Source organism: Gallinula chloropus (assembly GCF_964237585.1).
Source record: "Gallinula chloropus genome assembly, chromosome: 18".
In the NCBI taxonomy this organism is placed as follows: domain Eukaryota; kingdom Metazoa; phylum Chordata; class Aves; order Gruiformes; family Rallidae; genus Gallinula; species Gallinula chloropus.
The window spans coordinates 2,750,000-2,821,320 of NC_140103.1; the positions used below are offsets into that span (position 1 = coordinate 2,750,000).

The 71,321-nt window shown below is 51.3% G+C and overlaps 2 protein-coding genes across 3 annotated transcripts in view; both read right to left on the reverse strand.

Annotated features, from left to right (window-relative positions):
- Positions 1–8,843, reverse strand: part of UBAC1 (UBA domain containing 1) — an 18,337-nt gene extending 9,494 nt beyond the window's left edge. For both annotated transcript variants that reach the window (XM_084272696.1, XM_084272695.1), the window contains exons 1-3: positions 8,505–8,843; positions 2,947–3,067; positions 836–909 (exon numbers count right to left, since the gene is read on the reverse strand). In XM_084272696.1, the coding sequence (XP_084128822.1) occupies positions 836–909; positions 2,947–3,067; positions 8,505–8,642 (333 nt within the window). In that variant the 5' untranslated portion in view covers positions 8,643–8,843. The remainder of the gene's footprint in view (positions 1–835; positions 910–2,946; positions 3,068–8,504) is intronic.
- A 21,901-nt stretch (positions 8,844–30,744) lies between these two features.
- NACC2 (NACC family member 2) lies at positions 30,745–47,145 on the reverse strand (the record flags this gene model as incomplete). The annotated part of the gene is made up of 5 exons (XM_084272633.1): positions 30,745–31,424; positions 33,759–33,856; positions 34,137–34,242; positions 37,024–37,191; positions 46,284–47,145. The coding sequence occupies 5 exons, from the start codon at positions 47,143–47,145 to the stop codon at positions 30,925–30,927; spliced, it is 1,734 nt and encodes a 577-aa protein (XP_084128759.1). The 3' UTR covers positions 30,745–30,924.
- Between the last annotated feature and the right edge of the window lie 24,176 nt (positions 47,146–71,321).

Sequence of the window (71,321 nt, forward strand, 5' to 3'; positions counted from 1 at the left end):
TACACAGTGCCTTGGATTTTCAGTACACACTTATAGTCCAGGACAAAACGTAGCAGGGTACAAACTATAAATACTTCCCAGTCTTATAACTTCAGCTCTTGCAGTGCCATTCTGAACAGCAAAACCATACTGAAGAGACACACACACCCCAACACCTACAGGAAGGGTTACAGAGACATACACCAATACCTACAGGAAGGGATAGAGAGAAATACACCAACACCTACAGGAAGAAACAAAGCTGTGCAAGGACAAAGAGGAGACCTAGAAATTCACAATGTCAAGCACAAGCATCGCTGGAAGTGCTCATGTGATAGCACCAACTGCAGTGCTACTCGTGCATAAGCATCATCCTGGGCATCACTGACCCTCAGTAATGATTACATTCCAATAAAATTAATTAAAAAGAATAATAGAGGACCAACACTTCAGCTCTACAAACCTGGTTAGAGGGTGAGACACGGCACACAGATAGAGAGAAGACAGCCTGACAGTGAGTCAAAACATTCCTACTGTGTTTTCAAAGAGACAAAGGAAGGCACTTTGCTGAACTGTATTTACACAGTTATCAGACATTTGTTCAAAGACCAAATCCATACCCCTTCCAGAGTGTACCCACATGTCTTATTCCAAGGAAAATGTTCTCACAAGCAAAGCTGAAAATGGCCAACTGGCTTCCTCAAAGTTTGGAAGAAATGTTAAAGAATTTCCCTAGAATTTAACCAGCAGCATTTTCCTCTCCAGACAAAAAAAAGAGTACACACCACAGTAATCCTTCCCCAGCTTGTTAATAAAGCAGTTAAAACAGCCAAGTCAAGAAGCCTTTCAAACTCACCTTCTCCTCTGCTGACACATCTGCCATTTTGGGGAGCGGAGGTGGCGCCCGCTTCTTTATTAAAAGCAAGACATCTAGAAAGAGAGAGATACTGAAACACATCAGAAAGCAACATGCAAGCATTTCTTGGAAGATACATCACAAATTCATGTTTTCCTGGAGGTGAATTTTGTATTAATCCCACTAGCATCAGACCTTTTTCACCCTTTAAAACCTGTATGGCTTCACACCCTTCCCTTCAGTATCTGCCACTCCTTGGTGCACAGTGAATTTAGAACATGGCCCATTTCTAGCCACACTCTGACTGTTACTGGTTTCTTCTCCTCACACAACACCATTAAAGAAAAAGTATTGCAAGCTCCAGTTGATATTAATAGTACATCAACTGATTCATCATAATAAGAAAGTGTCAGCACTTTCTGTGCTTCCACTGAGAAGGAAGCAGTGGAGACAGGCCATGGATGGTTCTTGGTCTAAGCTGGGGTCATCCATCAACTCAGCATGGCAAGGGCAGCTTCAACAGGAACTTCCAGCATCAGGCTGAAGCTCACATTTGTGTGGGAACAGCGATCCACCATCTGCAGCAGGGATGTGCCACTGGTCACACACCAGGGCACAGCTCCAGGGCACACACCAGTCTTCAGTCTCAGGCACAAGCTTGGTTTGGGCTTTGTCTGCTAGTCTGGCACCAGACTAACGCTTTCCACCCTTTTTCTAGAGATCACATCAAGCTTTACAAGTTTCTAGCACCTCAGTTACTACCACGTGTGCTCTCGGGGTGGAAAGATGCAGAAACATGAGTTACAGCCCAAAATGGGCTGGAGCAGCATCTGCAGCTGGATATGGCCTGACACAAGGTTTCAGTCCGTTGCATTAAGCAGGGAAAAAGCAAACGAAGCATGCTTTGCACAACATGCCTCCTTGGTCCAACTCAGCATGGAACAGCCAGGAGCAACAGCTGGTGAAGGCTGTTAACCCTCATTTGCCCAGCTGATCAGAAGGAGGATCCACATGCTGGCTCCTGGCTGGCCTGTGCGGTCAGCCGGCAGCGATCAGCTGTTGGCTGCGATCTCATGTCCGTGACAAACCCGGCACATGAAAGGTAGAGCACACATTGCAGAGGGAAGAGGAGAGAAGAGGCATTCACAGGACAGCTTACTATGAGTACACAGTTAATGCTGCTTAGCTGCCACAAACTGCAATTCAAAACTCAGCAGGAGCCGGCACCTCGCCTAGAAATCATACACCAGCAATCAGCAACGCCGGCTCCTGCCCTTGGCCAAGGCAGCACTTCTCGGCTCTAAAGGTGATAGGTGACACTGCCTCAGAAGAGACACCAAGCTGGTCACATTCACAGGGGCCTCCAGCCTGCAAGAACTCAGGCAGAAACCCAGGACCTCTGCGCCTGCTGACTTTCTGGTTCAGAAACGTCTCAGGCTGCAGCAGTGCCGCTTCTCTCCCTCCCTGCGCCACTGCCCTCCACTCCAGAAGCTGAAGCTGTCTACTCAAAACTGACTCCAGCTCTCATCTTTAGATCCTCTTTTGTTCACATTGCTCCTATTCACCTCTAAAGTTCACAGGCAAATGGATACCTCACGTTTTACTGTAGTCAGTGATACTGCAGGGTGATGGAGTCTGACCTATGTTTGCGGAGGACAGAGTGAGATCTGAACTGCTGCTGCTCAGACAACCTTCAGCAACCATCCTTCTGCTTGGCCTGGAGACCTCAAGCAACCCCCAAAAGCACTGGGTTGTCTGTCTTGGAATACTATATCTGAATTATTATTTTGAAGGATAAATGCTGCCCTGAAAGCTTTAAAAAAAATCCTTTAAAAGGAGATAAAAATAATCTGTTTAACTTATTGACCTAACGAAGACTCCCAATTCCTCTTCAACTCTTAAAAGGAAGAGTGAAGAAAAACTACCTCCTCCAAAGGTGCCTGCTCTGGGGGGAGGGGGAAAGAATTTTCTCCTCTTCCTTTTCTGCCACCTTATCACCTCTGCTTTGAGATAAGAAGCTAATATTAAAAAGGCTACTGTTTGGAACTCACCAAATAGTTTTACAATCTCACATTTACAGGCTGATGGGTATAAAAACCAGGGAATCTTACCTCTGTCCTGAATGTTTTCCTCCAACACTGTTTTTGTGTCTGTCAGCACCTTCTCAGAAGTAGCATGTATCAACTTATGATGTGTCACAGTTTTTGGATCTTCCAAGCTCCCAGGTACACACTGCAGAAGATAATCAATATAGAGAAGAGCAGAAGACAGAAATAAGCCTACTGCATGAATCATTTTGTGCATAAGGTTCTCCACATACAAACTGTGCCATCACTTACTGGCTTCTAATAGCTTCAGCTGGAGGCCAGCACACAAAACCTATTTTATTAGGGAAACTAAAGGTGGATTTGCACTGTGGGTGGATTTCTACCTGCATATCCAAGCTCCTGGCTGGGAAGAATAATAAATAAAAGGAATCTAGCCTTCCTTCCCTGGTGCTGTTAAATTAATAGCTATGTCAGGGGTTTGGATTTGGCCCCTCCAGGGCCCTTCCAACTTGAGATATTCTATGATTTAAGTTCCTACTGATTATGACGCTCTGAAGAACTTCTAACATTACAGCCCGATCACCCCAAATGAGCCCTGCAAGCACACCAGCCTGTGTGAGAGGATTTATACTCCCACAGTACAGCACATCACACTTCATCCCATACTCAGGCCTATGGAGAGCTGGAGCAAAGCGAGGATGCTCTAGGGCTCACAGCTACATTAACTCTGCAACACATCGCTCAGGTCACTCACTCTTTGCACGAGGTCTGGGAGCAGCAATTAGTATCATGAGCTAAGAATGCCACTCTGCAAAGAGCACCCAGTGTTTTACAGGGGGAAGGCTATAACAACACAGAATGTTTCTCATTTGTACCCAGCATCAAAACAGAGGAGAGGCTCTCTGCTTCATCTCATAATTAGTACTTACACACACTGTCAGGCTAGACAAGCAACCACCAGCAGTGATTTTGGTATGCTTGATCTTAAGCTGGGGAGGAAACAGCAGGTTTTGCACCTCATTTCAAGCCAAAAATCAAGAGATTTGGCTCCTGCAGCCCTAACCTGGGTTCCTCCTGGAAGCGCCAAACAAAAGTTACATTCACAACTTTTCTCACCAACAGAAGTAATCACAGCAGATTTTTTCATATATGAACATTGTGCTGAATTCCTTACCACAGTTCTGAACTGTAAATCAATTAATTTGCTAGGAAATGAAGTTCAAATCCTGGAAAAAGAGTGTGTGCACACAGGCCTTGAACTGACTCATCTTCACACCAGAGCGGCTCCCAGGTCCACAGCAATAGGCTTCAAGCATCCTTGAAGTGCTTCTAGACACTTCTAATTTGTTTGAGTAGGAAAAGAAAGCACAGCAGTCCCAATTCCAGAGAGGCAAAATTAAAAATAACCTCCTGAAACCATGAAATTGATGCTGCTGTTCTTGCCACAGAATAGGACGCTTGATACTGACCTCACCTGCCCTGCTCACAGAAAACAGCCTTTAATGACACTTCTTTCAATATAAGTTTCTACCAAGCCACTTTTACCATGCTTGTGCATGATGCATCAATAAGATTGAGGTGAGAACATTTGAGCCCTGCTTCAGAGAACAGGAGCTTCTTACTAATCCTTCAGCATATTAACTGCTGAACAAAAGCCAACGAGCACATTAAAGCCCAGAAGCAGCTGGGAGTACCTCCTGTAATTGATCTGATAAAGTTACCTAAAACACCTAAGAGTACATCCATGGAACATCTTCTCTCTGGACAAGCTCAAAATATTACTGTTAAAATCCTTAAGAGTCAGTTCCCAAAAGGCAGAACTGCAAAACAGGAGCTGGGAGGTGTATGCTTGGGGCAGGAAGGGACATGCATGGACCTACTATCCATTTTTCCCAGCACATATGAATGGGCAGGGGCTATGTGCTTGCATGCAGTCATCACACTTTCACTTTATTAGTAAGTGTAAGTGAAAAAGTGAAAGCTGCTGGTTTAAAAGAAAAGCCCTGTGGACACCTCCTCTTACTTCCTATTCCTCTCACCACTTTATTAACAACCACATAGAATAGTAAGTCACATGAATGGACACACAGTCCATGAACCAAAGAGACTGCTAAGTGAAATCACTTAGATTATCTTAACATTTTAACATCCCCTGGAGACATGGGCCAGCCATCCAATCTGGCAATGCCTCTGCTGGCCCTCAACAGCCCACCAGGAACGACCACCAGTAATCATCAGAGCTTGTGGTGGACTCTTCCTTCCCAACAGCCACAACCTGCTGAAACACGGTGTCTGTGTATTAAATACAGTGCTTTGAAGTGTCACAGGGCATTCCTGCCCAGACAGAACAGAACTGGTTATCCAAAGGAAGAGGAATTCCCTGTGTCACACAAGGGAAAGGAAGCCCAGAAATCGGGGTGTACCTTGAAGCCCAGAATTCAGGGTGCACCTCAAAGTCCCAAGACACAGCTGGGATTAGAGAGCACTGCTCCCCCAGTGATCAGAGGGGCAGCAGGCCAGGGAAGATGATAAACTCGCTCATCTTTTTGTACCAAAGGACCATGAGGAAGGGATCTGTTTCATCCTTCTGCCTCCAGCATAAATATTTGCATTTCTGTGATGCTGGAGCTCAGAGCAGGCTGCTCTGCCAGGCAGGTGAGAGCCCTTTGTTCTTGAGCAACTGCTGATGCTCAATGCTGTTTGCAGAGCCTGGAATCCTGATAAACCAACCACAAGGCTTTCTGTTTGTTTTTAAAACAACAAAAAGCAACTTTTGTTTGCTTTTATTAACAGAAACGTTTGAAAACAGTACTGACACTCCCTGGTACTACTTAAACCATCTGCATCCCCCTCAAAGTATCCACAACACACCTAGGGGCATGAACCTACCTTATATTTGTACTGGGATAGCTAGCACAGACACCCCTCCTCATACCTTAGAACCCAGGTGAGTATCACTCAGGCAGCTTAAGGGGAACAGAGGCATTAAAAACTTGCCCCACACCACCAGTAAAGTTACAGGTAGAGCTTAAACACACATACAGCCCACACTGGTGCACCCTGAGCATACAGGCACCATCTGCATTCAGAAATGCTGCTGAGCCTCAGCAAGAAGCAGCCATCTCTTGCAGTGGGATTCTCAGAACCAGGACTGCCTACAGCACCTCCAGCCAGCACAGAGCTGTCCTTGGATCATCAACGCTGGGCACAAGAATTATGGGTGGTAAAAACAGCTGAGTCAAGCTTGAGTTTCTGTGGTTAAGCTGACCCTTCTCATTTCTGGTTCTGCTTTAAGGAAAGCACAGGAGAGCTTGGGATCTGCTCATGCTGAGGTGGTGGGGTGTCATGTGGGGAGGAGCAAAGACTTTGATGGTGACACTTGAGTGAAAAAAGAACTATTGAGGAAAACAACTTTTTATCAGGTATTCATTCACAGACAGCATTACTAAAGGCAACAGTTTAACAACATGTAATCACCACTACACTGTCAGGGAGTAAAACCAAAAACACCAATATAAAATTCAGAAAAAAAAAAAAGGACATTAAGAGTGACACTTCAGATCAGCAAGCACTTGGGTGTTACAGAGGGAAAAGCAGCCACCTTCCTAGTTCACACCTCTTCCAAATATTATCTTCCCCTGCTTCCTGCAAGAACAGTTTCAAAGACTTTAGGGAACATAATAATCAGCATCTCACCAGAGATGGCTGCATAAATTATCTCAAGGTACCACCAAGATTCACTGCAACAGACCCATGATCAGGAGTCGTGATTTTTCCATTTCTATTTTTCCCCTTCCATAAAACTATATATTATCCATAATGGGTATGCAAATCCCCCTCCATTAGCACAAAGCTGCAGAGAAGGAAATCAAACACCATGCCAAGTTATCAATTGTCTTCTGCCCTGACTCGCACTACAATGTGAGCATCTATTCAATTAAGCTTCCTGATAATTAAAGGCCTTTCAGCTCTGCACACATGCATGTAATCATTACCCCACCCTGTTCTGGCAGTCTTTGCTCCACTCTTGTGCTTCATCACTCAGCTGCGCTGAAGGGGGGGACAAGGGGAGAGCTTGAGACTTCTTCCAAGCATGTGGGGAGCCCTGCAAGGCAGGGCACCCCCCTTTCCCCTCCAGAAGGATCACACCTACCTCAGATGAAGCAAACCCAAACGCAGCCCTTCTGATCCCTTTAAGTGAGAAAGGGCTTACAAAGACTGTGTGTGCTGCAACCTGTGGTTTCCAGGGGTTCTAGCTGAAAGCAAACAACCAGCAGGCTCGAGGCAGAGGGCACCTGGCCACCTGCACCTCACAGCGTGCTCAGTCAGAATATAAAACCTCTTGCTCTTCAAATCAGGGTTAAATAATTACACATGGCAGGTACGTTCTATTGATGCAACTGGGTTTTATGGGAAGACAATAAAAAGGCTTTGCAAGGCTTTGAAGACAAAAAAAAATACTGGTAAATGCTGTTTATTAAGTTGTGTGGCCAGAGGTGGGAGTAGAGGCTCTCACTACTCCAAAGTTACATGTCTCTGGACAAGCTGTTGAGCAGGTTACAACTCAAGCTGCCAGGCCACGTTGTGCTGGTTCCAGAACGCCAGACTTTAGGCCAGTCCCAGCCGTGGGTCACCACCTCACACGCTGTTCTTGTCAATCATGTTTTTGCCTTAAAGTGAAGCCCTGTCATGGCAGACCTTCAAAATTCAGCCCCCCAGTCTCCAAACCACCGGCTTTGCTTAACACTCAGCACCCACAGATGAGCACACAAGTACCAAGAGCCAGGGGTTTTCCCACTCAGCCTCAACAGACTGTGCCTGTACACTTTTAGGCATCTTTCTCTTCCAGACAGTGACTGTTAGTTCACCCTTTGGCCACATCCACTAAGACCTTTCTGCTCAGAGCACAGGGAGAGCATCAGAAGAGCCTTTTCTCTCCCCACCGAACACCCCACCAGCTACTGTGCCAACAGCAAGGCTGCACTAAGGCTTTGTCAAAAAAAAAGAGAAGCTCTCCCCCACAGTCACTGCTTCCCTTGTTTGTTCTTAAATAGAAAGAAGAAACAACCCAGCTGAGCACTTCTGAGGGGAAACCATCAGAGCCCAGCTCGCCGGTCTCCTGCAAAGCACGGCCACCCAGTTCACAAGGCGCAGGCTGGTGACCTCCAACGCCACCGCTAAACACACGCCAAAAGGTAAAGGCGGCACTGGAATTCCTCCCAGCCCGAAGCCTCCGAGACACTGAGCTCCTGGGACATTTCTTCCTCCATGGCACGGTTCCACCAGACACAGCAAACCACAACACCGGAACGCCTGTTTACTTGAGGTTCTGCTGAGGGGTGGTGGTTTGGGTGGGTATTTTTAAGGTTTGGGTGGGTTTTGCGGGGGGTTTTAAAGGCGTTTACAGGGTGCTGGGTGAATCTGTTTCCCTCCCGGGGGCCTGCCCGCCCTGCCTCCCGGCTGCGGTGCCCCCCCCCGGGACACAGCGCTGGGATTTGGGTGCTATCTATGGCTCGCACCCCCGCCCCAGGCCCGCCGCACTCCCCACCACCACAGACCCCCGAGGGCTTCCCGGGGGTCGCACGGCAGCCCCGGCGCACCGGCCCCTCGCCCGTCCTTACGTGCTTCAGGCAGCGCTCCTTCAGCTTCTCCACCGTGGTGTCCTCCGGGACCTCCTCCAGCCACTCGGCGCCCTCCATGGTGCACACATGGAGCCTCAGCACCTTCCCCGCGAAGATCTTCTCCTCCTGCACGAACATCTCCCCGGGTCCCGCCGCCGTCCCCGGTCCCAGCTCCGCCCCGGCGACGCCTCACCAGGCCCCGGGCACCGCCGTGCGCCGGGCCCCGCGCTACCGCCCGCCCATGAAGGTGACCCCGCCAGGCCCGAAAGGGAGCGGGGAGCCCGGCCGGGCCGCCCTGGGAGAGGAGAGGGAGGGAGCTCGGGAGTCCCCGGCGGCGCTGCCGCCCCGCCCGCCGCTCTGCCCCGGCCCCACAGCCGCCGCTGTCAGCGCCTCGGCCCGGCGGTCCCTCCGAGGGGACGGGGGCGCTCCCGCGGCGGCCGGAACCGGAATGGCAGCGCGGTGCATGTTGGGGGATGTAGTTTTCTGCCGCGGCCACACCGGAAGCGAAGGGGCGGGGGGGGGTTGTCCGCGGGGACGGGGCTGCTGCGCCGGCTCGATGTTTATTAATTAAAGAATAAACATGTAATAATTAAATACACCGAGAGTGTCTCCGCCGCGCCGTGGGACGCGCGGTGCCCTCCCCTCGCCCCGCGGCGCTGTGGGAAGTGTAGTTCCCCCCGCCCGGTGCGCACGGGGAGCTGCAGCCCGGGGGCACCGAGGTATCGGTGTCGGTCAGGCCGCCGCCAGCCGGACAGCGGGCTGCCCCGCGGCCACACACCCCCCCAGGGCCGGAGAGGCTCGGTGGCAGCCTGCCCGCCGCGCCCGAGCGGGGCCGGGGCGGGCCCGTGGAGTTCTGCCTTCCGCCGTTAGAGGGGGGCCGCGCTCTGCCGGCGCCGCCGCATCCCGGCTGCAGCGCTGAGGCCGCTTGAGCCCCGCGGGGACTCGGGTCCAGCCCCGGCGGGCGGATGGGAAGAGGCTAAAGGCGCCCTTAGAGTCGTGCCGGGCGGGACGGTCCTCTGTCAGTCCGTCCGGGGCTGTCTGTCTGTCCGGGCCTGACCGTCTTGTCTGGGGCTGCCTACCCATCCAAACCTGTCTGTCCATCCAGACCTGTCTGTCCATCCGGACCTGGCCACTCCATCTGGGCCTGTCAGTCTGTCCAGATCTGGCCATCTGAGGCTGTCTGTCTGTCTCTCCAAATCTGTCCATCCAGGCCTCTCTATCTGTCTGGACCTGTTCAGTCCATCTGTCTGTCCATCCAGGTCCCTCTGTCCACCCAGACCTGTCTGTACATCCTGACCTGCCCGCCTGGGCCTGGCCCGGCCTGCCCCAGCCTGGAATTAGCTTCACCTGCCCCTGGTTGCTGCAGCCTGTGGCAACTCATTTCCCTGTGCGCTGTTTAGAGACCAAGCCCCAGTAAAACGCTGTGCACGCTCCGTACACCTTGCCTTGTTTTCCCTGCCAGGCTATGGGAGGTGGTTTTGTGTTAAAGACGCTGTTAAAGCGAGCTTGAAATGAAAGAAGGGAAACTGCAGCTCTAGCTGCTGGATTTTTATGTGTGTATTAAATGGAGCTGTACTTGTCTAGAAAATATGAGGCGCGTGTCATTGTTTCGAGCGCGCGCTGTAATAGCCGTGTTACACACTCAGGCTGGAGGTGGTGGAATGGCAGCTAAAGCTCTCTGGAAGAAATAAATCCAGACAGCATTAGCAGACCCAGAGACAATAAAGGCAATAAAGTGTTACTTGAGAAGGAGCTGGGAGCCCTGGGGAGCCAAAATTCGATCCCATCACAAAGCAGCCTTAGTCTCGGGTTGTCAGAAGCAGTTGGTACTGCAGAGGCCCAGGAACGCGTCTCAGGGGGTCTGGATGCGGAGACAGGAGCGTGTCTCAGGGCACCCGGACGCGGATACCGCCCTGTGTTGGCAGTTCCAGGGGTCAGGCCGGAGATTTTCTTTCCTCTTCTCCACGATGTGAAGGAATCCCATCCCTCTCTGCAGTCATTGCCGGCCTGTTGGGCTCAGACACCGCCTCCCAGAGCCCACGAGAGGGAGCAAATTCCCCCTTTGCAAATTCCCTGCCAGCAGCTGCTCTTTTTGGGGGCAGCCTGGGCCGCTTTCCCCCCTCAGGGATCATGACCATGAAGCCATGGGAAGCCTGAGGGGAAGGTGCGGGACCCTGAGTCCTGCCCTCACGAAGGGCCCAGCGAGAAGGCCTGACTCCAGCCTGTCCCTGCTCAAGGCCAAGCACCAGCTCCCCTATGTGTCCAGACCAGTGAAACCACCCTCCATGGGCACGATGCTGGGCACCCAGCTCTTTTCCTCTTATTACCATCAAAATTGGCTCACTGCAGCTTTCATGGGGAGAGCTGGAAGTCTGGACGTGGACTCGAGGAGGCAATTCTCGGTGACCCCAGCAGCCACACTGTGGGGAAGAGCAATGATAACATTTTGCCAGGAGATATTTTAAACCATCGGGTGATTTCACAGCAGGCTAAATTCAGTGGAGAGCTCTTAGGGTGGGGAGGATGCATGGATGTTACGCAGCCATAAAGGGGGCTCTTAGCAGTTGCCGCTGTAAGAAGCAGCAATATTTGGAGATGAATCTGGAACTGAAAGAGAAATAAAAGGAGATCTCTGCTTTCTGGCCATATCTTGCATCAAAACAGTGCTTGCCTAACACAAGTGGAATACTTTATTTTCATGCTTTGAATGCAGCTCCTGTGTGCTTGATAAAATGTACCCATAAAATTGCAAATACAAGGCAATTTGACTACTGATGGCTAATGCATCATAACGGCCAAGGAAATGGGAGCATTTAAAAATACCCCATTTAACCGTCAGGCATTACCTCCCTTACTCGCACTATGGGGGAATAAATAAACAATATGTGTGTATTATGTTAATATTGTCCAAAGCCAAAAGAATGAGTGCTCAATGTGTTACTTGTTTTTTGTAACTGATCCATTGTGGCCAGAGACGCGCGTGTGAATCAACAGCTTTGAGAAATGGCCCCTTTTGTGTTATCTCTCCAGGTGAATTACTTTCCGCAGTTGCATTGAGCAGCAGGAACCTCCTGCGATGCTGAGAACCCAGATGGGTCCTAAGGAAGATGCTTGCAACTGCATTGATTTGATGATTGCAGGCGTTGGGCTGGAGGGTACTCACCGTTATGGCGGGGAGCAGATCAGGAGGGGGGGACAGAGCCCACCCACAGTCAAGCACCCTGTGTAGAGCCACGGGCTGTCCTTGGGGAGCAGAGTACCAGTAGCATTGACTCCCATAGGAACCAAAAAGGAGGGGTGTGGGAGCAGGCATTGCTGCCTGTGTCTCCTTTGGTATAAATTAGAGTAGTTTTGGGACTGCTCTAATGCCAGCGAGTTGTCTGTGGCCCTTGAGGGTGGACACAGGGCAGAGGACAACTGGACGTAGCACACTGGCTGTGTCTCTCCTGAGGCGATCGCTTCTCTGGCAGGGACTCCAGAGAGCTCATTCCAGACCAACCAGGCTGGAGCGGGGACATCCAGCTCAGGGAAATCCACACCAGCAAACCGATTATCTCTTTTAAATTGTCTGAGGGTGGGAGGAATAAAAGAGAGGGAAAATGTTGATGCCCCCCCACACACCTCCCCAGCTTTTCCTGGGCAGTCTCAGAATTTATTGAGACAAGTCCTGTGGGATGCTCCATCATGTCACCCAAGGCTTGTGTATCGACTCTCCTTTCCTGGTGCCACGGAGTGAAGAAATATGATAGCAGGAGGGATAATGAAGCAGACATGTTTTCTTCAAATCAGCCCGATTCTCTCCTAAGATGGGATAAAAGGGTAAAGAACTTTCCCTTTGCGATATTTTTCTCAGTAATGTGTTTTGACAATTTAATTTAGAAGTCATAGAGTAGCGAAGACAAAGTCACCCGGTGGGTGGACATCGGAGAGTTCAGTTGCCTTTGTGATGAATTGGTGATAGTACAGAGATGACAAAACAACACAGGGGGACAAGGAGGAGGCTGGCAGCACTGTCGGCAACATGCACAGGATAAATTGAACACTACACTTCATCCAGGATCTTCAATAGTCCCAGGCATCCCGATATAATTTATGAATTGCAATTAGCATTTTATTATGGCTCGTGCTGCGTACCTACCGCTTGGGTTCAGGTTTTGCTAGAGCCGCAGAGAAAAGTTGTTTTAAAGTTTGGAGTGCCTATTTATTTAAACGGAACCAATAAATATGCTTTCCTGGTTTTAAGCTGCAGAGTTTGGGAGTGTGGATTCATTGCAGAGCCTTCTTGGGGTGCCGGCTCAAGTCCTGATGCTTTGAGGCCGATGGATCCCGGATTCATTTCACTTTTTCTGAGACATGGAAACTTCTCTCTCTGGCCCCTGAGCAACTTCCCCAGCTGGGGAGGCAGAAGGGTGCTGCTCCCTCTTCCCCACAAACAGAGAAGCATCTTAAAAACAAAAGTGGTTTGAAAAGAATGTCTTCAGTTGGAAACTGGAAGAACTTGTGGGTGATACGGACCTAGCTGTCACTGCCAGCATGGGCTCAGGGCCTGCAGCACCCCAGAGCCGTGGTCAGGCAGGAGGCTGCCCGCCCAGGGGCTGCCCATCACCTTCCCAGCAGCACCCCCAAAACATCTCTTCCCCATCCAGCTTTGCCTGCAGCAGCTGCAGGCACGGAGACACACAGATCTCTTGTACAATTTACCTCCGGAATGACTCTGCGAGGCCCCTGACTGTGCTCCAAACGACTCTGTAGGTTGTTATAAATATACAAAGCTTTTTGTGGGGATATTCATGAAATTCTATCACCGCTTACCCTGGCTGGTAATGGCCTTGTTTATGTATGGGCTCTATACCTGGCTTTGCAGCCTCTCCAAACACAATTCTATTACCGTGTTTAACTGCTCTATCAGTGTAGCACTTAGTGCACTCAGCTTTCCAGCACAGCTCTGGAATGGCTGGGAAGGTATTAGGGCTGCAGTTTGTGAGTGTTCAAAAGAAAGTTCAAATCTCACAATGTCTTTATTTTAAAATTCATGGAATTTCTAAGTACCAACTTCTAAGCCATGACCAAATAGTCATTTCTTTCTCAAAGAGCCTTTTATTTCCCCTCCTCCTTCCCCCCCCCTACCTCCACCAGTTAACTTGCTCTCATCAGCTTTGTTGGACCTGCAGCTCTCCGGCTGCTGGCCCCTGGGTGTCCCACTGGATGGTCCCCCGCCACCCTCCTGGTCCCCACCAGCTCTCCTCTCCCCAGGAGTGGCCGCAGTGTGGCTCTGCCCACAGAGCATCACTGTGAGAAGGTTGGTGTGTGTCATTTAGGGGCTTTACAGACAGCACAGGACCCCCTGTGCCCTCCCTGGGGAGCGCTGGGTTGGGCAGTGGCCGGGGGAGCAGACATGAGGGGGAGAAGAGAATTAGAAATTTGGGGAGGCGTTTAAAAGGATGTTTAAAAGTACCTGCGTAGGAAGGGCAGCAGAATCAGGCTGCTGGTGGTGCTGGGGTCGCCGTGGTGGAAATCATCCTTCCAGCCCTCCCCATAACCAGCTTTTTGGGTCCACCTGGATCCACTTGACAGGTTTCTTTCCTAAAAGGAAAAGAAAAACCTTTCAACTTCCCATTTCAAGTCCTGCTTCCCACGCACGCCAGCAGGGAACGATGAATACCCCACGTCCACCCACCGCTACCTCTACCCCATCCATCAGGTGCCATTTTACCCGCGACCGTCACCGCTGCGTCTGGGTGGCAGGAGGCAGCTGAGAGGATTTGCTGCCTCTTCCCAGCTGATCCGAGAGCATTTCCTCGTTCCCTCGTGCGTTTTGGCAGAATGTCACAATTTAATTGTTGGAAACAAGAGCAGGAAATATTAGCAGCACTGGCACAATAGGATTTTAATTTAGCTTCAGGACAGAAATGGGTCTCTAGCAGAGTGCCAGGCTCCAGGATTGCCTGTGCGTACGAGGAGCCTGGAGTTTGCCTAATAGTTTGCGCAACTGGGGTAATTCTGTAGGTATGTGAGGGACTTAATTGGGCTCATGCTTAAACATCCTCGTAATGCGAGGCACACTGCGTGCTCCGAGCGTTATTATTAAACAGCCCATTTCACTTTTTAATGATCATCTTGGATCACCGTAACAGTGATCAGCAAATAAGCCTGGACAAATAAACATCTGTCTTCAGTGTTTCCACAGCCGGAGATGCCGCTGGGCTCCAAGCCTGGCTGCGGAAGGGGTTCAGTGTGCCCCACCCCAGCCCCGTGGGAGCCTCACGTGCCCCCCACCTCTGCTCAGCGCCCTTCATTGGGTCGGGGTGGGAAGGGCTCAGGGGTCGAGGTCAGTCCTCAGCAGCCCTTGGGACACCAGTGTCTGCCCCAAACGCCACCGGGCTGCAGTGCAGGAGGCACGTTGCCGCCCGCCTTGACATTGAGGTAAAATATGGGGCATCGCTAAATTATTCAGTTGGTGAGAGGGGCTCTCAGGATGGTGTGTTGCTCTTCTGCAGTGTAATTAATAGTCTTTAGATTAAATATGAAATCATTCCTAGTCATTAATAATTTAGCCGCAGCGTGGCGATCTTTAGAGAGCAGCGGCATTTCATATTCTTCTCAAGTATGTTGCCTGAAATGCTTTGGGGGAAGCCGGCCGCCCTTTCATCCATCTCAATTACAACTGCTGGCTGCTCATTTCCTTCTTAAACATTGTTTTGCGAAGGTGTAAAACTCTTCTGCTCCTGCTTTTCTTGGGTCGGTGCTTAGAAGCATCAGCTCTGGAGACGAGGGGCCGGTGCTCTCCATCCACAGCCATCAGCCGTAGAGTGGAGGTGCAGACCTACAGCACTTCCCGAGGTGTCCGTGCTCGTGCCCTGGCTGGTGCTGGTGCTGTAAGAGTTTCTGGGTTGAATTTAGCTCAAACACATCTTCCATCATCCTCACTGTGGGAGGGACAGCCAGCTGCGGGTCCCAAGAGAGGTCTGACATTGCAGAGGGATGCAGAGGGATGAGCAGAGCATCCCGTGCCCGAGGTGCCTGTGCTGCTGCCCTGACATGGTGCCGCTGACCTCGGCCACAGCTGACCTGCCAGCACCAGTCCCAGCTCTGCAGTACAAGAATCTGGTCCATGTAGTTTCCACAAAACAGGAGCTGTCCCACCTCTCCTCCATCTCTTCCAGCCCCCAAGCCCCGCGGCCATGCTCTTTACAGGCAGGACAGCGATGACAGTTTTTGCTAATGCTGACAAGTACCATAATTTAGCTTTATGCTTGCACTAAAACTGGAGAAAAAATTCATGTCCTGGGACATCTGTGACACAGCTGAGGCTGAGCAGTGGATTTACTTGCAGCCCCAGCAGCTCCCAGCAAGGAAAGCACCCGGCACACACAGAGAGGTGTAACAGCCCCACTCCTCTGCCCCCAAACCAGCTCTGACCTTGTTGGTGACACACTTCGAATCATCCATCTCACCGCAGGTCCCCGTGCAGACCCTTCTCTGCGGGGCTGAACCTCTGTTTCGCCTTAGTCCAGCGCAATCAATGGGACAGGCAGGGGAAGAGCTCCATCTGCATCCTTCTGTGACGCTGGTGGGCTCCAAGGGGTGTGCTGGGCCTGGTGATGGGTGTGCTGGGCCCAGCGAATGGGTGCCCTGGAGAGAGCAGAGATGCTCAGAAGCAGGAAGGAGCAGTCTGGGCACAAGCACAGCTCCTTTCCCCCAAGAGCCAGGCTCCTGCTCCCTGGCACACCATCACAGCCCAGCTGCGAAAGGCCACCCATAGCACGCGGAATATTTCAGGGTCCCGTGGTGGGTCTGTGCCAGCTGCCAGCGGCAGCCCTGGGAGGACCCCACCTCTCGCCGAGTGCTGTAATTCCTGTTTCCAAACACCAAACAAATGTTAGACAGATGCTGTGGTAAAATTTGAAATCAAAGCCAAGTCCCCCAGGGGGGGTGACGGCAGCGGCTGGGGCGAGCAGGGGCGAGGGGGCTGGATGAGGCCTACCCTGGTGTGGGGCAGAGACGTGCAGCACTGGGCTCTGAGGGGTGATGGCAGCAGCTCGGGGGGTCCCACTGAGTCCCACGACCCTGGCAAACCTGGGAGCTTAATGTCACGTCTCCCAGGGAGCCCTAAATAACCGTGTGGCTGCTGTAACCTTTGTGGGGCCCTCCCAGTTCTCCGTTAGCTGTTACAATAGGATAAACTTGTTTGCACACCTGGCTGGGTTTTAAATAGGTTTAATTCCTTTGTGCCTCTCCGCAGCTTTCTCTGATGACTAAATGACTTGTCAGCTCTCCAAGGATGAGCGCTGCCGGCTTCAGCTTGCCCCCGCACTGGTGTGTGCTGCCCGCCCCCACCGCCAGCAGCACCCCTGGGATGCCTGGGAGCTTGGCCTAAAGCGTGGGGCGTGAGGATGTAGGGTGATGGAGGGGTGAAGGAGCTGGAGATACCTTCAGGGCTCCAACAGCCCCTGGCAGAGCCCCGTGGTATCCAGCACCTCCCAGGAGGGGTGGCCCCCAAATTCCCATCAGTCCCCTCCCGAATAGCATCCTGTAGGGAGAGCAGCTGGGGTGATGGGTGCCTGCTGCTGGCAAGGAGGGGATGGTGCTGGGGCTGGATCCATCCCCAAAAGATGCTGGTGTCCCCCCACTGCTGACCAGCTCATTGGGGTGTGGGGCCCAGGGATATCAGGATGTGCCTGAGCGGCGATTCCTAATGAAACAGGACACAAAACCAGGCAGGGATTCCCGAGCAGGTCACCAAGACCTGCTGCCTTTTGGGGACCGAGGCAGTGCCAGCCCTCTGGCATGGTACAGTGGGGTACGAAACCGGGAGCATAAGGAGCATATTAATGAATATGGAAACCTTCTCTTCTGGTACTGCGCACTCATAAATGAATCCACTTTATAGAGCCATAGCAGAGAGGAAATGACTATTCGGAGCCTGATTTATCTGCTCAAATGCTTTGTAGTACTTCAGATTAATAAAAATATTTAATAAAGAATCAAGATGGTTTATCTGTAATGCAAAGAGAATCACATCCCCTGTATTTTTATTACTGAAAAATTGGAAGCGGGGAGAAATAATGATATAAGCTACTGTATAAATGACAAAAATACCCATTCTAGTTATATGCATTGCTGTACAATCTTTTTCTATCCTATAAACATAATATATTCTTGCGCCTATTTCAACTGATTCAGTAGTCATATGCTGCATTGTGCAGTTTAATACCATCCCGTCCTCAACAGCTCTGGCAAGTGATTAAATAAGAAATAAATTCTGCTGTCATTGCATTTAAAATCAAATCAAGGATCATTTGTTACCCCAAACGAACCAGTTATCCTTCTCTGCTCGTAAGTAGGCTGCTGTTTGCTGAAGCATTTAGAAATGTATATATAGTAAACTCTTTGCATAATGGCTTGTACTGTAATATGATCTTTATGAGCCTGCCGCTCCGGAGACACTCGGAAGAACCAATAAACAGCACATTGCTTTTTTAATTTAAAGTTATAGGTATGAGGCACTTCATATTCTCCTTATATTCATCTCAGCCTCGCTGGCCGTGCCGTGGGGCCCAAACTTCTCAGCCCATCCCTGACTCCCTTCTCCTGGAGCATCGGGGGGGGGGGGTCCCACTGTCACCCCCCCTTCCTGGGAGAGACACGGCAGCGCCAAAGCCCAGCCACCCTCCCAGGAAGGAGACACAAGCTGTCCCGTTCTCCAAGTGCATTAATGTTAATGTCACCGCCTCGTTAATGGCCCCTCGTCTCGTAACGTGTAATATAAACTCACCAATTAATTGCCATACCTTCTGAAGCTTCTTTAACTGCAGCTGAAATGGGACCTGGCTAATAACCATAATTCTGAAGTCCGTTCTCGTTAGGAGATTGTGTCTGACCAAATGTCTTTTGTGGGATCATTATCTTAATTTCTTTCCCCCCCGCCTCTCACCTCCCCACCCCTGGGAGTTGCCACCTTTTCACCCACCTCCACACTGCTGGGATTTACTGGCTGCTATTCCTGACGGATCTCCTCATGGATGGGTGGCCCTGCAAAACTCCAATGAAGAAGTTGCCTCATGCTCGTGCCCACGATGGGAACCTCTTTTCCTAGAAAGAATAAGGAAAAAAAAAAAATCCTTAAAAACCCAACTGTTGGGAGAAGGAGGAGGCTGCCCAGGGTGCCCTGCACAGCAGCGGGTATCCCTGCTGGCTCCCAGCCCCTCACCATCAGCCCTGTGCCCACCACGGCCCCGCCAAATCCAGTGGGTAAATTATTTGTTGCAAATTATTTGCTCAGCTTTAATTATCAAGTTTTGGCACCCATTAGTTAAACCGGTTAATTTTATTACAGAGAAAACAACAAATCACAAGGCTGACAATAATGAGGATGAACAGGCATTTAATTATCCTTGTTCCAGACAGAACAATTATTAATTTTAAATTGCAAAAACTCATTTGAAAAGTTTGGAGTCTGGAGAATTATTGCGGGGAGCGGAATATTGCTGCAGGAGATCTACGGTCAGCTGTTTCATTAGTGCCACTAAATCAAGCAAATCAATCCCTTCACCAGCCTCTTCCTCCTCCCTGTTGTAAGATGCAGGGATAGAGCTGGTGTGTTTCGGTGCTGGGGTCCTTTGTTAAAGGGCTCTGGTGGCCCCCCCAGCGAAGCTGCTCTGCAGTCCCGCTCCTGACTGTTGTGCTTGTGCCGGACCCAGAAGTGTTTGCAGCCGCTCTTGGCAACTGCATCTTACCCTAAATGAGGGAAAAGGACCCCCCTGGCAGGGCAATCCAGCCTCAACAAGCACCTATGGGTGCCCTTCTGTGTGAGCATCAGTGCCCACTGCAGAAATCACTGCTTGCCCTGGGCACAGTGTCCCCAGGTGAGGATGAGGGAGGTGGGAAGTCCCTAGGTGTGACTTTCCCAGGTGAGGATAAGGGAGGTGGAATGTTCATGTCCCTAGGTGAGGATGAGGGCAGTGGGATGTCCCTAGGTGTGACATCTGCAGGTGAGGATGAGGAAGGTGGGATGTCCTTAGGCAGGTTCCCCCCAGGTGAGGATGAGGCAGGTGAGCTGTACCCAGACAGGACAGGAGCAGAGGGATGGTACTTGCATTCACCAGGGCCCAGCATGGAGCATCCCCACAGCTTCAGGACACTGCAGATTCCTTCCCATCCCTGAGCAGCTCAGTCCTGAGGCGACCTGGAAACAAAAGGAGATAAAAACAAAAGCCAACAGAAAAAAAGTTGGGGAAAAGAGTCTGCACCTTGAAGAAACAAATGAAGTCTCATCATTTATCCCCAGTGGTCAGTGGCACAGATAACATTTTTCAAAGTGTAATTGCAGTCAATTGTACTTTCCCCCCAGTGCCCGTCAGCTCATCTTAGCTGGCGTGATAAATGTTAGCTTTTAAGCAAGAATGGATTGATTATTAATAGCTTAGATACCAGTTACAGGAACTGCAATAAAACTAGATTTTAATTTCCCTCTCTATTAAGGAATCTCATGTTTCATTCAACGCAGAGAGAAAATAGGGGGGTTTTGCAAAGATATTAGATTTACTGCCACTATAAAAGATCATTGATGCACCCAACTCTGGGTTGGGTTTGACTGGTTGTCCAACAAAAGGCAGCTCGGTGGGTTGCTGTGTGTCCTTCCCACCCCGTGCCCAGGCAAGGGGCTGGCAGGGGATGCTCTGCCTGCTGTCAAGGTGTTACCTTCAAACCCTCGGTGCTTCGGGTGAGCGGTGCGCTGGGGAGCTCGCTGTTGGGGCAAGGGGGACACAGCACCCCGGGTTGCCCTGTGCCCATCACTTCTCCCAGCCCTGGGCAGCTCTCATGGCCCCAAAACTCCCTGGCAGCAGCGAGCAGAGGGTTCCACAGCTCCAGGGACTTTGATGGCAGCAGAGCCCGGCGCCGGCTCCTGATCTGCTGTCACCTCCTTTCCTGCACGCTCCTGCTTGCTGTTCAAACAAACATCCCTGCAGAAGATCACTTAATCAGGGTAGGGATGTTTGGGCTGTGATTTGTGTCTAAATCAGGAGGAAAAAGCATAAAAGCTGCCTTGACTGAGGAAGAGAGTTGTGCATTTTAATCTCTTATAACTTACTTTTATGATGTAATTCTGAATTATGTTATTGCATTTGTATTTAGAGAGCACACCAGATGGTGCATGCAGTAACACTTTAAATTAGGGTTTCCCAAATACACATTAAATTTAGATTTAATAAGACAGTTATCACATGGGAATTAAATACCAATTGATTATTTATAAAACACCACGGCTCAGCAAAGTGTGGGCTCTGCCATCTCCTTGCACGGCAGCTGGTGCAGGGGTAACGCACCTTTAGTGAGCGGCTGGGCGTCCTGTCCCAGCTCTTGCTGGGTGCTGCTGCCCCACCTGGCTGCTGGACACCTTGTTCACCTCCTCTGCACCTTTTTTGGCAGCGGAGGATGGATGTGAAGGGGCATTGGCATCCTCCCCGCCCCCAGCGTGCTGTCTGTACCCAATGACACCCAGATCGGAGCAGTGGCTCCCAATCCAGTGGCTGGAGGGGGGGTCATGATGGCTGAGGGCTGCTTCCAACCAACATCACCCCTGGGAACATAAAGCCATAGCCCTGAGGGCACCTCCAGCCACATCAACCCATACATGTCCCTTTCAGCTACACAGAACTGTGGCCATCACCTGTGGCACTGCACCCACACTGTGCTGCTCACCTACACCACGTACCTACACCACGCCGTGCACATCCCTGCGGGCGGACATCACCCATCTCATCCCCTGCAGAGGGTCCCGGTGGCACCAGGGTCCCCAGGGACACAGGGCAGCGCTCCCTGGGGTTCCCAGCACAGGGACCCATCCTGGCTCCCTGTGTGGCTGCGATCAGAGCTCGGCTGCTGCCCCGCAGCTTCATTCCGTGGAACCATTTACGAGCCGGCGCTGCCACCCATTTATTTTCTTTTATTATTATTATTATTCAGAGCTGCGATATGCTGCTCATATACTCGGGGTAATTTACTTTTCTAATCAAATTGATTTCCATTCAAATGAATTCTCTTGTCCATCTCTATTCCAGTAATGTTATTTTAAGCATAAGCTGTGCCTTGGTACAAATGTCTAATCAAACGGGTGGATGCAGAGGGCATCGCGGTGCTTTACGGGGAATCAAATAGAAGTGAAATTATAGAAGCTTTTAGGGACAATAATTTATGTGTTGTAAGTTCTGGTTGGGCCTGGTGAGTGAGGCTACATCCCCCTCCTGGATTTATCTGCTGCCTGGGGTTGTGGCTCGGCATTTCTTCCCCTTCTTTTTGCCTTGTTGTCCTTGCCTGGAATTACTGATGCAATTCCTGGCCTAGCAAAGCCCTTGGGGGGGTGAGGGCTGGATGAAGGGTAGGGACCCTGTGGGACCCTGCCCAGCCCTGGAAGCACTGGACCCCACCACTGAAGATTTGGGGTGCTGCACTGCTGTCATCATCCCCATCCCAGCGCAGGCAGCATCACCCAGGGCCAAAAATCAAGTGCCCATCCCTCAATGCACCCCTGGTAAGTGTGGGGGGAGCAGCTGCACAGCGATCACCTGCGTGGCCACAGCTTTCTTGACGAACTTGGCAATCGCCACCACGATGCTGCCACTGCCACTGGCCATCACCGTCCCAGCACGACCCCGAGGACACAGCCAACCGCCACGCTCACACTCCACCTCACCCCTGCGCCCCCCTCCCCACTCCTCCCCCAAACCCGGAGCATCACCACGACTATTTCCATTACAACCCTTAAGCTACGGTACAATCGCGCTCCGGAGCCCGTGCCCGCAGCGCTGCTCGAGGGCCTGATTTATGTGCCAGTGGCAATCTTAATTCAGCCCGCTGCACCCCAGCCAGCACCGCAGAGCAAGGCGGGCAGAGCGGCGTGCGGCGGGAGTGATGCAGTTCCTACCCTTCACCCTTTATTTGTATTTTCTGTCCTGCACGATATATATCAGCCATCAGCAGTGCCGGAGTGCCGCTCCACAGTCTATTATAAAATGGCTGGGTGCAAAAGATGCATATAAATAAGAGGAGCTGTGAAGTGTTCCTCAGCCGCTGGTGCAGGGAGCGCTCGCAGCTGTGATTTATGGCATCTGCTCGATGGGCCTCTCCGGCATAAATCTCACACTTCATTCACGTGTAGGGAGTGAGGGAGAGAGGGAGCGGCAGCCCCAGCACCCATGGGTGCTTGCCACCCTCACCGTCTCTCCCTGGGCTACCCTTTCTGGTCTCGGGGTCTCTGGTGGTCTTGGGGAAAGGGAGGTGAGCTGGGATGGATCCAGACATACCTGGTGTCGTGGTCTCAGCCAGCCTGGCTCTTGCTCTCTCCTTCATGTGGGGCTGAGAATATCGATGGTGTGGGCCTCATGCAGGACCTCAGTGCTGGTGGAGCAGTGTGGTACCCACCAGCATCCCCTGGCTGCAAAGGCAAGGACAAGCACCTTATGCAATGGTCAACAGCATCTGCAATGGCCCCCAGCATCTGGACAGCCCCCAGTGTCTGTGAGGGCCAACGTCATCTGCACCGGCCACCCTGGGTACACCTGCCCCGGGCTGTGCCACTCCCTATCCCTCCCAGACATGGTCCCAGCCAGCTGCTTTCCAGACCCTCATGCCTTCCCCACCCACACTCACATTTCAGGACCCCTCCAGGCACCCAGGAGCAAGTTCCTGGTCCTCTCGGCTGGGCTGTGTTTGGTCGCGGCCGGGCGGCCTCATCTGCCATGGCGGGTGCTGAGCTCCCCTTTGCCCTCCCGGGGTGCCCCATCATTGGAGTCGGGGCAGCGCTGGAAAAGACAGACTGGAAGGAATGCATCAAACCTCAGCCCGGGGGCGCTGCCACAAACGAACAGCTTCTGCTCCATTGGCCTTTTCTTCCCTGGGGAGCAGCCAGGCGCTGGGGGGGTGGGGCTGGATGTACAGTCCCTGGCCAAACAGGGTACTGTGTCCCTGCTGGTGGTCCCTGTCCCCTGTGTCGCTGAGCCCTTAGCAGGGATCACACACACCCAGGGCAGCCCTGAGACACCCCCAGGTCTAAAAAACATCTGGGGGGGGGGGGGATGAAGAGCCAAACTCAGAGCCTGGGTGGGTGAAGAGCGCTGGTGTCTCCCCCTAAGGAGCAGACCCTGAGAAAACAAAGACAGGGTGAGTCCGTCCCGCTCACGAGCTGCCTCCCAGGAATGGGCTCGGGTCCCACCCAATGCCCCACAGCAGAGCACACCTGTGGGTGCATCCACGGCCCGGGGCCCAGCCTCCTCACCCCCAGGGACACTGCCAAAATCACAGGCAGAGGGAAAACATCCATTTTATAACAGCAGCAATCAGATTAACAACATTAACACCCAGAGGTTAACCTTTCCCCACCCACCCCACCTTCCCCACACCGCAGCATCTCAGCTGCCGCGATGCGGCGCGTTACAGCGCGGTCCTGCACGTCACCCCCCCCCCCTCCTTCCCCACACTCATTCCCTCCGCACATTTCTCCAGCTAACGTCGTTTACTTGGTTAAATAACTCATTTATCTTTTTATACTCTTCTGCAGATCATAATACACCCACTCTGACAATGCTGCACACCAAAGACCTAATTTTAGAAGTGGTGTTTATAAGTAATCAGTTTGAAATATCGGAGCGGCCGCGCGATGCTGGCGGGTGGGGGTGAGGGGGGGGGTGGGGGGATTGTGGGGTTTTTTTTTTTCCCTTCCCTGAAATACTGACGTTTGCAAGAAAGCTGCTCATAAGGAAAATTCTGATTATAACAACTCATTTAGAATAAATCAGTTTGAAATGGTTTATATAACACGGCGGTACGCGCCGTACACGAGCATCCAAGTTTTTCTGTGGGGTTTTTTTTTTTTCCTCTCTGCCTTTCAGGAAGATGAGATTAAATGAAACCCCAAATGCAAGTGGGTTTTTTGGGCAGTTTTTTTTTTTTTCCTTGCTGAGCAGGGGAAATGCGGCTTCTCAGCAATTTTATGGCCAATTGGGTTGAGGAGAAAAAAAACTAGATGGAAATTAAGGAGAGGAGAATTACTGCCCCGACAGCCAGCCCTGCTCCCCATCGCCCCGGCACCCCCAGCCTTCCCTTCCAGCTCAGGGGTTCCCAGCACCCTGCTCCTTCCCTTCCAGCTCAGGGGTCCTCAGCACCCTGCTCCTTCCCTTCCAGCTCAGGGGTCCCCAGCACCCTGCTCCTTCCCTTCCAGCTCAGGGGTCTCCAGCACCCTGCTCCTTCCCTTCCAGCTCAGGGGTCCCCAGCACCCTGCTCCTTCCCTTCCAGCTCAGGGGTCCCCAGCACCCTGCTCTGCTCGCCCTGCAAGGGCTTCTCAGGCTCTTTGGGTTTGCTGGTGGCTTTGCAACCCTTTTCCCTGCTCCTCATCCCAAAGACAACATCAAACCCCCAACAGCGCCCCCCTGTCTCCGGACAGGGCTCGTACCTCCTGGCTCTCTCCTCCAGATCCACGCTGGCACCTCATCCCCCAGCAGCGGGGACGGCGTTCACAGCCGTGTCTTACGGAGCATCCTCATCCTGCGCCGAGGCCTGGCCAGCTCATCACAGGTGTCTGCAGGCTGGGTGCTGGCTCCCACCTTGGAAGTGGGGCTGCCCAGCCACAGTGGGTGGGGAGGGGGGGTCCAGACAGCGGAGCTGCCCCTGAAATCATCATTTACCTGCCTGGATTTTTGGAGCCCAGGTAAGGTTTCCCTGTGCCGAGCTCAGCAGAGTGGGGAAGCGGTGGGTTGGGCTGATGTTGCATCTTCCCACCCCAGCCCCCAGGTTGGGGGGCTGTGAGGTTAATTTAAAAACTATTAATAATTAAAGCAAGTGCAGGAAGGAGGAAATGCCAAAAAAACACCCCAAAAGCTGCCCCAGCTCAGGTGAAAGAACCTCCAAAACCCCTGAGATTTGGGCAAAACCCTTCAGAACCCACAACCAGAGAGAGAAAGAAGACAGAGCAAAGGAAGAGCTTTTCATTGTAATTGACTTTATTATTTTGTAAATGTGAATTTTACAAAGCGTTTTACAATTAATGATCACATTGAGGTTTGCTTTTTGGATTTCTTTTTTTTTTTGTGGGTTTGTATTTTTTTTTTTGTCCTTTAAATGGATTTTTTCACTATATGAAACCAGCCTTGAGCACAGTTCCCACTCAGGGGGGGTATCTGGATTTTTTTTTTTTCTCTTTTCTCTTTTTTTTTTTGTTTGTTTTATGTTTTAGTTACTGATATATCATGTCAGCCATGGCTACAAAATAACAGTCTTAACTATACAGAGTAAGAGCACATAAATACTAGTGAATAATGCACGATAAAAAAAAAAAAACAAAACACAACAAAAAAAGGAGAAAATAAAATAAAATTTAAAAAAAAAATAAGAAAAAAATAGAAGCTAGCATCGTTCGTGGCTGAGACAGTCAAGGAACATAATTCAGTGGTACTGTGAGATTTCCTTACAGCACAGAAAGTATTTTTAACAGTCATGAATTACAGTACTACTTAATACCCTATGAAGACGCTTTAAAAACAGCCTTGTACTTTTAAAGTCCTTTTTTTGTTGTTGTTGTTTTTTGTTGGGGTTTTTTTTTGTTATGTATTCCCCAAACATTCTGTCCAAAGGATTAATGTTCTATTTGAATCAAGTGCCATCCAAATGTTCAAGTCAAAAATATTTATACATTTATACTCAGTCGGTTTTATTTATTTACTATTTTATTTTATTTATTATTATTATTATTTTGTCTGCTAAAAATAGTATTGCAAGTTTTGGCTTTTACCTTGACATAAAAATCACATCTTTTGTGTGCAAAACGCTTAACAGTGGAAGAAACTCAGGGGGGGGGGGTTTCCAATGTGAGTGCGTTAGATGGCAGCCCCCCCTCCTCTCCTGTTCCCCATCCCGGGGTGAGCAGGGCTGGGGGGGCTCCCTGCTCCCTTCCCACCGGCTCCCCCCTGAGCTGGGTGGGTGCTGGGGGCTCGCTGGGTGCCAGCGTGCCCGATTCAGACAGCAGGAACACTTTGAACAGCAGTTGGAGCCCGGCACGGCTGCGGGGCTGGGCATGGGGTGGGTGTGGGGGGTCTCTGGGTCTCCCCGCTAACGGGCTGGGCACCCTTCTCCTTGCACCCCTTGCAGGAGAGCAAGTGATGGGAGCAAAACCCGAGGGGGAAGGGGGGGAAAAAGGGTTTGGGGGGAGGTGGCAGCCCCCTCACGACACCACGGCTGGGATGCTCCGCTCCCTCAAACGCCGGTTAAGCCATGGGTAATTCCAGTTTTGGGGGGAGGGGGGCTTGAAGCCCCTCTCTCAGCTGGAGGAAGGGGAGCCCCCGGCGCCTGCCACCCACGCCCGGGGTTCCCCGCCACCCAACAGGGGGGAATTTTGGGGGTGACACCACAGTTAGAAGAGTTACACCATCAAGGTGGCAAAAAGGACCCCAACTCCCCATCTTCTGCCGACACCATCCCTCCTCCCCAGCCCCCTCCGCCTGCCTCACCGCCACCAAACCCCCGCGGACAGGCGGGGGGGCCCATGGGATGCCACGCCAGGGGAGGAGAAGGGGGGGTTCCCCATGAAACCCCCTGCCCCCATCCAAAGCTGGACCCTCAGGACGCCGAGGAGGCGTGGGACAAGGTGCAGCAGAAGGTCATGCAGCCCTTCTGCAAAGCAGCAGCTCTGGGGATGGCGTTAATTGGCGCTAACGAGGAGGAGAGGGGCTGGCTTCTACACTATATGGCAGCTGCAGGTAACTTGTATGCTTACACTCCGCTTTCTTTAAAGGTGCTTGGTATAACTTCAGATATATAATATACAGGTAATATTGCTAATAGTCAAGCATAGGAATAAAGGTGCAGACATACCATAAATACTGATGCTTCGATTTTACACTACCAGACCTAGATGAATGCAGTTTCCTATTCACATTATAAAGCAGCCCCAAAATTCTATTAATTTAAAATAGTGTCGTAAACAAAGAGGAAGGAAGGAGTCGGTTATGATCTGATCTTCTTAATCTGTTTTCCTTGGAGGAAAAAGAAAAAAAAAATAATAAGAAAATGATCAAAAAATTCTAAGGCACTCAGGAAAGCCGCATACAATCGATGGACTGCTCTGTTCTCACCTTACATTCAGTATTTTAAAGGGGTTGCTATATATATATATTTATTTTTTTTGTCCTTTTTTTTTCTTCTTTTTTTTTTTTCAGAAGAATACAATCATGACCATATAACATCTTCAAACATCATCATTAATCCTCCACACACAGGAAACATTAGTGCAAAATGCTTGCCCTCATCTACCAGATAAGGAAAGAAAAAAATACCCCATCGCCCTTCACATTTTAGTAAGTTTGCCTTCCCAATAAGAAGTAATAAAACAAACCCAAATCAAAGGGGGGGAAAAAAAAGGGAAAAAAATAAAAAAGAAAGGGGAAAAAAGAACAAAAAAAGAAAGGAAAAAGCCCAAAAATATACAGGAAGTTGTGCTAGGTATAAAAATATACTTTTTCACTGTGCAACTTGACTCTCTTCAGACTCTCTGTCCTAAGCCATTCAAGTACTTCTGCTGCTGCCCCCCCGGCCGGGGCCGTCTGTCTGGGCACGGGTTTGGTCCAGAATTAATACCTAATTAACAGCGACTCGGCCTGCTCGCCACACCCCAGCCAGTGCTACAAAGGGGGAGGAATCCTCTGCAGGGTCTTTAAAACATCTCACACACACGTGCCCGGACGCACAGGCCCGCGCCGATGGGGCCAGTTCTCTACAGCGCCCAGATCTGCTCCCAGTTTGCCTCAAACCTGTGGCAATCCCTAAGTTTTGGGGAGCTGGAGGGGGATCGGTGGGATCCTCGACCAAACCTGACCCCCTGAGCCTGGTCAAGCTGCCCCAGAGCTGGTCCCCCAACAGCTGCTCCCAGGGGGATGGGGACACCCCCAGGACCAAGGAGACAGATGGCTCCATCTCCCATCTCCTGGGGGTGGCTGGGGAAGCAGCTCACCCCGAGCTCAGCCCTCTGGTGCCCCAGCTGGGGTCTGTCCCCCTCCCGCGGTGCTGCCTTCGGCATCAGCACGAGCTTTGTCTGCTGGTGTGGGTAAAGTGCAAATAGAGCCCCTGGCTACGCTCATCCCACTCCCCAAACCATCACACAGCTCCTGCACCAGCTCATCGTGACCCCCGCTCACACCAGCTCCCCTCACACCACTAGTGACACAGCACCCAGTCTGGGACATTGTGGCTCACCCAAGCCAAGCGTGCCAAAGCCCAGAGAGCCATGTAGGGTGAGAGGCAGAACCCTCCTCATCCTTGATCTCTATTTCCCTCAGGGCAGGAGCAGTGGAAGAGGCTGAGCACTGGGGCAGCTTCGTTATTAGGATGCAAAGGAAAAAAAAACTGCTTCAAGTATCGAAAGAAACCAAAAAGAAATGGCCAAAAAGTTGGGTTATCCTCTCCCCCCTCCCCCTTTCCCAGTGGAAATACAAAGAAGGAAGAAAACCCTGAGCAAAGCGCCATCTGGATTCAGGACCCAAAGCAGGAGAGAAGAGCACGGCCACAGGAGCCTCCCAAAGTGACTCTCAGTGCACTTTGCACTTGCTCGGAGTCCCCAGCTTGTTAAAGACCAAGCTGTGAGTAGCATTAAAGCAGGGTGCTCACTCACAGTCAGAATCATCATTGCAAGAGAAAAGGAAAGGAAATAAAAAGCCATACTTGGCTTCCACATCACTGCCCCCCTCCCTCGGGGGGGCTCAGCATCCCCCTGCCCGGACCCAGCCCAGCAGCACCCAGGGTGATGCTGCAGCGAGTGGGGACGGGCAGCAACCACCCACCATGGGGCCAGGTCTGCCAAAAGGATCAGGGTCACTTGGGGGGTTCCTGGGGGAAGTGGGCAGAAGGCAGAGTGCGGGGGAGTGAGCTGGTACCCACTGCCTGGCCAGGCTCCAGGGGCACCTGCAGGTCCCCATCCTGCCCCACTAAGCTGAGGCCAGCTGGGGCCATCGAAGCCAACCCAGTCTGGGACCATCAGCTTTCAACAAGACCCCATCAAATACCTCCAGAAGGGCCTGTCTGGAGGATGAGCAAGAGGCAAAATGCTTCCTCCTCCCCAGAACCTCCTCCCAGGAGGGCACAAGGCTTTTTTAAAATATTTTGCATCCAATGCACTCCAAATTCTTCCAAAGTGAGAGCCCAGCTGGCCTGGGGCAGAGGGGAGGGGGCAGTGAGGGTCCCCAGATGCTGGTGGCTGCACCACGCTCTGCCTCCGGCACGGCTGCTGCCAGCAGCCAACGCTGAGAGCTCCCGGCTCCTTCAGAGGGAGAACAATGAGCTTTCCATGCTCAGACTCCTCTCCAAAGGCCGTTTCAGGCAGCTGAGGGGGGCTACTCCCCCCACTCGAGGCTGCCCTCGGACTTGGCTCACCTGCCTGCACAGCCCGTTGCGCCCAGCCGGTGGGGCGCAGCGGGGTGACGCGAGGCCCTTCGCCCGAGAAGCGGGTGACGTGAAGGTGCCAGTGAGGAGAAGCAAATGAAAAGGAGTAGCTTGGAGGGGGAGGGAGAGAAACCAAACCCAAAACCCAGCTGTACTGGGGGAAAAAAAAGAAACAAACCCTGACGACAACCACACCACCAGCCAGGTTCTCCGCCTGCATCCCACGCAGTCCTCCCGACACGTGCACGCCTGAACTCCCACCGAACCATCCCCGCTTCGGGGAGTGGGATAAAAATCCACAAGACAATGGCATCGAGCCCCTGCCAGCCCCTGGGTGCACCCCAGCACCCAGCCCCACAGCAGCACCCGCGGCAGGGCGCTCCCTCCGACACCAGAAGCCTTTCCTGATTTCCCCCCCCTCTTCCCCCACCCCACGCCCGTCCCACTTGGCTACAGCCCTCCTGCCAGAGACAAACCTCCCAGTCACAGCACCTCTACCCTAACACACCTTGCTTTCCTGTTAAGTGAGGGTAAAACTTGCTTTAGAGGACAAGGTTAACGATGGCTTTACTTCTGAGCTGAGTAATGGATGGGGTGGTGATGATGGGGGGTGGCGGTGGGTGGGGGGTGGGGGGGGGGTGGGGTGTGTGGCTAGCTTTTCTCCTCCCCTTCTTCAAAGAAAAAGAAAAAGAAAAGAAAAAGAAAAAAAAAAAAGCTACAATCTTATAGACTAACCTCAGGAATATCAAAAAAGGAGCCCGGTATTGTTGTCTTTTAAGTAGGTCGCCACAGACCTAGTCGTTTACAGTATAACGAATGCGATTATTTCCTTCATAAATTTTAAATACAAGCAGAATAAAAATCACATTTTTTTCAGGCAACAGTAGCAGTTCAGTAGGTAAGTGGCTTGATCACATTTGTTTTTGTTTTTGTATTAGTAATGCATGCAAGCAGCTTTAGTATTACAGATCCCTTATAGGTCACGAAAGGTTTGCTCTCTTTATAAAGTCCCTCCGTAAGTACCATCTTGTCTTCTCACGGGAGTTTCAGGCCGGCTGGAGGAGCCTGAACCTTGTTCAAAAGGTTGTGGAGTGCTTTGGGTATCCGATGCCATAGCATCTGTGGCAGCTGCCTCCTGTATCACAGAGCCAGCCCCTTCGGCATCCTCGTTCTGTTCGAAGGACTGGTTGGATCCATTGCTTAGCTCTACGTTCACTGTGTTAGTTCTCAAGGCTACTATAGTTCCTGAATCACTCCTCCTTTCTGCATAGATTCGCTGCTCAAAGACCTGAGCAGTGTTGGGTTGGAATTCAGGATCCAGGGGGACACTGTTTGTGGTGGAGCCCATGACCGTGCGGTACATCTCCATCCCTTCAGGCAGCATGGACTTAATCTTCGGCAGCCAGCGCTTGCGGACCCGGCGGGCGTTGGTGCACATATCGGCTGCTATAACATTCATCTCGCTTTCCTTAAAGCTCGGGGCAAAATTCTGACAATACACTGCAAAGACAGGGATACACACAGCTGAGGATTCAGAGAAAGCATCAGGACGGTGGTCACAACCTCTGCCCCATCCTGGAAGATCTGCCGCGAGACTTAGCTGGGGCAGATGCCACGAGCGGAGGTGCCAGAGCTCTCGTGAGGACAGACTTACAGACAGGGACTCCTAGGCTTGAGACAGACACAACTGAGAAGATATAAAACCAGAAGGCATAAAAATCCCCAGCTGGCATGGGGAAGGGGGCTGGAGGTGACCACTCAACTCCCCAGGGACCTGACAAGTCACGGAGGTACCAGGTCCTGCCCGCAGTACCCAGCCAGAGCATGGCACCACTGGGCCCCCAAAAGCAGAGATGGATGCAGAAAAGACAATGCAAACTCCTCAACCTTAGATCCAATAGTGGTGCAGGCACAGCTGTGGGGCTGCAAGATGTCAGAGCTGCTTTTGGAGCAGAGGAGATCGCCCTGAAGACCATGCTCTGCCCGTCCTACGCCTTGCACTGGCTGCCACACCGACCTCCAGCCTGGCTAGGGTGCTCCAACATTCCCCCACCAGTTCATCAGCTGGCATGGCCCCTGCAAGGCCAGCAACACCTCAACTGCAGCCTCCCTGCTCATCCACAGGCACCAAGCACCCGATGTTATCATGGGGCAACGTGGTCACACTGCCATGGTGAGCAGTCACCAGTGGAAACCTGCACACAGGGTAATTCCTCTCCAAAATTCGGGCAGCAAGAAGTCATCTTGCACCCTGAAACACGACAGCAAATTGCAGACTCTGTCACTGGGCAGTGATACCCTGCCAACCTCTGAAACTCTTGGCAAGCCTCAGTGAGGAGCAAGGCTGGAAGGTCCAGTCCCAGGGCTCACCAGGATGAAGCTGCTACCAGGGAGGTGCTCAGGAGAGCACCAGGCACAAGCTACGGCACAATCTAGTTATCCTGTCGCCATGCATCAACCCCCTGGCATCTTATCCCTTCTCTCCACATGCTACAGATCCCAGAGGGTGGCTGGAAGGCCCCTGGAGTTCAGAAACAGCAACAATTAAGGAGAGGAAAGATTTATCTTCCAAATCTTAAAAATAAAAAAATAATTACAAAAAAAAAACCTGCTTAGAGTTTCATTTTCCAGTGCAATAATATTTACACAAAGGATTTACTACCCAGAGTCCAGTGAGGGAGAGAGAACACGCTGCTCTCCACTCTACATCAAGCCCACAATAAACAGGCTGTGGGCACTGGCCCATCAGGGCCTGCTGGGCTCCCCAGGACGCACCCCCTGTCCCTGTATTCAAGGGGGGCTGCAGGAACCAAACGTTCACCCACTTGTTTCTGGTGCTTGCCCTAAATAACTGAACTACCTGGATGGAAGTAGCAGAACTCTCCTTTTCTCCTATAAACACCACAAATTTGCACAGCGAGGCAGATACATCCCAGCTCTGGCTAAAGTCAGGGCCTCTCCCCTCCCCAGGAAGGATTTCTGCCTCCCAGCTCCTCTCCAGCTGCCCTCCTGCAGCTGGAAAGCTGTTTCCCTGGGCCTGGCCCTCCCTGTCCTTGGCATCAGCCCCTCTCCAGCTCTCCTGGAGCCCCTAGAGGGGCTCAGAGCTCACCCCAGAAGCAGCCTTCTCTTCTCCAGGCTGACCCAGCTCAGCTCTCAGCCCATCTTGAGTATAGGGGCTCCAACCCTGGACCATCACAGCCTGTAAGTCCGACAGCAAGGCTGCCAGCCAGATGTGGGAGAAATCCTACCACGACTCCCTGATCCCCAGGGACACATTTACTACCCAAGACCAACAGCCCCAAAAGCCCAGGGCACCAGAAAGCACGGCTGCTCTCGGGGACCGCCACGGGGCCAGCACCTCCAAGGGACACATGGAAGGTGTCTCTGGGAGACAGACAGGAGCTGTAGGCTCTGCTCCTGTAAATCAGGGCACTTGGTAGAGCCCTGCACTCAGACCAACCCAAAGCCACCACACAGCGATGGCCTGTTTCAGTGGCATCAAGCTCTGGATGCTGCCTAAGACATCGTTTCAGCCTCCTCATTAGAACACCTACGAATAAAATAATTAACTGCAAAATTAGTGCTTTAATATACAGCAAAACATCCAAACAGCAATAATGGTTTATATTAAGATACTGCCAAGCAAATGAATAAAAAATTAACTTCAGCACCCTCGAAAGTGCCACAAAATAAAAATAAATTCCCTTTCCTGTAACCTCATTTCAGCACATATAGTTCCAGTACTATGCAACAGCCACAGCCTTCCCCACTTAGGTTTCAGCTTTGCTCTCAGCATGCTGTTGCAACAGAGCAGCAATAAATCTCTTTCCTTACATTTGACTGCATTAAGAACCCTGCTGTCCAGGGGCTTCCTGCTGGGATCGCTGGTGGAGGACCGGATTCCAGTTCCGCAGCTGTTGGCAAGTGTGTTCCTGCAAGAAAGGCAAAGGAAGATCCTTACACCGGGGGCTCTGGGGGACAGGTGCTGCCTCGTCCTCTTCCCTGGAGGTTCTGATGGAGGGATCATCGTGTCACGTGAATTTAAGGCGAGGAATGGGAAATCCCAGTGCCCACGTTCAGGCATCATCGAGAGAGAGCAGAGAAATCAGTGCAGAGAGTGACACACGTGTGACACATCAGCTATGGACATGGTTAAACCACCAGGAAATAAACCAAGCCCCTCAGGAGAGCACTGAGAGCAAGAGGACCTACCGATCAAAGAAGGTGGCCAGAAGACGTCTCAGAAGGACCTTGTGTTTGACACCAGCACATAAGTGGCAATTCATCAGCTGCCCCCGCGTGATGTAAACGCCTGAGCCTGGGAGGGTGGGAGAGGAAAGGTGGCAGTCAGTGGAGGCAGTGAGAAGGTCTCCCCTCAGCCTCCTCTTCTCCAGGCTGAACATCCCCAGCTCCCTCAGCTGCTCCTCAGAGGATTTGCCATCCAGCCCCTTCCCCAGCCTGGCTGCCCTTCTTTGGACGTGCCGGGGAAGGTTCCCCTATTTTAAGCTCACTGCTACAGGAGAGGGCTTTGGCATTCCTTTTAATAAAGAACAAATACTGGGTTGTATCTGGATCCAGAAAACACTCTGTTCTCAAGATACAAAAACATCTGCTGGAGAAATAAAATGACCTCCTGGATTGCCAGGAAAACCTACAGATGATCGTCCCTGATCTTAGGGATGAAGGCAGAGCTGCAGAGCATCCCACACCGATCCTCTCCCTGGGGTAGGCAGCTGCCTGCACCTTCCCACTGCCACAGGCAGCCCAGGCCACCAGCACAGCCCCAGAAAACAGCAAACATCACAGCAGATGTGATGTCCCTGCTTCTCACCATGCATCTGTCCATCAGATCTACCATGAGGGCTGCCAGGCTTGCAGAAAGCCCTCTCAGAGAGCTGCTGACGCCTGCAGAATCAATTACAGCAACAAAAAAATTGAGACACAAAAGAAAAACACTCCAAACAGAGAGTTGAGGAAAACTTTTGCTGCAGGATCCTCCCTGAGTTCTCTGGGGTGAAGCCTCCCTGGGTCTCACCAGGTTGGAGACAGGAATAATTGCTGAGCTTTTTCTTTGGCAGCACTGGTTTGAGAGGCAAGGCATCAGAGGGAACACCAGATGCTGCTGAGGGTAACTTCACTTTAATAAATAAAAAATAACTGAGGCAGCCACTGTGGGTTAGAGATATTAATCTCCTTTTTGGTTTTTTTTTTTTTCCTCCAGATTGAAAAATGTAAATCAAGCAGAGCTGCCTCGAGCCAATTTGCAGCTCTCACTGTGAAAATAACCTGCACCACTTGATGGTTTTAAGAAGTCTCACATAAAATGTAAATGGGTACAAAATGAATATTCCAGATACAAAATAAATACTCGTGGTCATAGGCTGTGTTACAGCAGGGGCAGGTTACTCCTGCCTGCCTTCCATCAAAGACCCATCCCTGAGCTGATGGAAAACTTCCTGGGCATCCTCTGAAATCCAGATTCCTCCCTGAAAATAAACCCACCCTACTCACCCAGGGATAAATGACCCAAAAGAAAAGGCAACTGATTTGGATTGACTGTGCTGCCACGTGTCCTCTTTATACTGAGGGCTTTAGGAGTGTTAATTAGACCTCCCTGCCTGGGCAGCAGGTACAGGCTGTCGTGCAAGGATCACTTCAGCTAAACATCACCATGTTTAAAGGAAAAAACCTCCACAACAGCACAAGCTCTGAGCTGAGAGCACTGCTGCAGTGAGGAGAAGCTGGGGGAACTCATAAAAAGCAAAATACAATTATTTAAAGTGGAGTTTTGTCTGGAGGCCCCAGTTAAACAGCTGGTTTGTGCTCAGCAGGCTGGCACGGCCACCACATTTCACTCTGTATCCAGCCCTACACCACCAGCACCATCAGAAGCTGAAGAGCACTGTCTCCCACCTCAAGCTGGCCATAAATCCTGCATGGAGCAGCAAATTCTCCTGCTGCTGCAAATTCCCTGACCCCCCAAATGAAAACAAAGATGGAATCATAGAATCATAGACTGGTTTGGGTTGGGAGGGACCTCAAGGATCACAGAGCTCCAACCCACTGCCACAGGCAGGGACACCAACCTCCAGGCCTGGAGCTACACAAGGTTGTCCAGAGCCCCATCCAGCCTGGCCTTGAACATCCCCAGGGATGGGGCACCCACCACCTCTCTGGGCAGCCTGTTCCCCCCTGTCCTGCCAGTCTCTGCCCTTTAACAAGCTGATTCCCCTCCTGTTTCTCTGCTCCCTTCAGGGACTGGGAGGCTGCAATGAGGTCCCCCCACAGCCTTCTCCTCTCCAGGCTGACCCAGCCCAGCTCCCTCAGCCTCTCTCCGTAGGGGAGCTGCTCCAGCCCTCTGATCATCTCCGTGGCTCCTCTGACCCCTCTCCAACAGTCCCACATCTTTCTTGTATTGGGGCTCCAGCTCTGGACACAGGACTCCAGCTGGGGCCTCAGGAGGGCAAAGCAGAGAGGGACAATCCCCTCCCTGTCCCTGCTGCCACCCCTCTGCTGATGGAGCCCAGAATAGCACCGGCCTTCCAAACTGCAAGAGCACACTGCTGGCTCATGTTGAGTTTCTCATCAACCAAGAAGAACGGCCCAAGCCCAGTTCCTGCCCTCCCTGCCCACTGCAGTGTTCCACAGTTTAGTAACACCCTGGATTTTGTATAAAACCCCCACTTTTTGAAAGCTTGCTCCCTGCTACACAACCCATCTCACTGCTCTGAGAATCCTACAACACAACCAGGGGTCTTTTTGGTTTGGTTTGGTTTCAGATCTGTGCATCTAAATCAAAACACAATTGGGATGCAGCCCACACCAATCAGGGAGAACACGAGCAGGAGAATTCAATTAAAATGCTAAATTAATTCAATTGAATAAATCCTGTTAATGACACATTTTTCTATCAGCAAATTAAAGGAATCTTAGAACTTTTACAGAGATGATTGGTGAGGAATAATCCAGAAAGACACAGCAAGGGCACACACGATGCACGGCTCCAGCAAGGGCGCAAGCCAGATGAAGAACTCATCGCAAGAAGGAAACCACCAGCAATCCCAGGCATTCCCAAGCAAAGGGCATATCCCTCCCTTACCTGCAACAAGCTCAAGTTTTTCTCCAGGATCTCCCTCTGAGTAGAGTTTTGGGTGGCAACGGTATCCGATTTGACTGATAAGACTGGCTGGGAGAGCAACTAGATCCCGTCGTATGAGGACACAGGAGCGGTTCTCCAGCGGGATCTGCTCTGGCTTCTCTTGAGCAACTTGAAAATTAAAGGGGAAAAACCATTAAAAGAGTTTATTATGCAGGCACAGCATTAACAGCAGGTCAGATTTTGACTTTTCCACGTAACCCTTGGAAATATCCCTCCTTCCAGAAGTCCCACCAGCATCTGGGACCCTTGGCTGCAGGACAGATGCCACCTGGTAGCACGGGAAGATGCTCTGTCTCCCTCCACAGCAGCCTCATACGTGTGTTTGGGTTCTGCAGAGGAGGGATTCTTGGAATCTAATCATGCTTTAACTTTTCCTCAGTTAATCATTTATGAAAATGGGCAACTCTGCACAGCCAGCATCGTCCTAGAAATGCAGCACACGGAGCTGGCTTCCCCAAAGCCTCCCAGAAGAACAGCAGAATACTTCACTGGGGCTTTCTGAAACAGGCAGTAAATTGCCCAAGTTTCATAAATACCCACATCAGCACCGTAGCCACTTCTCCTGATGATTTTCTTCCCCTCCTAAGTTAAAAATCAAGCGCTGCAGATACCCCCTGCACTGAGAGAGGTGACCACAGCCTCCAGCAAGGACGGCATCCACCAGCCACCTCCCATGAGCTCCAACTCCCTCCCAAAGCCCCTTCTCCTACTCTGCCTTTCACAGGCTAACTTTTCCTCTCGTTAACAATAGACCCCAACCCACAAGCCAAGAGCTTGTTATTAAGCTGTGGCTTCCAAACCAAATTAGTAGGTTTTGCTGGGCTTCACTCCATGCCCTGACAGCCCATCCCCGGAGCCCGCTGCTGCCCATTAGCAACCATTAACCTTGAAAAGCTGAACCTACCAAGCCATACTACCAGTCTGGGGCTGTGGGCATACAGAGGATTCACTTTCTAAAGCACATTTACACTGCAAGCCCACAGGTTTGCTTAAAATGACCATTTTTTGACAGCAAAAGAGGCTGACACGGGTGTACATCAATCATCTCCAGCTTCACTGGGACGTGGTGGGAGCAGTCACAGTTCTGAATGGCAGCCCAGCTCCACAATGGTCCATCTTTTTTCCCCAAAAAAACTGTTTGATAACGTGGCATGTGCCAAGCAGAGAACCAAGCCCAGCTCTGTGCCTCAGTGCCTGAGAACACAGAGAGAACCCAAAAAAAAGCCCCCAGCAATTAGTGTTTCTGAACTCCAAACAGCTCCTGCTCGAGAGGTGTCACTCCCTGCAATTATTTCAGTGTTCTGGGGGGCATTTTTCCACCCTCTAGATAAAATAACAAGTTCTGCAGACTTGTTGCTGCAGTAACCAAAGGGTGACGGCTCCTGGACAATGGGAGCAGTGTTCTAACTAGGACATGACCCGCCACGCTGTGCCGTGCCGTGGCATCCTAGCGCAGGCACGGGGCTGGAAGGATCCCTGCTCGCACTGCTCCTCCTCCCTGGAATAGCAGGAGGATGGATGTCTCTTAATCCTGGAGCTGCACCCTGGCAGAGCAGCGTTACCTTCAGTGATTAAGGACCAACAGCAGCAGCAGAACTCACAGGATGTGTTAAAACAGCCCGTCACAGCCTGGGTACCCAGGGAAAGTGGCCAGGCTGCACAGTGCTGGTGCACAGAATCACTGACATCCCAAATTTCCAGCATCTGCAGCATCTCCCTGTCTGACAGCACTCTGAGCATCCCTCCTTGGAGATGGGACTCATCTTCTGCTCGTGCAGAGGAAGAGTCTAAAAGACCTGCTCTACTTCTGATGCTTTCAAAGGGTGACAAGCAGAGTATATCCCATTAAACACCAGTTATGTTTTATAGCTTAGACAAATCAAAAGCAGATGGGGGGGGGGGGACTGACACCCAGGCAGGGATCTCTCTGCTGTCCTTCACAGGCTTCCTGGCTCTGGCAAGTTGTGTGGGCCACGGTGGGCTGCAGCATGAGGGCTGCTGTAAATGAGATGCACATCTCAAGGGGTGAGGAAGCAGCAGGTATGGAGGACACCACTGCCAGCTCCCACTCAGGGTCCTCTGCAGGTTACACACCGGCTGAACCAAGGGTAAAATTACAGAGAGCAGGTAGGAGCTACTGCTCTGCTGATAAACCCCAGAAAGCACATGTCCCAGGTCCTCAGCAGCAGCCACACAAGACAGGTGAGAATTTGGCAACAGATTCTCATGCTGAACACACATCTCTCAGACATCAGGTGACAGGACAGGTGAGGACCAGGCCATGTTCATCACCACCTAAAGGCCAGCAGATGTAAGGCTGCTGAAGAGAAGCTGGGTGGACTGGTGTGGCTTCTCAGAAACTTTCTGAGGCCTCCAGGTAATTTTTTAAGTGATATAAAGGCTGCAGGTCTCCAGGGAGAGCAGCTGCAATCAACACCCACCATGGGACAGCTGGTCTGAAGCAGGGGAAGGTCCTGCAGCTTGTGACCCAATATTGCTGTGATGGGAAGAGAAGAGATCACGACTCAAGCGGCCATCAGCCATCCCCTCCTCCTGCCCTCTTCTTCAGCAAGCCTGAGGGAATTCAACACTCCAACACCCAAGGGGCAAACAGCTACAGCAGACAAGGACCAACCTACCTGCTCCACCACTTCCCACAGGCAAATTCAATTAAAAAACACAATTCTGGGGCCAAAGAGATCCTCCTAAGGCAGCAACAACGAGGCAGGAGAGAGAAAGATCAGCACGAGCACTGCGTCCATGCCACCTCCCTGGAGAACTTGGGAAGGGTTTGGTGTCAGACCTGTTTCCTGAAAGACAAGCAGCTTTCCAGGAAGACAACGGTATCATGCTAGCTGGTGACAACCCTGTCTCAAAGGAACTCTATGCTTTTGAAGACACTTCACTTCCAACACATGCAGCCATCCATAAGTCTCCACTTCTCCCTGTGAAACCAAATACTCCAGAAAACAAACTAAAATGTGGGCTAGGACGACCAAGTGTAACTAAACCCAGTGCTCCATTCTGGTTCCACTTGTCCTGCTGGCTCACTGTGGATCAATCTCTTCTCCAACATGGGCATGAACCATTTTTTGGACTCTATTTCCATTAAATCACCAGCACAAATCCAATGGGGTCCTAAAGGAAACCAGCCCAAGCGCGAGGCTTGCAGTGCCACCTCAGCCCAGCAGATAGCAATCGGTTACGTAAAGGAGCAGGAGACAAGAGACACTTTGGTCCCATGTTTTCAAAGAAAGCCAGTCTGTTTGGCCTTTATGCTCCAAAGAACAGGATAGTATTCGCTTCTAATTAATTTGTGTCTTCAGAGGGCAGCGGCTCCTTCCTTTTGAATGGAAGGCAAACAATGCCACGTATTGTTTAACACAGTTTTGTTCTCAACTAAGGAAGGAGCCTACCAGCCAGTGGAGAGGGGCAGGAAATCATTACAGAGGAAGCATTGGGAGCTGCCAGGCCAGTGCTGGTGTGTTTAGCTGTTCAGATATGTTCTTTGAGCTCAAACCTACACGGATGCTGCAGCCGGCAGCGAGTGGTCCAAAGCAGGAAATATCCCGGGTTTGCAGCCTCAGACAGGCTCACTGGTCTGTGCTTGGAGGAAAGTGGGAGTCATGGGAATTACTCCACGGCTCCAGGCTTTGTGTGGAGCTTGGGGCACGTGTCCTCCCTGTCCTCATCTGGCTCAGAGGTCTGTTACACCTTCTTGCTGAGCCCACGATGGTTTTGATGACACCAGGACAGTTGCATGTGCTGCCCAAAGTGTCTGGGACCAGGGATACTGAGCCCACACAGCTCATGACCTTCATTGGTGATGGGCAACAAACTGCTCAGAGCCTGGCAAGCTGGGCACCACTATTCACTTATTTCCTTAGCTCCTGACAACTCAAACACCAGGACTTCAAAATTACTCACGAACCCCCAATTCCTACCAGTCTGGCTTCTCTTCTTGACCATAAACTTCAATATATTCCATAGTTCTGTGCTAGGCATGGGATTCAGAGATATGGAAACATGTAAGTGACAGATCCTCACCCAAATATTAACATTTACAGAGCCCCAACATAGAACCACAACTCATGAGCCCTGGTCCACCACAGCAGCTACAAAACCATCTCCACCTGCTCTACCTGGTCACCACGTACACAAACACGTGGATAACTGCCCCCTGTTCTCTGCATGGTGAGTAGCTTCTCTTCAAACAGCGGTTATTTCACAAACATTTTGATCCCATTAGCCTATTTTCCACTGGCAGTGGGAGTACCCCAAAAATAGCATCCCCGCCACAGCCCCGGCATCGCCAGCATCTGCCTGCGTACGTAAACCTGTGCCGCTGAGGACGCAGGCACCCGCCGTGGGACAGATATATGACACAGCCCCAACTGGGATAGTTTATGTTTTAGGAATAGTACATTTATAACAATGTGCTGGAATGCAGAGATTTGATTTGTGACCTATTTATACAGGGAGGTAATCTGGAATTAGTATAGGAAAAATATCACTGGTTTATAAATACCCCTATCTTGCCTTCGCCTCAGATCGCAGCCAGGAGTGAAACATCTGCCAGCCTAAAATTAAACATCTGTGTTTTACGGTGAGGAAACCGGGGCTGGAAGTTTAATGCCAAAAAAGGCCAGGGGCTGTGTGCCCCTGGAGTGGGGTTCTGCCTCCCTTCAGCAGCTCAGCGCCACCGGTCTCCCCGTGCCAGGATGGGCGACGCCGGCACTGGTCCCAGCAGCACACAGCAGGGTTGTTTGCAGCCCTCAACACAAAGTCCAAGGAATAGTGCTCTGGGGAATCAAAAGGGATCCTCTCCTGACCACTTCATCTCCTAAAAACACCCACAAGCTCTTTGCTGGTGCAGCACAGCATCAGACCGGCTACTGCATCCCACCATGCCTCCCAGGATCAGATCACCGATCCCACCACTGGAACCAGCTACTTTATTAGGGCTGTGATTACCTGGTACTTTATTAGGGCTGTGATTACCTGGTACTTTATTAGGGCTGTGATTACCTGGCATCACAAGCCATGATTTAAATCAGCATTCCCAGGCTCAGCCCGGGATGCTGCACGGGCAGCACCGGAGCCGCTCATTACAGATTCTGGGTTGTTTCTTGCCCTCTTTCCTTACTGTCAGGAATCAGAGGCCAGGAGAGAAAACTATTCTCTCAGCTAATTACCACAACTATTCTATAATGGCTATTTTAGATGAATTTTTAATGAAGTGTGCTCCTGTCAGTTCGGGGTTTCAGAACTTCCAGGCCCAGCCGTTCCGTCCCAGCCATTTGCTGCAGGAAGGTTTCTCCTCCTCTCCTCCGGTGCGGCAGGAGCAGGGGAGGGGGACAGCCCCTCTCCCAACTCCACTTGCGCCTGTCAAAATTCAATTAACTGCATCTGCTAAGCAGCAAGCTGACTGACAAGAGCGCCGAGCATCTGCAGGGCCTGCTGAAACCCACTTCAGCTCAGGCCCACGACGCTGTAATTAACGGGGATAAAAATACTTTGCTTTTGTTTAATATTTTCTCTGGAGTTGTGCATTCCTCAGATCAGATGCTAGAAACCTCATTAAGTCTCACTCGTGTCCTCCAGGCCCACGTGTGCTGCACGACCAGACCTAGTTACAGAAGAAGGAGCCATTTTACCCCTGTGGTCTCAGCTGCCACCGCAGCAGGCGGGTGTGGGGATGGCAGTGGTGACACCGTGGCCACTGAACGTGGCTGGAGACCGGTGGGAGCTGAAACAGCTTTTCCTACGTCCCTACAAAAGCTGCCACCCTACCGACACCTAAGCCCAACCCTCCCACCAGCTTGATGTTTAGACTGGGCTTATCCATTCGTTCAGCGGCTTCTCCTTCTGCAGGTCCAACACTTGTCCTGGGCTGTCACACCAGTGCCACCACACAGGAACAAGACTTCTTCCTCACCCCCTCTTCTACCATCACCTTGGCCAAGGCAACGACATAGATTCAGAGAATCCCAGACTGGTCTGGGTTGGGAGGGACCCCAAGGATCACAGAGCTCCAACCCCCTGCCACAGGCAGGGACACCAACCTCCAGGCCTGGAGCTACACAAGGTTGCCCAGGGCCCCATCCAACCTGGCCTTGAACACCCCCAGGGATGGGGCACCCACCCCCTCTCTGGGCAGCCTGTTCCAGCTCCTCACCACTCTCTCTGTAAAGAACTTCCCCCTAATATCTCATCTCACCCTTCCCTCCTTCAGCTTTAAATGACATGCTCCTTGTCTCTCTGATCCTGGTTCTGGAGATTCTCTGCAGTTGGGACAATAAAAGGGGATGAACAAAAATAAATAAATAAGCCCTAACCCAGCCTTGGGACAAAAAGAGGCTTCATGACCCCACAAGACTTGGAGGGTCCTGCCCCATGCTGCCCCAGCCCTGAGAGCGGTGGCTGGGACTGCTCAAGGTGGGTGATGCTCGAGGCAAGTGAAGGGCATCATCCAGCAGCATCCCACCGCCGCTCACCAGCATCAGCTCAGCCAGTGCTGCAGCCAGGGAATGAAAAAGCAGAAACTGGAGGGGGGAAAAAACCCAACCCCAGCAACCCTCTCTGAAATTCAGGGCTTCATCTGCTGCGCTCTGCTTTGGCTTTGGTTTTGTTTTTACAAACGGGGCTCCTGGAAACCCTGGCAATCACTATTTTAAAGGGCTCCCCCCTCCCCCAGTCCTTTGTAAGGCTGTCAGGATCTCCATGCCAGGAGCAGGATTAGCTGGCTTTCTCTCTTCCATCTTATGGTTTTATTATTCTGCACCTTTTGAGGGTACAGTTTATCCCGAGTAATTAAAACACAGTTAGCTGTACAAGCCCAAACCATAATGGAATAGCTTAGGTTTGATTTTTTTAATCTCTTTTTTGTGAGCCCTCCTCTTTTCCAGGAAGCCTGATACTACAGCCAGCTGATTTAAACCAGGAAACTCCCTTGAAACGTGCTGAAGAGATATTTTAGCAGAAATGCTGGTATATCAGAGCCTTACAGTGGGGCCAGGCAGCACTGCACTCCCGACTTGCCTCCCCTCCACCTCAGCATCACGGCATGGTTCAAGTCTTCCCCCTACAGAAACCAAGCAGGAAAACTTTGCTGCAGGATGTCTGGCTCTGGTGCTAAAGCTGGATGGCTGCAGCATCTCCAGTGATGCCCTGGAAAGCCACTGGTGTTTTCCTTTTTCCAACTGGGATGACTCCCGCTGCGGGAGAATTAGGCAGAGCCGTATGGTGCTGCCTGCACCATCCTGGGGCTCATCCTGCCCTCACCTTCCCAATTTAGTTTGTTCTGTTGCTGCATGGACTGATCCTGTGATGGGGAAGGAAATCGTCACATCTGAGGGTGTAATCCTGTGGCTCCGAGGAATAACACTGCGAGCCCGGCACTGAAGGTGAACCCGCGCTACTCACCGTCTGCTCTACTGTGGGGAAGCACAAAGCAACATAAAAACAAACCCAGCGTGCAGGAAAACAGCCCCATTTCTCTTCAGTCTGGCTGTAAGGGCAGCTGGAGCATGTGGCGGCTCCGGAGGAGACCCCGACCTCATCCCCATCCCTGACCCCACTCCTCCTTGCCCAGCCGCTACCAGCCACGGGCACATGAAGAGCGGCACCGAGGGCAGCCAGGCTTTCAAGGCTCCTTTCCTATGGCTTTTCCCAGCAAATATTTCTAATATTAAAATAATTCCATTGCTCCCAGTTTGCTTTCCCCCTTCTGCACGTAGCTCAGTACAAATGCTTGGAAAACATCACCTATCCACTTGCTACCTGGCCAGAGGACGTGCCAAGGGGACGCTGGGCTCCTGCTCTTTGGGCTGGGGTGGGACAGAGAGTGGGGATGAGCCCATCACAGTGCTGGGGGAAGCCTGGCTCTCGGTAACACAAATGGTCACACTTGCCCAATCTTCTCCCCTGCTTAAGAATGAAATGAAGTGGCTCTGAGGAAAGGATGCTGGCTCTTCCACAAGCCACAGGGTTAAATGCTGGCAAAATCAGCCTGGCAACGTCGGCGCAGAACCACAGCGAGGAAAGAGGCCCCAGGTGAGAGGATGCTCCGTGCTGCCAGTGGCAGCGGGAAGATGTCCCTCCCCAGGGAGCACCCGTGGATCAAAGCCCCCAGCACAAACACCTGCAGCTCTGACGGGCAGGCTGCTGCGCCGAGGCCGAGCCTCCGCGCGGGATGCTGCCAGCTTCACCCGCGGGATGCTGCGACCCGCCTCCGCACGGCACCCAGCCAAGCCAGAGACCCAGTCGAGCATCTTCCGCTCCGGTCCTGAACCCCTGGGCCCTGTGCCCCTCCACCTGCCCCTGCTCCTCAACAGGGTCTGAGCTCTGCAAGGTGCCTGGGGCCGGGGGCCCACGCCTGAGGAAGCCAGGGAAGGGGCCTCGTGCCCCCTGGGGCTGAGCCCACAGCACCCAGCTGAGCACTACCACAGCAAAGCCACCTTCTATGTCTAAGCATGCCCAGGGACTCACCTAATAAAGAAACAAAAACATGTCAGGAAGCCCCCAAATTGCTTTTCCCTTTCTGACAGCGATGTGCTGGGCAAGGCTGGCAAGGGAAAGGGGGGGGTCACTTCAGGCATGAATGTCCTCCCTTCCTTCCTTTCACAGATTACCATCATTAACATCTATGAAAAAGATTCACGTGCTGCTTTTCTCCTTTCCACCAAGTGTCCCATGCTCATCACCTTTTAAGCACTGTTACTCCTGAAGGACAGGCCAGAGGGAAAGCATCTTGCACCTTGCTGAAGCCTCACCCCCAGATCAATCCCCTGCATCAGGCTGGGGCTTCCCTAGGTGACCATCCCTCCAGGATGACCCATGGTGGGTGAGCTCAGCCATGGCTGTGGGCTGGTGTCACCATGGTACAGCTGGTGTAACCGTGAGGAGCTTGTTGGCAGCCTCAGGGCTGGGCCGTCCGCAGCAGATGACGCAGCCCCTTATCTACAGAGCCTCTTGGCTGGGGACACAGCCCACGAGCGGTGGCGCGGGGAGCACCTGCCCATGCCATACGTGGACACCAGCACCAAGCCCACAACGTGCACCCACATAAATAAACAAAGGAAGCCCCCGAAGACACCAGCCTGATGAACAAGCCCAAAACCACCCATGCTGGCCAGAGAAGGACCAAGCAACCCCTGAAGGAGAGCAGATAACCCAAGGAGAGAGAGACCGTCCGTTACCAGAGTAGCTTCCCGAGGACTTGATGTACATCTGCCCGTACTGCTCCTCCACCATGGTGTCGTACGCCTCGTCGTCCTCCTCGTCCTCCTCGTTGTGGTAGGAGGTGGGGCTGTCGGTGGTGGGAATGCTGCTGGCACCGGGGCTCGTCCGCTCCCCCTGCGAGTACTGGACCTGCTGGACGTTGGGGATGAGAGTGGCCAGGTTGGGCATCCCATAGTAAGAGACACGGGAGAGCTTCAGGGGACCGGTGTTGGGGCCGCCGCCAGCCCCCTCCCGGGCACCGGGCTCAAGGGGCCGCTTGCCGGGCAGGCCGGGCAGGGCAGCCGCCTGCAGCTCGAGGTTCTCGTGTTTGACACGCGTGAGGAGCGGGATGGGCATGGAGGGGGACATGACGTAGGGCGCCGAGGCCGACTGCAGCTGGTTGCAGGGGCTCTGTGGCTCGGAGCTGGGGTCTTCGATCATGGTGGTCTGAGAGTCACAGTGGGGAGAGCTGACCTTGAACATCAAGTCCGTCCCTTTCTCCACGATGTGCTGGATCTGCAGGAAGCCCGCCGTGTACATCACCACCAGCTGCTCGCTCGCCGCCATGGTCAGCTTCCCGGTGTAGCAGAAGGACAGGATCTGCTGGAAACAAGCAGGGGGGACGGTACCCGGCAGCTCGAAGGCGTTTTTGCTGTTCCCACTGAACAAGTCTCGGAAGTAGAGGCTGCTGGCAGCCAGGACCGCCCGGTGTGCCTTGAAGGCTTGGCCCTTCACCACGATGGAGACATCGCAGTACAGCCCCAGCAGCCGCTGCTCGTTCAGGCAGCCCAGAACGGTGTTCCCAAAGTTGGGAATCTCTATGTGCAACATCTGCGACATGGCTCAGGATCGGCTGGAGCTCCTCAGACATTCAATGCAGGAATATCCAAAGTAGGGCACATCTGAAAAAGGGAGAAGACAGGGAGAGAGGCACAGCGTTTTTAGACAGTTTGCCAAAGGAGGGAGAAGCAGAGGAACCCACCTCGCCCGACATCAAAGGCTCAAAGCTAAGCTCTGCGCAAAAGCAGCCGCTTGTAAAAATTACTTATCAGTTGGAAAAGCTAAGGGGTAGGAGGCAAAAGGATAGTCCAAAAATGCAAGTATTTGCTTCAAGTTGTGGTCTGTTTAAATAAGCACTGCTGATTTATTCCCCCGGGGGTTTTACTTTATGCAGGAAAATCTGAACGGTAATGGGAGAGGAGTGAACAGCACAGCAAACCTAAGACAGTCAGACAGAGCTCGGGTAGCATTATATAAGAAACACAACAACCAGCAGCTATGTTGAAACTACAGAAAAGATATTTATAAAACAATGTGCCATTCTGCCTGAAATAAATACAGGATTCTGCCCGGCAGCTCCCAGGGAAAAGCACTTTGAAAAGCAATCTTCCCATTTGCACCAGAAAGAGGGAGCGTTTCAACAGTTAAACCCCTTCTCAACACGTTTATCCGCCAACAAAACCAGGCTTATCTCCAAATTAAGCCAGATATTCGAGCCCCAATAAAACAAACCAACGCGCCGCAGCAAGCTGCCTACCAAGTTGTCTTCTAATTTTCCCTCCCCTAAATCCAAAGTGGGGCAGGGGGAGCCCCCAGTCCTGCCCATCCTGTGGCCAAACCTCCCCCGTGCCCCCCCCCCGTCCCCCAATAGCCCATCGCTCCCAGTCTTGGGTACCGGTCCCAACCGAGCAGCATCGAGGACCCTCAAATCAACCTCACACGGAACGGGCTCGAAGCGGCGGCTCCGGCATCGCATCCCAGCACCGCGGCCGCTCCTGGCCAGCTGTACCTTTCGGCCACGGGCACAAAACCTCCTTTCACCGAGCCGAGCAGGTCACGCCTTGGTTCGAGGGGGGGCTCCGACCCAAAACACCCCCCCGTCCCCGGCAGCAGCGGAGCAGGTAGCGATAGAGCAGCCCGCGCACTGAAACTCCAGCGAAGCAAATCACTGCGGATCCACCAACACCAGCCAGAGCCCAAACCCCCCCTCCCTTTCCCATTCTCTCCCCCCCCCACTCCTCCCCAGCTCCATGCAAGAGTCCAGGAGATTTAAAATCCTGTTTGCCTTCAACGCTGCTGAAGAAAAACTACGTTTAACTAGTAGAGAAAGCTCAAAAGAACTAGAGGAGGAAAAAAAAAGGGGGGGGGGGAGGGGGAAGGAAGAAAAAAAAAAGGAAAAAGAAAAGGAAAAAGAAAAGGAAAAAAAAGGGGGGGGGGAAGGAAAAAAAAGAGAAGTTTATCTGAGAAAGATTAAAAAAAAAAATCCCTGAAAAGAAAATAATAACCCACAAAGAGCCGCTCTGTTCCCACTGCTGGGGAAAGGGAAGAAAAAAAAGTCCTATCTGCAAGGCCACGGGGTAACAGGAAGAAAAGGGAACACACTTGGAGCCAATTTAATTGTATCTGCATGGTTTAAAAAAAAAAAAAAAAGAAAGAAAGAGAGAAAGAAATTCTTCCGAGCGAGGAAGTTCCCCCGGTCCCTTCGCCCGGCTGGGAGCGAACGTACCTTCAGCACCGGCCGTGCCCAGCGCCGGCGCTCGCCGGAGGGGCTCTGCCTCCCTGCCCACCGCCTGGCTATACGCGGCGGGGATGGGGAGGATGAGGAGGATGATGGCTCAGGGGAGAGGGGAGGGGGGAGGGAAATTAAATAAATATCTAGTATCAAGCCCTGGGTTTGTATCTGCCGGAGCTCAAGCTTTTACCAAGTCAAATCTCCCCCGGCAGCGGCGCAGCATCTAAATGAATAGGCCGGATGCAGATTAACATTCAGGCTGCTCTCTGCAATGAATAGAGCCCTTTGATTAGGGACCTGAAGTAAATGCCAGTTTCAACCCGAAGCTTTAAAAACAGAGAAATATCAGTGCCAGAGGAATGCTCTCAGTGTTGGTACAAGACAGACTTTTGATGAGTCACTGCAATGCAAACAAAGATGGCAGAAATACTGTACTGTATGCTGATGAAATGCTTAGTGGTGCCACGGCAACTGAGACAGGTTTTAAATTTATAGTGCAGTTTTGCATATGAATTACGCTGTAAACTGCCTCCCCTGCCATCTAGTACATCCAGAGTGTCAAAGCATTTAAACTATTCCAAACAGTCTGCAGAGCTGGCAAGGCTGCTGGTTAACTCCTGCGGCCGGGGTTGTGGATGGTGGGGGGGTGTGGGGGGGAAGGAGCGGTGAGCATCCATCCCCCTGTATCACCCCACCCAACCCCAGCGTCCCACCTGCCCCAGCACCCCGCCAGCTCTGCCCTGGGAGCACCCCAAAACCACCCACCCAAAAGGACACCTTTGGGAATGGCCGCATAAAGGTGCTCCTTGGGCAGCCACAGTCCTGATTCCTGCCCCCCCTCTCCCCACACTCTCCCCCCCCCCCCCAGCACCCCCCTCCATCCAAGATACAAGAAAGCCTTTCAAATGCAGGAAAAATGTTTACCCCTTGGGGAAAGCTTCTTTCAGTCTGTGGCTGAATCCACTAAAAGCAAATCCATTTGCTTAAGTAATGAAATCCTAGTCACATTGTCTCCTGGATTCGGATTTTAAATTACCTACGCATTTATTGAGCATGTTTGGTGCTTTTTTCTGGGAAAGAGGGTGGGGCCTGGCTCTGCTGACTTCTCTCCTGCCCGGAGTGTTCTCCTCTCTGCCATGGCTCTGGGGTTTGTTGTGGGGGGCTCTGCTCGGGTGGTCACACACTTGAAATTAAAGAGATTAGTGGTGAAGCCATCCTTAGAGTGGGAGAACTGCAGGGAGTGCAGCTGGGGCTGGGGATGCTCCGGTGTGACACCTCCCTGCTGACTGTGGTCATGCTTCTCCTTCCACCCTCCAAAGAGATGTTTGGTGCATTAAGTTGAACTCCACAGCAGCCAAGTGCCGCCGCGGCCGAGCACCCAGGGGCTGGCTGCCTTCCCCTGCTCTTCCAGCAACCGGCACTAACACGTCTGCTCCGCATCCCACAGGACCTGCAGCCTCCCCGTGCTTGGCAGAGCCACGATGCTCTCAGCCAAGGGCCTCCAGGACCTCCAGGCGTTGGGAAAACTCTACGGGTTCACCCCAACCCGGGTGTCAGGTCAGTGGGAGCTCTGCCTGGTGACGATGAGGAGGTTAAGGCACCCAGAGGGGACCAAGGTGACATCCCATGAGGAGGTCAGAGGTGACACCGCAACAGCCAAGCCCAAGAGCTCTCCCAGCCGTGACACCACCAACCTCTGCTGGGCAAGGCAAGGAGTCTGCCCTGACAGATGCAGATCCACTCTGGATCTGTGAAAATCACTGCAATTAAACATGCTCTGCAGAAACCTAACTTCACTCAGGAACCTGAAGGAAGAAGCCTTGTCCATGAGGATGGTAGACCATGGCTGGGAGAAGGATCTGCTCCTCTTTTCTTCCAGCAAGAGCTCCCTTAGCACTGGAGGAGACACCATTTGGGACCTCCTTGGACCCACTCACCACCCCCCAGCCTCAGAGACACCCAATGGGGCAGGATGAGTGGGACCAGCCAAGGACAGCTTGGAAGAGCACAGAACAAACTAACTTTATATATATATATATATATATCAATTATTAATATTGCTTCAAATCTGCTCTATAAACAAGGCAGGCACGCCAGGAGAAAGTCGTGTCTGCCTCTAAAAACATCAAAATGATGCTGGTACAGGGTATGTTGAAGCCAGTGAGAAGCTCCAGAGAGCCCCAGCCCAGCACATTATTGGCAGGTTTCATGTAGAACCTCCCATGAGACATCACAGTTTGAACCGAGGTGCCCCTTAACACTGATCCCTCCCAGAACATGCCCTCCATGGGACCGCAGCCTGGCCTGACCACCCCAAAGGCATCCCCACCTCCAAAATCACATCACTCCAGCTCCCAATGGCCTTTTCTCTGATTCCAGCAGATTTCATAGCTGGGGGAAGTGGTGAGAAGAGGGATGGTCTAGGAACAGCACGGAGGAATGTGAGCAGAGCTGTACCAGAGAGCCATGAAGGTCCAAACCCCTTCAATAAAACATGGACCAGGGCACTGGGTTTCTGACTCTCCCTCCCCACTTTGCTCCTGCCTTTTTATTACCAGACTACAGGAAAAAACCCCAAACCACCCAACCTCAAAACCACCAAGCCCAAAGCCCCCCCAAAAAATCCAAGACATAGAAGGCTGCAGCCTTGAAAGCCAAGGAGAACCTGCTCATCATCAGACCTCACATCCCATCACCACCCCAATAAAAGAGTAAAATCCAGGCTCCTTTGGGCTGTCACATCCTACAGGTGACAGATAACCGGATGAATACCTCCCCAAAAAAAGGGAAAACTTGGACAAAACCAGATTAAAACCAGCCAGTCCTTCCCTGATCATGTCAAATACGTGACTGTTCAAGCCAAACATCACTCTGTTTTCTAACAGCAGCCTCTTTCCATACACACACCCCCCCCCCAACCCCCCAGCTCTTGGATCTACCAGGACAATTTGTACATGCCTGCTGGATTTCTGTAAAGTCATAGCTTTTGTCACGAGATGCTCATTAAAAATGCAGCCGTTATTTGATACAACTTCAGGAGAGTTTGAGAATTCTCAGTTTCAGCGTTCACATGCTTTGGGGAGGGACAGGAGAGGGGGGGAGGGAAAAAACCCAACAGAAAAAAAAGCCAGGTTTGCTCTTTTCTGAACTATTCTCCCGCTCCCAAGCCCAAAAGGTCGGGGTGAGATGACAACAACAAAGGAGAAAAGCATCACCCTAGAATAAGATGCTGGCATCTGAGCTCCCCCAGGAGTAATCAGTGATAATTAGGTAATGTATTTAAATTGTCTTTTTCCTTAGCCAATGTGCAAAGAGGAGACTTCACCCTCGCTCCCCAAAAACCCCCCAAAATCCCCAAAGCCCCCAGTTTCCTGCAGGAAGGTGCACAGGGCAGCAGCTGGGGTAGGGACAAAGGCAGCAGGACCCTCTGGGGGTGGGAGACAAAGCGGGCAAGGGCTTTCGCCCCCCACCCAGCCAAAGCCCCTCAAAAGAAAAGAGATGAAAAGTCCTGCCCTTGAAGGCCCCAAAGGGTCAAAGGAAACTTCCCTTTCTTCTGTAAATGAGGAGAGAGGAGGGAAAAAAATCCCACCCTTGGATTTGAGGCTGGCGGTGCTGGGGGGGGCACATCACCCAGCTGTGCAGGGGCCCCCCCAAAGCTGATCAACCCACCCCAGCTCCCCACTGGGTACAGGGTGCCACCCGCCTGGTTCTTGCTGTGGTGTTTTGGGGGTTCTTCCCCTCTCCCCCCCTGCTTTTAATGAGAAGGAAACACACTTTTTACATAAGCCCAAAGGAAAATACGCAAGAGCCAAGTGCATAACTGAGCAGCCAAGCGCCAGGCCACAGCACCCAGCTGCTCAATGCCTCCAGGAACATCAAGAGTTAAACAAAGTCAAAGCAAAGGCACTTCGGAGCTGCTCTGGGCACACTCCCCATGTCCCACAGGGTGCTGGGGTGGGGGACTGAGAAGCAGAAGAGAAAAGGCTTCTCATCCCCCCACATCCCCCCCGCACCCCCAAAACCGACCTTCCCATCTGCCCACGCCGGAGTGAGAAAATCCGGGGATGGGATGGGAAGGGAAGGGAGAGGGATTGGGGCAGGGACACCAGGAATGCCTCTGCACAGTTCAATGCCCGTCTTTGGCAGGGGAAAGAGAAAAATGGTTAAGTTTGGTAATGAAATGACAGTCACGCCGAGGCGCCTTTCCTCTCCTGCAGCATTCGTTTCTGCGGCTCCCCAAGTATTTATTTTTGCAATGCTGCAAGTGGCAAGCAGTGAGCAGTGCTAACCTACCCTATTTTTAGTGGAGCAGCCAGTGGCGATGGGTGAAGGATTATTCCTGCCTTATTAAGAGAGCAGCAAGCCGGGGAGCGAATATCCCAGCGCAAGGCATGCGGCACCCAGCCACCTTCGCTTCATCACCCCCCAAAGTTCATGGGGAGAGGGAAGAACCGGCCGGCTGGGGCAGGGAAAAGGCTGAAAAGTCAATTAAATGAATGCTGATGATGCAGCCCAGCCGGGTGCAGCCAGCCAGCCAGCCCCTCTATCCATCTATCCCCTGGGATGGGGTCTGTTTGGGGACTCCCCCCCCTACCCTGCATGGCAGCACTGGCTCCCGGGCTCCGTCCTGCTGCAAGGTGAGTCACGGGCAGCCTGGGCACAACACCCCAGCTCGAGGTCACCCACCCGGCAGGCTGCCGCCTCCACCAAGTGCAGTCCTTCAGCCAAGGCAAAGCGTGTTATTGCCATTATTTTTTAATTAGCTTGGGGTTTGCTTTGTTTTGGGGGGTTGGTTTGGGGTTTTGGGTTTGGGTTTTTTTCCCCTTTTCCTTCCCCCCCCCCTCCCTTCTGTACCACTGATTTTAAGAGCTCTCCAAGCAAGGAGAGGCAAAAAATAGAAAACTACAACATTTTTAGGGTTGTTTGCAGTTTGCTGCAAGGAAAAGGGTAGGGGAGAGACATGGATAACAATAATAATAATTTTTTTAAATCAAAAAAAAAGACCCCAAAACCAAAGCCCCACACCAATCATCCTGCAGAATTTAATTATTTCATTATTTTCTGCAATCTCCTCCAAGCTCCAAACCCCGACCAAGTTTTACAGCCACCGGAAAGCCCACAGCACCCCGTTCCCATGCCTCCTGCAAAGCCTTGCGCTGCCTGCATCCCGGCACACAACGCTAATTCGCATCCGTAACACATCAAAAAGACAAGTGCCATGCTGAATTGTATTCTCCTCACTCCCAGCACACAACAGCACAGCCAGCAATACATATATCTCTATCTATATCTATCTAACATGCATGACTCAGTTCTACCAGCGTGCCACTACGGAACAGAAAGCCTTAAAAAAAAAATTATCAAGTAAATAGCTTTAAAAGGTCAATTAAAAAAAAAACCCAAAACAATAAAAACCAAGCTTACAAAACATCAGCGGCGGCTTCTTGCTAGAGCTCATTACCTAGTATGGTGGAGCTGCCTGTGTGGGGTGTTTTTTTTTTTTTTCTTGTGCAAGTTAGTCTGTGAGTCAGCATTAACACACATGAGAACATCAGGAATACTGCCTAGTTCTGATGCAATGGAGGTTGTAAAAAAAAAAAAAAGGAGAAGAAGAAATCGCGCTCCGTTTGGACAGGAGCCTGTAATTCAATTGCCTTTACTTTTCAATTACTGCATAGCCTACCCTGACCAACCTGCAGAGGGGAAGGAAAACTTTGCTTACATCTCTGCCTTAAAATTAATGACTTTTACTTTTGGCTGCAGCTTATTCTCCTGGCTTTTTAAAAGAAAATGGTGTTAACCCTTTGAGGACGGCTGATTTCCCCCCCCCTCCGTGGCTACTGGGATCTCCTGGTTTTCGTAGGGAATTTCAGTGCTGGAAAACAATACTGCCCCAAAAAAAAAGTTCTGGCTGAGGAAGAACATTTCTACATTAAACTTTAAATGCTCCACCGAGCGAAGCTACGATTGCATCTGAGCCTGATCCTTAATGGAAAGGGAAGCTTGCAGGCAAGGAAAGTTATAGACCGCAGGGGTTTAACTCTGTCCTTCCAGGTTTGCAGAAGCAAATATGAGATGGCATGAGGGAGGTGGGGAAGGGGGTTCAAAACTGAGCTCTCTGGTCATGGAAAAAAACCCCTGAAAAACCTCAAATCTGTGCCATGAGGTTGTCCCCTCTGCCTGACACCCGCTCTCCCCAGGCTGATGGGGACAAAGCAGAAACCCCAAGTCTTTCACACACTATATGTATCACTCACACATCAGCAAACACTTCTCTTCCCCCCCCACCCCAGCTTCCCAAGGGGAAAACTCCCTGGAGACTCAGCTCCCACCCTGAGGACTGCAGCACGGAGGCAGGAACCCATGTGAGACTCAGCACCCAAAACCCTTCATGGGTCTGACAAACGTTGCTCAAAATTTCAAGATGTGACTATTTCTGTAATGCACCCTAAAACACCCCCCAGTACTGCAGCCTGGAATATTGTATTACATTTACCATATAGATTATGTATGTGAATATTATATAGATAAGGTTTTAATAGCTTTATATATACTCTATAGGGCCAAGTACATCTTCAGAGCCAACAAGCCTTGCGCCAGCATCCCCGGGACAGCCCCGCCGATGCACAGCTCAAGGCAGAGCACAGGATGCACTGCTTAAAATCTGGGGGTGTAGCAGAGACCCAAGCCTCATGCAGCAGCAGAGGGGCACAGCTCAGAGGTAAGAAAGTCTCCCCAGCATTCCCAACATGCTGCAGCCACGGGGTGCAAACACTGAGCTGGCCTCACCCCACCAAACACCCATCAACCCATCCAAAAGAAGCAGGTCCAGCTAACGCATTAAATCATCGATTAATAATCCAGTGGGTCACAAGCAGACTCCAAATCCCGGTTCAGAGAGCTGCCTGTTTGTGTGAGTAGACAAAAGCCCCACAGAATTCTTTTTTTTTTCCCTAAATACACAAGTATAAATAGTTATTAATGCTCATTAACCACCAACGAAACCCCCTAATATTAGAGATCAATCACTCCTGCAGCCTCCCTGCACACAAGGGTCTGTCTCCAACCAGTGTGAGCCCAGTGGGGTTTTTTTTTCCTCTAAGCATGTGGGATACTTGAATACAGATGAATTGAGTTTTAAAGGGAAAAAAAAAAAACCCACCCCAAGCAGGAACTTCTGGGCCAAGTTCTTGTGTGCCAAACTTTTCAACTGCCACAGCACAGCTCGACAGTGTTTCAAAAGAATTTAAGCACTGTTTTGAATACTGCTGACAATCTTCCTCATCAAAATTTGTAATTTAAATACCTCAAATCTGAAAAGCACGCTCCCTGGGGCATGCTTCATTCTCCCTCCCCACCGCCCACCCTCCCCAAGCCCCATTTGGCATTAAATCCGTCGCTTGCCGTATCTGGATGGTTTCCCCCCCCTCCCCCTGCAGCCCTGCATCCTCCTCCCCCCCCCCCAGCATCACCCTGCAGCATCCGCTGCATCCCACGGGGACCCCAGTGCTCAAGCAGAAGTTTGTTCTTCAGATTACCCCATGGATGAAATCCCCAGACCCCAAAACACCCTCCCCATCCCTTTTTAGAGCCAATTTAGAGATAAACCCACTCACTGGGTTAGAGATAACACCAGGCTGAACCTGGGCTGCCCAGACTCCTACAGCAAGAAAGGGTTAACACAAGGAGCCCCGCTTCCCAACCCTCTGCTACCCAGTAGATAAGATGTTCCTTCAAATGCCTTCAGATGCATGGATGCACCCCCAAATAATTCAGAGTCATTGACTCGAAGTGGGGAGGAAACCCCCAAATCATTCCACATCAATGAGTCTTAAGTGGGGAGGGGCAGCAAAATGACTATCTCAGGGGGGTGTGGGGGGGGTCTGTGTGATGTTACAGGCAGCAGCTCCATTTTGGCAGGAGCGTGTTTAAGATTCCCTCCCAGTGCTGCAAAGCACCTTGAAAGGTCGACGAGCGCTTTCATATTCTCAGATCCATCTCTCCGACGCTGCAGCAGATGAAACGGATTGACCTAGACGAGAACTGAGAGAGTCTCTGTGAAATAATCCATCAACACCCTTCGCCAGCCGCAGCCGCCTTTGTCACGGGCACGCTTGGAAATCTCACCTACCTCCTGCAGCCGATCTGGGGCTGGGGAGGGTTTTAAATCACGGCCCCTCTCTCCTGGGATGTAACCGAACGCGACACCGATAGCTGCAGAGCCGCGGCGGAGACGGCACACAACATAAAACACCTCCATATTAAAGTGTGTGCGAAGCCTGTGCCCATTACCCAACTCATTAAAGACAGTGATACTTTGTAACATACTCTAATCTTTAATATTCATAGCTCGCCTCATTTGCATATCATGCCATAAATAGTCGAAGCAGAGGTAAAACACAAAGCGCTCTACTTGCATTTCTAATTATGCCTAAAATCAAATGTAAATCACAACACATCCAAGACAGGGAAAATATTAAATTTGCTGTCGCACGGTTAAAATTCTTAACCCCCCCCCAAAAAATTCCCCAAAAAACCCACCTGTTTTTAACAAGATCCAAGGGGGGGGGGACACCGTTCCGAAGGGGAAGCTCACACACATCCAAACCCCAGCCCCAGGAACAGACCCCAGTGCAACCCCTCATGCCAGCACTGGAAACAGCTCATCTCCCCAGCCCCTAAAAACCCTCAGAGCTGTGCTGTGGCTGCTCCTTTAACCTTGGTCTTTGAAGGAACAACGGGAGCCTTTTCCTCCGGGCCAGCCAGGAAAGCTGATCCCTGGCAAAGGAGGTAAATTTGAAGAATCAGCTTGAATTTAAACTTCTGCTACAGTCTTGGGCTGGCTGGAGGTTGGTGCTTTGGCATCACCAGCCGGCGCGGGAGCGAAATCGTCCCCAAGGGCTGGAAGCTGCTAAACCCTGAGGTTTAATAAGAGGTGTCTTGGGGTGCTTGCATCCAGCAGCTCCCAGCCCACGAGGAGCAGGATTTCTGGTCATAACCTACCACAGCCACGCCGAGGCAACCTTGGGGTGGTGTTTTGCTCCACTCTGCTTTATTCCTGAAGTGCAAAAGAGCCCTTGGAGCCCAGAGCTGCCCCACAGTGCTCCTGCACAGCTGTGGCACGCACCAGCACCACAGAAAAGGCTCACGATCCCAACTGGCTGCCAGTGATACTACCTGACTGAAAGGCTTGGCATTACAGAGCCGGGAGCCCTCCAGGCACATCCCAGACTTTATCCTTTATAATACAGATCAGAGCAAGCTCACCTGCCTCCTCCAGCCAAGGTTCAGAGGAGCCGGGCGATGCAGTTAACAGCTCCTTGGACTGCAGCCCCCAGCCACCCCGATCCCAGAGGGTTGATTCCCACAACCACTCTTGAAGTTACCAACTGATCCGGCATAAGACAGGAGACAGAGATGAGCTCTGGTGTCCTCACCAGTACGGCTGAATGAACCATGCTTCCCTTACTTCATGGGAGCATCAGAAGCCCTAACACCTGCAAAGCAACTCGATGTCCCCAGGTGGAAAGCATCATCAGCACACTGCTGCCAATGTCAGAAATAACTTCCCTTCAACAAGCCTGTTCCTCCAGCAGGCACCAGGTCCTCTGGATTTTAAGGAAGTCCATCACCACGTGGAAGTGGACTTTTTTAGTCCAGGAGCGCTGGCAGGGGCACAGTGTGAACTCACCCCAACCCACCATTCCCTCAAAGGGGGTTCCTCATCGCCATGACCCACAGAACCTGCTGCAGCCCCAACCTAACCCTGGCCCTGCTCCACTCTCCTGCTCAGCCCCATGCCCAGACACTGCTCCCTCCCACTGCACCGATCCAACTCCTTCCTGCCAACCTTCCCGCCCTCCCATCCATCTCCCGCTCCTCTTCATCCACCTCCCACCAAGTTACTCGCAGCAGAGATACAGCACCCACAGTGCTCAAAAACTTTACAGATTTACACCCCAAGATTTAATTAAAAATCAAACCAACTGAATTTTCCAAAAGCAGGACAAAAGCCATGTTTTTTGGGAAGCTGGGAAGCCCCCTCACCCGGAGAGGGACGCGGAGCGAGGCAGGCTGGCTGCCGCACAGCACGCCCGGCGTCCATCCCCACTTACCTTCCCTTTACCGCTGGGACTCCAGCTGCACAAACCCACTACATCTTACTGAAAGGCTTTTGTGGGTGGCTGTCCCCAGGGAAAGATGCATTTTTAAGCCACTTGAACCGAGACCAATTTTGAAGAAAGAGCCGGCTAAATATCACCAAAGGGAGCTGGGCACCCGGCAGCCGCCCCGGCTGGGAGCGCGGCTCCGAGCCATCGCCTCTCCTCCCTTATTAGATTTTTCCTGTTTCACAAAAGGCTTAAAGAGACTTCTGAGAATGAAAAGCTGACAGGAGGAGGGGAAGGGGGGGAATAAAAAAAAGTGTATCATTGCCACGCTCTGCTCCTCCTTGTAGCCGGGTTTCCAGGAGCCCCAGATCCCATCAGCCAGGACTTAGGTCCCTCCTCGAGTCTCCCCACGCTCTTTATCCTCCCCACAGCTCATCCTCCCCCTTCCAAACCGATGTCCAGCTCAACAGCAACACTGCATCGGTTCTATTAAGGAGTTAAAAGCACCGTGGGATTGACTCCCAAAGAATTCCAAGGCCATCACTCAATTTAACCCCGAAAGGTGAGCGTTTGCTCGGTCCCCCCAGCACCGCGCCGAGGGAGAAGTGAAAGCGAGCTGCTCACAGCCTGCAAAGCTTTTTTGCTGTTCATATGTACCCTGGCATCTTGCCCGGACCTATTTTTAAGCCCATTTACTAGAAATCCCACAAATTAAAGGAAATACGGATAATGTTGTAAGAATCCTTTGGGCCAAATAAAAGCTACACATAATTTTCCTTGTGCATCAGAGTAAGATCCTTAACCACAAAAACCAGATTTCCCCAAAGCTCTTTTGCAACATGCAAGAGAATCTTGTTTTGTAAAAAAGTTGCTTTGATTCACTCCTGGATTACGGGGAAGGCGGCAGACGCCGCTGCCTCCCGGCCAAACCGGGAGAGGTGATTACTGTTAGGAAACAGAAAGGTGTTGGGGGAACACAAACAAATTAAACATCTCCAGCTCCGGAACGGGGACTGCTAATGACAGAGAAACACGCTGAAAGTGCTCATGGAGAGAAGCTGTAGGATGGTTCTTGGGGTGGGTTTGGGGCTTTTCTTGCCCTTCTCCGCATTGGAGATTGATCACGGAATCACAGGATTGTAGGGAATGGAAGGGACCTCAAGAGATCATTGAGTCCAACCCCCTGCCAAAGCAGGGTCCCTAGGACAGGGCACACAGGTCGGCGTCCAGACAGGGCTGGAATCTCTTCAGAGAAGGAGACTCCACACCCCCTGGGCAGCCTGTCCCAGGGCTCCATCACCCTCACTGGGAAGAAGTTCTTCCACATATTGGTGTGAAATTCCCTTTGCTCCAACTTGAGGCCATCGCCCCTTGTCCTGTCCCCACAGCCATTGAAAAGAGGCTGGCCATTTCCCTGGTGTCCCACACTTCAGATATTTATAATCATTGATCAGATTCCTTCTTGGTGTACCCCAACCCCACCTTATCACAGTTCCCAACCCCCCACTAACCTTGCTTTGAGAGTCCATGGCACACAGAGACCACTGAACTCCTGTCACCTGTCCTCATGCCAAAACCTGACCCGTTCCACCACTGCAGAGCCACTTCCCCACCCCTGACCGGTGCGGTGGGGCTGGGGGTGCTGCATCCCCTCCTCCCAGGACAAGGGACAGGACGATGCCAAAGGGGCTGCGCATCACACTGCCCTTGGTGACAGCTCTCCACAGCATCTCCTCAGGGACTTAATGCAAAACAGTGATTTTACACAAAAATGGTCTGTATCACTGTATTTACAGAGTTCTAGCAGTGCAAGAGTTGATGAGACAACCACTGAATCCACCTGATAAAAGCCAACCCGCCGCTCTGCACATCTCCATTCCAGGACAGTGTAGATGGTGCCTGGAGGCAGATGCCCCCCACACTGGGTATCAGCCCCCCCACCCTGTTTCTCATGGATACCTCTAGCCCATCACCACAGCAAACTGAAACAGTGTGAGCAGCCCTGATAGCCCTTCCCCTCCCTGCACTGCACTGGCAGGAGGAGGCTGTGCCATTCCCTTACACCCCCTGCCCACAGAGGTTAAATAAAGGAGCATCCAACTGCAGCACCTTCTGCACCAGCGCTGCTGGGAAAGAAGGAGGGAGCCTGGGTTGTACACAGCATTTGAACTACACAAAGACTCCATCGTGTTAAACAAACTCCACTAACAGCTCTTGTATTTGGGTAGGATTCCAAAGAAACTAGCAACCAGATCTGTGTCTCAATAGAACTCCTCAGATGAGCAGAAACAGCCCCAAAACCCAACAGCGAAAGCAGCATTTGTGGTTAAGTCCTCGCAGGGAAGAAGGGAAGGTGCTTCATTTCCACCAGCAATAAAGCAAAGCGAAGCAATCATCATTAAACCCGACTCTCCCTTTCAACTCTTGTTCATCCCCAGCAGTCGCTTAAAATGTCTTCCTCACAAAACACTGCAGCTCCCTTTTAAAGAGAAAACTAATTCTGCAGGGGAATAACCACTTGTGTTCCACAGGCACAGGGAGCTGAGCGGTTAAACACGCAACTTCGGGAACTTTTCCAAGATTTGTATGTTTTGCATGGAAAGCAAATGTGGGTTTTGTTTTTTTTTTTTCCCTTGCCTGGGAAAATATTTAAGTGCTAAGTTTATGAAGCCAAGTCCATTTATTCCTGGTTTATGTTGCTGCTTGGATGGAATCTAATTAGCGATGTAACCAGCAGCGTGGGGATGCGGTGCTGGCCAACGCCGCAAGCCCCCGAGCCGCGGCTGTGCCGGCACGTGGCCCCAGGGGCTCCGGCCCAGAAATAGGTTTTTCTTAGTGGCTCAGGATGGGCTGAAGGATGATACACCACCACCACCCTTCCCTGGAGTATCCTGAGGGTGGGCAAGCACAGAGGTGCCCAGGAGAGAGCCTGAGGTTCCCCTCTAGCCCTGCCACCGCAGCTGGTTGCCATGCTTCCTGAAGCCCGTTTTACAGCGATGCTCTTGGGGACAGCCACACTCAGTGTGCCTTGTCCTGCACCCTTGCCTTTCATACTGAGTCACTGGGCACAGATTGAACCTTCTCTTTGTCCTCTTTTGCTGAGAGCTGCTTCCAGCCCCACCGGTCCCAGACAGGATCGGTGCCCACGAGCCGAGGCAGCGGTGGGTAGCATTCCTGGGTCAGGATGCTGGCGCATGAGACCAGGACAGGCAGCTTTCCCCTCCGTGATGACATTATGTCAGTGAGATGCACGATGCGACCCTCATGCCATGAACTGGGAAGGAAAAACAGCCCTGTTCTCCCAGCTTGGGAATTACCTCTGATTTCTAAGGGGTGGCTCAACAACATCAACAAAAAGACACTAAAACTCCCAAGACCTGTCCAGCCCCAAGTCTCAGTAACTTCCTCAGACACCTGCAGACTCTTCACCCCAGACTTAAGGTCCTTCACCTTTTTGGAGCCCCTTGGCACGTGCTTTGCCTCTGTTCTTCCATTTCTTTTTGTATTTTTTGAAAATCTTTCTGGCCAGTTAAACCAGAACCATCCCGATTGCGAAACCCAGGAAACTTGCTGCAACGCTCTGTAACACTTGCAAGGCAATTAGCCAAAACCTCGCACAAATAAGCTTTTTTGCCACACCATTCTAACCACCAAGCATTAACCCATTTGCTTAGGAAACAACATCTGCTGAAATAACTTCCTAATCTAGGAGCAGGGGTGGAGGATTAAAAACAAAAAAAACCACTCCAAGTATCTCCAGCTCACGGTAAACACAACTTTCAGGCAGAGTAGTTGTACTCAGAGGGTACCAACTCCCTGGAGTTGTTCCACAGACCCTTCCCCAGAGTACTTTTGGTCTGTTCAGGGAAGCCCAGGGGGAGGAAGCTTTCCCTCTGGCACTGGTATGTGTAAGAGACGGTGCTTCCCCAGTGGAGCCTGGGCAGAGGTGATGGTGGAGCAGCCTGGGGCTTCAGGGCAGCATCTGCACCCCTGATCCCCCATTGTCTTTGAGACTGAAATCCTGGGAGCTGCATCCTAGGGCTGCAGGAATAAATCATGGCACAGGCAGGACAGCTCCTGGGTAATCACTGGGAAGAATAACAGAAACCACTGGGCAATAAACCCACCGTTTCCATTTCCTACCCCTGCTCCTACGTGGCTTTTTCTTCCTGGGAAGATGTCAACATACAGCAAAAATTAAGCTTAATTATTTGCCCTAGGAAACAGTTATCACACACAGATAAACTGAGGCAGAGCACGATAACCTCACCAACACTGCGCAGCGAGCCAGCGGCCGCGAGACAAAACCCACCCTCGATGCTTTCCCTTATTTCTGATGAAAACAGCAGCGATTTGTGCTATTTGTTATAATTCATCCCCTCCCTTATTCTCTCTGCCCCAGCTTTCTCCCTCATCCTGAAAAAAAAAATCCAATAAAATAAAATAAAAAGCTTCCTTTTGGGACCACGGTGGTAATAATATTGCTACCATCTGTTGATAAAGTCCAAGGACCTGCAGAGGGAGGGAAGAGGCTGCAGCACTGAAAGGGAGTCAAGTGTTTGCAGGGGTTTATTGAGAAATGAAACCCGGCTCTAAACACAGTAAATCGGAGACTATTCTGAATCACCTCTTGAATTTTTTAATGCTACTCCTGGGAGCACTGAAGGTAAATATGTTAATTTGACTTCAATCATGGTGCAGGGGAAAAAAAAACCCAACAAACCCACCCTGAAAAAGCAGGCTGTATTAGTTTAGGGTATCCAGTCTTAAAACTATTCATGCATTTCTGCATATTTTATACTCAGCAAATAAAGTTCCAAGGTTCTATAAGGAGGCTGAGAAATTATTCTGAGTAAGCAATAATGAGGTGTGCATTATATAAGGCTGGTACTAACGGTAATCTATTATTAAAATTTAAGAGTTATAGCAGCTCCATTTCAAACGGTCCTACAGTCACTTCTCTTCCCTAGGAAGGGAAAGCAGTGCTGGGAGGATGGTGAGACAGCGGGTTTAACGCTCCCCGTGCGAGCTGGACCCGGGTCCTTGGGTCATCCTTCTGATATTTCCCTAATTAACTCCTCCACAGAGTACCACTGCTGCTGCAGCAAGCAGCCTCGTCCAGCCGCTCAGGGTTCACATTGCCCACGTGTTCCATCCCCTGCCTGATGCTTCAGCGTAACAGATCTCCCGCAACGCATCAGGCGTTAAAAAATTAACAGGGTTTCGAGTTTGTGAGTCTCAGTGATCCTCAGGGCTGTCTTGACCCCTGATTGCTGCTGCGATACCCCACTTAGGCTGCAAGGAGGACAGGGACATGCTGTGCTTTCCCTACCCGTGCCAGAACACCTCCCAGACCCCAAGCAGCATCACTGCAACCGACACACAGACCACACCGTATTCAAACACACCAAGGGAAGGTGCAGCATTACATCCCAGCGATGCTCATTGAGCTTAAGCCAGACTTTGCTTAGTGCTGGGATGAGTTAGACTGGCTCTGCCCCTCTCCTTCCCATGGCTGTTTTTTTTCCAGGCTGGAAGAAGAGCCCTGAGGTCAAACCTCAGCACAGGGCTGGGGACCAGCCACTCGCCCCAATGGGGAATCACAGGGTGCTGCAGGACCCACCCCAGCAAGTGGTGCAGATTACATAGACACATCACCATCTCGTGCAAGGGCACCTCTCAGCATCACCCTGAGAGCAACAAACAGCTAAAAAACCCTGAGTTTGGCTCCTTTTCCTTCTTCCTACATCTTTTGGTGAGAACCAAAAGGAGTCTCCGGGGGCTGCAACGCCGCATCTGACAAACCCAGACAGAAACAGGCGCATCAGTGAGGGACCAGGTGCTGCGGGAACATCGGGCATCCCCACACACAACCTGTTACAGCTGCATCCCATGGGGCTCACTGACCCGGCTACACGCTGGGAACACAGCAGTCCAACCACATCACCTACTCCTTGGAGGAAAACTCCCCCTCCTTGGAGGAAAAGCCCCTCTGGGCTCACATGAACCGCAGAGTTAAACGCTGGCTGTGGTCCGGCGCGTCGCTAGCATGCAGCCAAGCTCTTTTTTTAAATGAATTTTTTGCAGCAAGTTTTACATCCCAAAGGTAACATTCTGCCCAAACTGATGGATAATGAAGCACGGTAATTTCAGGAGAAACAAATTTAGTCTGAGACCTTCCTGCGCTGAAAAGGATCTTGAACAGAGGCGAGCTCTGTGCTCTCCGGGCTGGGAAGCACAGCAAGGCAGACAGGATGGAGGGGGCACAGAGAAAGCTGGCATGAGGCAGGTGGTTACAGCATCCACTGCCCATTCCCTGTGGCATCACCTGGGCCGAAGGAGTTAACTCCTCTTCTGGGACTGTGTAACAGGAGACGGGAGTTAGTCATCCAGGCATGTCCGGATCGGTATGAACCAGGAGCCAGCGTATGAATGAAGTTGCCTTGGAGATGCAGCCAAAACCAATGACCAGATATTAACTTTTCACAACGGGCTGCCAAGGGAGGCAGAACACACGAAACCAGCAGGACAGCAGCTTCCAGTGGAGGCGGGAGCATCCAGATCCAACACAAGGGACCCCTGAGCTCCCGGGGAGAAGTAAAACCCCCACAGGTTTTTGCTCAAGAGGCAGGAGTCTCCCCTTGCAAACCCAGGAAGGGCAAGGGCCAGCAATGGCACCTTAGTCTTGGACCTTATGGGGTGGGTGAAAGATGCCCGGATGCAAGATGCTGCCTTCCCTAGGTCTGATTTTAAAGGTGATAATAAAGATACAAGCACCCGTCTCCCTACTTCTTTTTGGGACAGCTTCATAAGGACAACCAACCAGCTACAGGCACCTTACACAAGGCAGCTGAAAGGAGACGTTGCAGAACAAAAGCATTAACGATTCCCAGGCTGGGCTGGTGAAGGATTCTACCCAGCACTGCCCAGCACTCCAAGGGGAGTTTTGGAGGCAGATGAGTGGGAAGAAGGAGCTGTCCTAGCCATCTACTGGGCTCCTCCACTGGTACCCAGCACGGTCACTGGGCAGAAGGAAACTTGTCTTCAAGCAGAGGTTTCTTGCTCTCAGCTCAGAGCAAGGTAACTTTCTACAGGGTGTTTCTCCCACCTTGATGGATGTGGTCAGCCTGTTTCCACAGGGCACTGTGCGAGAAGGATGGCAGGTCACCAACTAGAAGGCGGCAGGTTGCACCAGCAAACCATGGGAAAAGACCACTGGCAAAGCTCAGCTCATGTGGACCTCATCTCCCACCAACCTCACCAGAGCACTGACCCATGGGAAGAAACAGCTTTTCAGCCCCAACAAGGCTTGCATCACTTGAGACAAATTGGTACAGCACTCACCCAACCTCTGGCCAGGCTGCTGGAGGACACGTGCTGTCAAAGGGCCACAGCACAACTCCCCAGTTCTAACCCAAAGTCAGATCTCTGAAGGGGAAGATGCTTTTCAAGCCCCAGACCTCACTTTGGCTCACACAGGGAATGACTTACAGGGAACGGTGGGATGCGGGAGAGTCATGATCTGTCCCCCCATGCCTGCACTGGATACAAGAGTAGTCCCACCACCAGCTCCAGCGCCCAGCTGGCCGATGAAGGGGCTGTAAAATTGCACTCCAGGCAGTTCAGGACATCAGAGAGCTGAGCAGCGCTCGCCATCCCTCTCGTTAGAAGAGCAGGAGATGAAACGAAGAGCCTGAAACACAGAAAGCGCCCGTGCCGATCTGCATGCCAGCCCCTTGATATTTTTTTTTTCCCCCAGAAGGAAAAACAGAAGATGCTTTCCATAAGCAGACGATTTCAGCAGCTAATTTTACCATCACTTATGGTCGACTTTATGACTAAGATTTCATGCTGACTATATTAATCCTGTCAAATTTCAGAGTGAGAGAGAAATGATACTGTATATTTTATGGCTGCAATAACTTCTAAGCCATTAGACATGCATGCTGACATGAAAGTAATCAAATTGATTTTTTCCCTATTACAATGAAGAACTTTGTATGAGCAAATAGTCTTTCTGGCACAGGGATGAAACCCCAAGAAGCCTGCACTTGCTTGGGAAATTAGGAAATCACCACAAGCCGTTGTCCAGAAATCTGGGAATTCTGCTTACTCACATGTATTGTCACCAAAGCCAAGGCAAACACGCTCATCGGCCAAAGGATCGACAAGGGATTGACTGGAGGTTTTCAAAGGATCGTTAAATATCGCGTTAATTGCTTTCCCAGCATCCAAGGCTCCCCGTGCCTTTTTTAACCTCAGCAGACACACCGAGTCCTGCACTGGCCGCTTCTCCAGGTGCGGGTATATGAGGCAGAAGGGATAAGAAGGGGTTTTCTCAGCAAGTCCTCAAGACCTGGAGGCATTATCGGCCACGCTGCAGGCCCCAAACCAAGGGGCTCAAGCCCCTGTGCAGCACAGGGGTGTGGAAGCAACAGTAACTGGGAAAGGCCGCATGCCAGGCAGGCTGATAAAAGCAACTTCATCCTCAGCCCGGCCTCTACCTTGTCCCTCTGCAGAAAGCAGAGACACCTTGTAATTCTGTGATTCTGTGACACAAAGACAGGCCATTTCAAACAGTTCTTTCAAAGCAAACAAGCCTTTAATTATAAACTTAGTGGGGTTTGGGTTTTTTTTAAACCCAACTCTTGCCTACACTCCAAAGCGTTTCTTTGACTTGCAGCGATTACCCACAATTCTCACTTAAAAACCTTTAATCTGGCACATCTGTGAAGAACATTGGGTCAAAACAGGCCCTGTGATGGGCAAGCACGCCACAGGGCCCAGGTGACGGTCTGGGGTGTCCCCAGCCATGTGTGGGACCCCCATGCCATGGCACTGGCCCAGGCAAACCCAGCGCAGGGCAGAGGCTCTGCAAGCCAGGCCTTGCACAGGAAGGGCGAGCCGGTTTGCACACCTGCAAAGTGCAATAACCCATGGCAACCTGTTTTCTTCCTCTGATGCGTGAGGACATGTTGGGTGTGAGAGGACACGGCTCAGGAGCTCAGAAGACACAGTAACCAGATGCAGTGAGGTGTAGGTAACACACGTAACACCACAGGCCCGCGCTGACCGGCCCAGTCACACCTTTGCTACAGCCAGTAGAAATGAAAGTTTTCACTTAATTTTAACTGTGGGTCTCGTACCTTTTTGCAGAGCACTGATACTGATCATTAAATAACATCAGATCTTTCAAGCCAATCAACCTGCATGTGAAAATTCTGCATAAAATTGCTAAAACGACTTAAAGGCTCAAATGAAGTGTGTGTGTGTGTGTCACTTCTTTGGCTAACAAAAGAACTCCAAATATAACATGTACTTTCTTGCAAATCAAAATGCTTTAGTGCCTCTCCATCACCAAGAATCACAGAATCACTAAGACCTTTAAGATCATCAAGTCCAACCGTACCTGTCCTATGCTAAACCATATCTCCAAGTACCTCATCTACCCATCTTTTAAACACACCCAGGGATGGCGATTCAATCCCCTCCTCCCTGGCCAGCCTGTTGCACATAAGACTTACTTTTGGTTCTGTTTGAACTTAGAACTACAAACCCATAAACCCACAACAACATGGATAGCCCACACCAAGCTGTGCTACACGCTGATTCCAGTGAATTCATCAGTCCTACAACACAAGACACTTATCTGTGAAGTCATCAGTGCCACTGCTGCAAGCCAAACACACAGACGGCTTCTGTACACGTCATCACACAAAAGGAACTAACTTTTTGGATCACTTTTACACTTGTTCCTTCTTTTTTTAAAAAAAAAAAATAGCTTCAATTCTGGTTTAAGATTTAGAACCTTTGACAAACAGCTCAGCAAAGCCCAGAGACTCCCACCTGCATCTACACAGCCTCTCGCTGCACATCCATGGAGATTGATTTCTTACCTCACAGACCCCAAACCAAATCACCCCCATGACTTTGCCACGGTCTCTTCTTTCAGGACAGGGGAGCTCTGCCCAAGAGCAGGGCTGAGCAAACACCCCCTCACTGCTTCTGCCACTTCTCCCAGTGTTTACTGTTCACATATTTTGTACATGAATCCCCTCCCGCCGATGCACGGGAAGCGGCAGAGCGGTATGTGCGAGCCGGGGAGTTCCAGCACAGCAACGCGTGTAGTTCATTGCCCACATTCCTGGGCAGTGACTGCAGAGCTCAGCACCATCAGCTCCCAGCGCTGCCACAGGCATGGAGGAAAGGGACAGGCCGGGGGTGACACCCTCGGCCAGGCTGGGGGACAAGGAGAGCTTTGAGGGCTTCCTACTGCTCTGGCTCGCATCACCTCCTGCAATCGAGAAAGCAGAGCTGTTTTGGGGTTGGTTTTTTGTTTATTTAGGGGGGTTGAGGCTCTTTGATTAGTTCTTGGGGGTTTTTTTAAATGGCACTTTTGGAAATTTGCTTGTAAGCAAACCCTTCCTCAACAAAACCCAAGCCAGAGCCTGTCCCAACATACTGCACACCCACCAAATGCATCCCCCTGCACTGCTGCAGTTCCTAAGGATCCCACCTCTTGGGGCAAAGGTCCACGTACCAGGCTGGGGACTGGTGACCTGTCAGCCTGAGCAACGGGCATGACCAGCTTCACCTACACCACAGCTTTGAGGCCCAATGCTCCCATCGGCTGGGCTGCAGCCAAACCCCAAGCGTGTCATTCATCAAGGGATCCTCTTAGCCAAACAGTTACCAAATCATGCTTTCAAGTGACTACCCAAACCCCCAGATTTTGGGGCAATGGCTGCAAGTTGGAGCACAGGAAGTTCCACATCAACATGTGGAAGAACTTCTTCCCAGTGAGGGTGAGGGAGTCCTGGGACAGGCTGCCCAGGGGGGTGTGGAGTCTCCTTCTCTGGAGAGATTCAAGACCCATCTGGACGCTGACCTGTGTGACCTGTCCTAGGGACCCTGCTTTGGCGGGGGGGTTGGACCCAACGAGCTCTGGAGGTCCCTTCCCTCCCCTACAATCCTGTGAACCTGTGAAATCCGTAGTTTTGCAAAGGTAGGAGAGGTCTCTGGGGAGAGGCAGCGAACAGTATCCATGAGTTTCTCATGACCTTACGGAGATTGCCATGACAACACCGCTTCGATCCTCCAAACATGGATATATTCATTTACACCAGTGTGATGGAGAATAATTAGAGCAAGATTCCCTGGGCCGGGGAGTCGCAGCCGTACGGCGACTCACAGTGAGCCCAAGTTTTGAGGGAATCAGCCTCAAATTTAAATGTTAAAAAAGAAAACCCACAACACTCTTTGGAGCCGCCTGACCTAATTCATTATAAAGAATGTCAGTTAGCAAACCTTTTAAATAAAACATTAAGCTAGAGGTAATTTGAAGCCTTGTGGATTTTGTTTTACTCAATTATTTTCTAATGCTTCAACTTGAAGAATAAATATGCAGAAATAATAAAAAAAAAATTAAAAATACTAAGGGTTTCATTTAATTCTTTTTCAAAAGAAATGAAGATGTTCACACTAAACCAAAATACCCTCAACCAAGCCAGATTTTTAATTAAAACTTTGATGTCCTACAAGATCCTTCAAGGTTGTAATATCTGCTTCCACACCCAGTATCACGCCTGAAGAAGGGTGAGCTCATAATTCACATTCAAATAACCTGTATATAGTATAGTATAACTTATTTCTAAGGCACATACAAATTAAACTAGGCTTGACTATTTTTTTTATTTCCTTGGAGTATTTTTTTCCCCCTTGCCCATAATTTATGTGACCAGTTGTGTTTCCCTCTCCACCCATTGGGAAGGGTTTCCCTCCAGCAGACACGGAGACAGCAGAAGATGATGCTGGAGGAACACAGCTGCACTGAGGCAGGTAGGGATGCAGAACATGGTGAGGAGCAGCCAAGGATAAAAGCTGTTGACACGCACGGTCTAATAGGAGGTTAATTGGGAAAGCAAGGAGGGGGGGAATAAAGGGAAGGAGGTTGATGATCAGCGCTGCAGATCCAGCCCTGCGCCGAGGCCGGGCTTACCCACAGAAAGAACAACTTACAGTCTAAGAAATTTCACTGCATTTTAAATGACTCTCAAGTGTTCATTTGACCTGGACAGGCTTCCCTGAGCATTTTTCCCCGTCACTGGACAGGTTCCCAAAGGGAAACAGGCGGCTCATGCAAAGGGAAGAGGATGCTCAAGCTCTCCCATGGGTGCCACTCTCAGCACAGGTCCACGCTGGGGTCACTCCTCAGCTGGCTGCCATATGGCACTCCTCATCTTTGCACTTACAGCCTCTTCCAAAAGACAAAGGCAAAAAACACCTATTTATATGCAGGGCTGTTGTGGCTGTTAGGTTTTTTTTCTATTTTCTAACTGCCACAACAGTTCAAGGGAACAAAATCCACTGTACCCCACTGACAGGGAATATTCACG